Raw genomic sequence first — 71399 nt, forward strand, 5'->3', positions numbered from 1 at the left:
CACAAGCAGCATATGCTCTTATCATTTTAACAAACAAAAGGACCAGCACACAAGTATCTATTCTTATCATTTGAACAGACAAGAAGCTGGCCATGAACCAGTACAAACTTGCATTGGAACCCTAGGAATTGGAGGGGACAAGGAGACAGAGGGGGAGCCAGGAGGCCTACCTCGACGTCGAGGTGGTTGTCCATGGTGACAACGGCAGTGGACGAGGGCGCAAGGCACCGCAGCATGGGTTCCTCATCATCGGGGTGCTCATTGGGGTGGAGGCGATGGGCTCCTCGGTGTCAGGTGGTGGTCCTTGATGATGGCGGTGGTGGACGAGGCTGCAGTGCATGGCAGTACGGGCTCCTCGGCGTCGGGGAGGAGGTGACGAGAGCCTTGGTGTCGAGGTGGTGGTCCTCGGCGACGGTGGTGGTGGATGACGACGCAATGCATGGTAATGCGGGCTCCTCGGCATCGGGAGGCGATTCGTCGGAGAGCACATGCTAGGAAGGGAAAAAAAATTCTAAGTGTCAAAGGTGTAAGCGTCGAGCACTTTTATAGGGGAGGACTTTCACTATAGGCTCAAAATGAAGACTGGCAGTGAAAGGGGATCTTCATTGTCGGCTCAATAGGACAACCAACAATGAAACATATTTCGCTGCCATCCCAAGAAGTTCACCGGCAATGAAACAACTTTTAGTGTTGGTCGAATATGTTCACCGGCAATGAAACCACTTTCACTGTAGGTCTGGGGTGCAAAACAATTATTTTAGCTGCGCACGTGTATCCGCCAAGACTCGAACCCATGACATGCCCATGTAAGACCGAACAATTAAACCTCTGTTACTCAAGTGTTTTCGAATTAGTTTGTATTATCTATGTTTATTAACATTCAGTTGGCCTAAAATCCTAATGAAAAAACTTATTCGATTTGCTAATTCAATAAAAATTCTAATTTCATCAATAAATATTTTAAATCATTAAAAATTGAAAATAAATACAGTCATTACCATAGCTAATGTAAATCATGTAATATGCAAATAGCAATATGCTAGTGCTATTGCTAATTCATTAAAAATCAAAATAGTAATACATAGCAATAGTGCTTGTGTTATTGCTAATGCATTAAAAATCAAAAATCAATATGCTCAATAATAAATACATCTTCCACCATAAACTACAAATTGAAGCATCCATAATATAGTGAGGTATAATTGCATCTAAAATAAATTTATACATAGTAATTAATACAATTTAGCTACTTTATCTTAACGATTCACTCTTCATTGTGATCACGGCGTACACATAGAGGTTTGTCGGTGTCTTCCATGGGACCTAGGTCGATGTCCTCTCCGAAAGGAGTTAGCACATCGAATTGATTGTAGTCTTTCTCATTAACGATATTCGCTACTCCGACAATCCTTCTTTTACCTTGAAGAATCACGTGGTGCTCCTCCTTGTTAACCGGGTCCGATGAGTTTTTGTTGGTGCCATCCCTAAAAATTTTCTTTATTATTCAACTCTTACATGTATGATATACATATAGCGATAACTTATCAAAATTAAACAGCGCATTCACCCTCAGGATCAACCTCATGACACTCCGCGATGTCGTTCTCTAAAGAGCGATAAAGTGCATCAAAATGAGAATGAAGGAAATGCCATGAGATGTGATCCAAATGACATAACATTTGGTAGAGATGTATTGCATGAGGTTATGAATGCAGTAGAGGAAGAATCACATGAATTGGAGTTCTTATGCCCACTTAATTAACCAAATTACATGCTTGTTGTTTTTAAATCCAAAATTATATGAGGTAGATCAAACAAACTCACATGAGGGAAGTACTCAACATGGCAAAAAAATATTTGTACTGTGTAAGGTATATATAGAGAAGACCTAAAAAAATTAGTTTTACATTTTATGATTTTTATTAATTTCTATAGAAATTAATTTAAGTTTAAAAGGCTTAATCAAGATTAACAAAAAATTAGTGCTAAACAAGCATTTCATGCTTGAAATATATTTTCCTATACAGAGTATGAAAAAAATAAGATTAACAAAGTTGGATTGTCCAATTTTGAATATTTCAAGATTTAATTATGGATTAACAAGTTACAGCATATTTAATGAAATAGAGATATGTATTTTTTATGTGTTCAAGATTTATTTATGGATTAACAAGTTGCATGCATGTATTTTTATCATGTAGATCATGACAAAAAAAAACTAACAAACTTGGTTTCATATTTTTCTGAGCTCTAGATATTTTTCTACAAATTATAGATTATTTCAACTGATTTATTAATACAACTAATATTCCTTTCGGCATTTTCTGGATTTTCTGACTTTGACCGTTTGCCAGCGGCGAACGGCGGTGGAGCTTGGCCGGGGAGGGTTACCAAAATGGTCAACGCACTATGGCAAACTCATTTGAAGGGTCGGCGACGGCATGTACAGTGGCAAACATGGCTGGCAGCAACAATGGCGCGCGGCAGAGCTAGGCCGAAGGTGGTGGTGCGCTGCAAAGGGATAGAGTGGAAGGGAAGGGAGCGGCGAGGTTCCCTGGACCATGGTGAAACTCACTGTGCATTCGGCTCGGGCAGAGGCAGTTCACAACCCGAAGTTCGTCGGTGAGGTGGGCGAGCTTGCAGTGGTGGTCCGTGGAGCACTGGGCCGATGACGGGCTAAGATTGAACTAGAGCGTGCAAAATATTGGGTATGGCACTATGAAGCTCATCGAGCAATAGAATTGGACGGAGAGGGCTCAGAAGCGATGATGCGTCTGTGAGGGCAACGAAGGTCATCGGGGACGGTGTTGAGCTCGGACTTAGGGGAGGACCATTGTTTTATATTGTACATATCACTGCCAGCTCATTCGACTAGCCGGCAGTGATGTCTAGCTATCACTACCGGTCGGTGGCTTAAGCCAGTAGTGATAAAATGACTGGGCATCACTGCCGACTTAAGCCATCGGCTGGCATTGATTCCTCTTATCATTGCCAGTTCATAAGCCATGATAGCTGGTTCTTCTCACGTGGCCTATGAACCTGCAGTGATGCCCCATCACTGTCGGCTCATAAGGAACCGACAGTGATGGGCCGGTATATAATCCTGATTCAATCTGCACCTTGCTCTTACAGAAAAGTTACAATGCATTACCTGTCAAGTATGAGGCCCCAAACAACGACGTAGCGCATGCCCATTTCATCAAACACTTGTTGTGTGTTCCCCAATCGCCTGGAGCCCGCAAAAGCCTCGACCAGTGCGGTACCAACCAAGCCATCATCCTAGACCATGACCCAAACGACCAGCTCATGCGCACCTTCGACAACGGCAGCAACAGATCAATCGTCGGCGCAGCGCACTACGTAGGGTAGCAAGGTGGGGATTGCATGACGACCTGGCGGGGGAGGCCCGTCGCAGTGGAAGCAAGTGTTTCCCAAAAAAGATGGAACAGAGGAAAGATTTCAATCTAAATCTACTGCTCTACCACATGAGAGAGAGAGAGAGAGAGAGAGAGAGAGAGAGAGAGAGAGAGAGGGAGCATGTGCTTTTGCTTGAGGATGTCTGATCTACGGGGCTAAGGTGGACAGTGGCAATGGATTTTGCGATGGTGAGATTATCCCCAGCTCTGGCCTCGTGGGTCCAATCCAAGCAGAACAACGTAGGAGGTCCCTGTTGTGGATCTAACGATGCTCCTGGGTTCATCCTTCCTCCATGACTATCGAGGAAGGGAGAGACGACATAGAGCGACAGGCACACGCGGTAGATCTGGTAGGGGAAAGTGGGGATTTGCCGAGGCGCCACCTTTTACCTTGGAGCTGACATCGCTGAAACGCATCTTGTTGCCAGCGGCAGCCTCCTTCTCGAGCAGCGGGGAGGAGACATTGGTGACGGTGGCTCAAGTCAACGTCGATTCGGGCGACAGTGGCTTGAATCCGGTGGGACGCGGCTTTGACTTGCGACAGAGGAGGCGGATCCGGGCGGTGGTTTGCTCAGATACGGTGGCGGTAGCATCGACTCGGGCGGCGGTGATGTGAGAGGAGGTGGAGGCGAGAGAAGATGACACGTGAAACATGGAAGGAGGGCGTGAGGATCTATGGACCAGCGATTGGAGTTCGCGGAGGCAAGCGCTGGATTTCTCTGGGTTTCACGCGAGGTGAAAGCTGGCGTCGGGACTGGTGACCACATGGCAGGGACGTGCTGTAGGAAACTACACTAGCTCGATCCCTGGGAGCTTGCCGAGGTCCGAGGGTTTTAGTATATAGTTTATATGCCATGATTACCTACGTAACTATTTCTGAGTTTTCCAATGGCCCAAAGTATTCTCTAGCTGAGAAAAAGTCCGTATTTGGTTAGAGTATGCTGCATGAGCAAAAGAGGTTTATGTATTTGGTTAGAAGCTAAATGCTCAGATTGTGTGCTTGGTGAGGGAAAAGTCGGTGCAAAAGAAAAACATGAAACATTAGGCTCTGGAGCTGCTCAAGAAAGAGAAGGCAACAAGCATCACCAGGTATCTAAATAATCTGTTGTTCTTCTTTTTAACTATTGCATCAATTTCATTTTGGAGACAATATTTCATCACCAGGGCATCTAAGTATTCTAAAAGTTTCAAGATAACAAGTCTTCTGGGTGGCGGCGCTGCTCGGCTTCCGGCAAGTCTTCACTCACTCCGCCCCTGGCATCGCCATTGAGGCCACCACGGTATGCATATTAGTATTTCTCTACTCAAATAATCGTTAGATGTATGCATTTATTTTGTGTGTCAGTTGCCCATACTGAACCTGTTTGTTTTAGGGCTCTTTGGCGACTACAATTTTTTTGTCGACGTGTACATCAGCAAAGAGCCAGAGACGTTGAGGAAGCAAGGCATTTGATGTTGATGTATATCATCAGTTTACATGAGGCATACATTGTTTAGTTTTTTGCAAGAGAACATTTTAATAACCATTTTTCTTTTGCATCAGGATTATGTACAGATTAAAGACTTGGTTGGAGTATGGACCGTACTGAAGTTTTTGTCCTGCTGCCCATATATCTTTATCTTTTTTCTCTTAAATATCTGATGTCCAATCTTCAGTGAGCACACCGGAGCACGAAGCCATGGACTCTCAGCAATGGAGGCACCCATGAGGCAGTGACCCAACAAAACTTGGAGGTCTTTGTGTCCATTACACATACAAGGAGTCTTTAAAGAATTTTTTTCTTAGAAAACACATTAGGATGGTCTTCCCTAATTGCAAGGAATAAATGAAAATATATAATAAACTGCAATATATGGACTATTAATGAGGTAATATGTTAAAAATGCAGTAATACACATTATTATGCGATTCATCATGACTTGAGGGTCTGGAATGCATATTTACATAACACATTTTATGCAAAGTTGTAGGACTTAAACATAAATTACAGAAGTGTTTTTATGTAGGATTTGCAAATCTAGAGATAACCAAGGGTGTTTTTGCAAGAATGACATTGCATTCACATGGAGGTTGGGCAGCGGTTAGGTTTCATTTCCCCACTCCACTCCTCTTTGGCGCCGCCGCCAGTTTGCCACTAGGGCTGGGCCACCGCTGCCATCGCACCGCGTGCCGGTTGCTGCCTCGCCTTGAGGGTAGGCACCGCCGGGAAGGCGTCGGCCTCCGCCGGTCGCCATTGACGTCGGGAGGTCACCGGATGGGCTGACTCCATCGGAGGGCGAGCGTCGACCAACCACACTGCTGCCACCTAGGGTGGTCGCCAGGGTGATGCCGAGCTTCCAGCCGATGCCGCCAGATGTGCAATGCCGCATGGCCGGCCACCGCCGTGAGAACCGACACCGTCTTAGGTCCATGCGGCCAGTTTGGGGCGTCGCCAGTGCGCTGCCCGAAGAGCAATGCGAAGGAGACGCACCGACCCATTCAGATTGGGCGTGTTCGGATGGGCGCAGCCGTGCGTGCATGCAGCCGCGCGTGCAGCCACAGCCGTATACGACGAGGGAGCAGCGCGTTTGGATGGGTGCAGCGACGGAGCGCGCTGCAGCCGCGGGTGCAGCGAATACGCGCGCGTGCTACATGCCGGGAGCAGGCCGAATCAGCCGTAGGTGCCGTCCTGGCCGGCGGGATGCAGCCTGGCCGACGCGGGGCCCACTCGTTAGCGACAACGAATCCTCACATGCAGTCTGAGATTCAACCTACCAAACACAAACTCAAAATCCACCTGCATCCGCTCATCCAACCAACCAAACATACTTCTTTTCCAGAATACGGATCCCCTCAGCCTGCTTCTACTCATCCAGGATATACGATGCAGCTCTACAAAACCTCATGCGGACAACCAAACACACCGACTTGGTTCCACCGTGCGGGGTTGTGTCGGCCGCCGCCGGTTGCCTTATTCACCTTGGCTTTACCCGCTGCCACGAAGAGGTTTGCCCGCTTGAGGGTGGGCGGTGCAGGCAGGCCGACCGTCGTGGAGAGAATGTCCATGAGTTCGCCCCATGGGCAACGACGACGATGAGGGCCATCTACGGTCTACCGCTGCTGCCGCGAAGGCGAGGCGATGGTCGCGTTATGAGGACGAGCCAATGCGGGACGGGTTGACGAGGAAAATCTTACCGATAAATCCGATTTTTCAGAGATATCAGATGTACTAGAGATATTTCAGATAAATTTAAATAAATTTAAACAATATTTAAATAAATAAAATTTAAATATTATCGGTAAGTGTTTTTTTTAATAGGATCCAATCTTTTTTAGACTGTAGAGACATTTATGAAAGATGGCTTTAAATTTGAAATTTAGATTTGCAACCAAAGGATTTTAAGAGGAAAAAGAAAATCAAGAGATAAGGAGGATTCGAACTAGGACCTCATAGAAATAAATGATGCACATTAACAATGTGTTAGATGATAATTTGTGAAATATTTTATGACTCTAATACTATATATATTTTAAAATTCAAATTAATCTAAAAAAATTTAGCCGGTTTGTTTTTTTACTGATACCCACCGGTAAAACCGGTAAATCGGGTTTACTACTGGTTTTTGGCCTATAAAGTGAACCCTAGGCTGACCTTGTGGGGATCGCCAACGCATGTAGGAGCACCAAAGGATGTACAGTGACAACATCCAGATGACGACAATGACAACGTTGCTGGCCGATGCAAGGGCGAGGTGGAAGAAGATGGAGGATGGCGGCCTCCAAAGCCGTGAGTTTGGTAAGCAATTATCCAATTGATTGATGTTGATCTACCAGAGAAGATGAAGCCATGGCAATGTTTGTGCTTACCGTTCTGTTGCCAGCCGATTAGCGCGTTGAAAGCATGGTGACTAACAACGTATTAGAGTTGAAATTGTAGATAGTGATTGAAACTCAAGATTAGAATGAATTCATATGTTCCATTGCATTGAATCAAGTATGTATATAAGACATCCTTCCGAATGGTGTTGATATTGGTTGTAACAACTACCATGGGATGGGCAACTTGTCCCTTGCTTCCACCTCACGTCGGCACTCCTTGGCTTCTCCCACATCAGCCTATGAGCCCAGAAATGCTCAGGCCCAAATGGATAGCAGCCGTCCATCACAAGCATAATTGCGTAAGCAAGCATAGCACTGCGAACGAGCCGCTGGTTCGGTGGTACTGCCGGCATTGGCCAGCCTACTCATCCGAGTTCGATCATAAGGATCGGCACTCGAGTGTTGTACGGTGCTATTTCCTGGATAGCACCTGCTATTAGCTCATGTTAGGTTAGAGTGTACAGGTGTGTTTAAGATCTGTTTATTTGGATTTTTGTTTTTACTTCTCTAAAAAGTTGTGTTTTTATTTTTTAAAGCTGATTTTAGATTTTAGCTGTTAAATTTTATACTAATTTTTTAACTTTTTAGCACACTACTTTTCAGAAAAGCTATTGTCAACTAGCTTCTCGATTTCTAGTTTATTTTGTTAGAAACAGACTTCTAACTTCTCTAAATATACTATTCAGCAAACTCGTTTATTTGGTTTTTTTTATTTTTAGATTTCTAACAGAAACAGAAATCAGAAACAGTATGAAACAAACATACCTAATAGTATTATGTGTTTCGGAATATCAAAGGTCTCGTACTTTTAATTTCTTTCTTAACGTGTATAATATAAATGTAAAGTATAAAGCAAGCATAGCACTAGTCCGACAGTCCTGATTCTCCTATCTTGTCCTGCCCCCGCCTTCCCTTCGTTCTGCTCCTTCCACTCCACAAGTCCCAACCACGCCCATCCATGGCGGAAACCTCCCCAGCCTCGCCTCGCCCACGGCCAGGCACCGCCACTGCCGGTTGCTCCAGCGCGGCTTCCTCACCTCCGGAGCCCTCCGGCCGCCGCGCCGGAGGCTCTCGCTCTCGGCCGTGCAAGAGACGAAGGGGAGGCCAACACGGCCGAGGAGATCACCGAGAAGTACGGCCTCGAGTTCGGCCTCTGGAAGGTAAGAAGAGACACCGAGATAGCAACTGGACTCACTCGCCAAGCACCTGTGAGATAATGAATCGTGTTACGTTTGCGTTGCTGCAGATATTTAGCTCCAAGGAGGAGGAAGGCGCCGAGGGAGGAGAGGGAAAGAAGTCGAGGACGGCCAAGTACGGCGGCGCGTACCTGGCCACCTCGATCACGCTCTCGCTCATCTCCTGCACCTTCTGCTACCTCCTCATTAGCACCAGCGTCGACGTGCAACAGCTGCTCGGCAAGGTGAGCCGCGAACTACCGCAAGTTTCTTTCGGGTCGAGCTGGCCGCAGATCGTTCCCTGAAACGATATGGTTCTTGTTCTTTGCAGGTCGGGATCACGACGGGCGAGACCGGAGGGAAGGTCGGGACGTTCGCGCTAGCCTGCGCGGCCCACAAGGCGGCGTCTCCGATTAGGTTCCCGCCGACGGTGGCGCTGACGCCGGTCGTGGCTAGCTGGATTGGCAAGATCAGGAAGGGCGGCGACTGATGCACCTGTAAAGTATAGTCACTTCGATGTGCGCCTGTTTTGGCCTTACTGAATCGTGTGGTCTATGCATATAATGCAGCTGCATCAGAATTTAGCGATGATGTTTACACCTTTTGGCATGTAATTGCGAAACATGCCAGACATCGGACAGTAGTTACTCAGGAATTGTACTTTCTACACATCTAACCAGCCTAGACAGAATATGTACACAAAATTAGACTGGCATAAGCTTCACTCTACCCTGAGTTGGAAAAAGGCACCTGAATAAGCAGAGCCGCCTGATTGGAACATTGTCCTACAAGGCTACAACCACACTACTGATACGATGGGAAGTTACCAAATACATACGCCGCCAGCTCACAACAAAGTTCTATCTCAGTATGTGCATCTTGACCGCTGCCTGACTGCCTTCCACCCTGAGAAAGTACGTGGAATGTGATAGAAACCACCAGCCTCCAAGGAGTCCCACGAAGAACATTTGCCATCCAGAAAACGAACTCACTTTGTTCCAAAATATCCTCGACTAAGCTTGAATTTATGGCCCACATTATAGTTTGTCGAGAATGCACTGTATAAAATAATTGGCTATCCCTAGTTAGAGCCCACAGCTGTAGGTTCCCCCACTGCAGCTGGCTCCTGGTTGATTGCGCGTGTGGTGCTTACCTCTTCGGCTGAAAAATCATTGGGGTCTATCGGATCCCACTGCACTTCTGCTGTTTACCATGTTAAGTACTTCAATGCAGCAACTGCAAATACTTATAGAGTTATAGTAGATGAGATTTAAACAAGACATCATGAATACATTTCAAAAAGGATACGCACTGATCTCCACATATCAGTAATGCTGACGTCACCATCTGTAAGAAGCCAGTAGTCCCCATCACTCTGCAAAATTATAGCAGGATCACGAGTCACTGAATCTACATGTGCTTTGGAACTTATTGCGTGGAAAGGAAACAGCATGTAGGGGCAAACAGTGTATCTTCCGCAAGTAACAATGATGCGAAGTACAAGGATAGAAAGAAATCAAATAATTGAAAAATTCAAGAGTACGCATGTAATGTAGAATTGGAGTTCATAACTGTGTAAACTTTTGATAAAGTCAAAAGGTTAGAATTGGATGTTCTCAGTTCACTGATATGATTATGGATTGCCTCACCTTGTATAGGATTTTATTTATATATAAAAAAGGTAAGTTCACACAGTTCCAATCAAACTTACATCAACATCTGAAGGATTAATCTTCATCATCGCTCCTTCAAAATCATATGAAGCACTTAGATCTGGAGTTTTCTGGATATGCTGAGCATTAAGCAACACCTCCTTCGATCTGCTCCTTTGTCCAGTTTCTATTGTTCTGGAGGCTTCTATGGCGGAATGTTTTGCCACATTTGTGTTTCTTGACGGTGTTGCAACACCACCCAGCTTTCCCTCCATTTTCTCCTCAAATTTACTAATAATATTGCAAGGACGTTTGTCAGAGAATTTACTTTTCATGTCGCAATCTTCAAGAGAAGATTCAAACATTACCTAACCAAGTAAATATCAATAGGGGCCATTGTACTCCGTATTACTATTCTATATCTCCTTTGAAAATAATCACCAGTCTTCTGATGGAACAAATGAACAAAACTTATGCATTAGTTAATAATACCTAAACATACAATAAGTGTATATGGACAGCTCATTGTTTTACTAGTTCGTTACCACATCAGGATTGGGTACTTCCACAGAAGTACCATGAGGTGCTTTTATTGCAATTAGTGTTTGGTTCTGCAGAATGACAAAAGCTACATGAGCTCACAACAGAATTAATTCAGCACAGATAGTTATGATTGGTATTAAGGAAACTCTGAATAGTCAGAAATAGGATGACCTTTTGGAAAACGACAATACAAAATTTCATTGAAATGTAAACAAACCTGAAAGCAGGGCAATCCCTTGATGTCATCTTCGGTTAGATATAGCCACCTAAAAACAGGAATAACATAAAATAGATTACTACATGATTAAACAGTTAAATAGAGACATACAAGCATCCCAACAGCCCAACACAAAAGAAATACAATTACATCTGATTGCTTTCGTCTTCAGTAAACTCCTTTAGCTTTTCACGCATGGCACTGCAAAGAGAACTATTTTTAGACGATATCACTATCGCATTTGAAATAGCAGCATAAAAAACTGCAGCCAATAGTTTTGCAAACTCGAGCAGCTACCAACCTTATATGTTCATCTAATACTTGCTCCTGGAGACTAAGATTTTCAACTTCTTTCTGCGAGAAGGTTACACCAAGTGCTGCTTAGACTCAGATTCTATTATGTCTACATACAGATACATTTACCATGAATTTGATACTTTCGACATGATTACATGAAACTGAAAGGGGAATCTACTGAAATAAATACCTCCAGAACTGAGATATCATTATACAAGTTAGTTCCTGAGTCATCCAAACCCCTGTAATTTATGAGGTTAGTTGCCACACCATAAATACAAAGCATAAAAGGGTATACAGAGAAGGAAGACAACGATTACTTCCAACGGATTCTGTTCTTAAGCTTCTTTTCTATCAACCCAATTCCTTCGAGGACATTTGTAATGTCATACATGCGCCGTTTTTGAACCTGATTTTTCAGAAATCAACTAGAAGCTTACATCAGAATTCAAGAGGGGCACGGAGCAATGCCAGCTTAAATGAGGAAAAATTTCCTACATCTAAAGTCTCTGCAGCGTTATTCAAATCTAGAATGCCACCTTGAGCCTGCTTGAGCAGATTGATGAACTTTTTGGTCAATAGTGCTGAACAAACACCACATAAATAGCTGTCAGTAAAATAACTGATATGGAACAAGACAATGTAACCGGAGTACCAGATATAGAAAGCGGCACAATAGTGGATTACAACAGTCAATTTTTAGATGAGGCTGCTAGGATCACCTAATGAACTGTCATAGCGGCAAGAACCAGCCGGTGTAGGTGGATTGCCAGGAGAACCTGCTAAAACACAAAGGCGTGTGCATTCAACTAACTATTAGACAGATGAAACAAATACAAAGGAAGAGAAGCAAAAGTTATGAGAAATGAATTATGTTGATGTAACCAGTATCATAGAACAACAATTTTTTACTTGCCAGCATTTGATATAGGTGTCTGAGGTCCAGCTTTGCTGCATTTAGCCTTTGACTTGTATGTCCTTGCAGCTTTTCCAGAAACTGGGGTCATAAGTGGACAGCCAACTCCTTCGGTGAACCCAGGACTGGTCATCATCCATCCAGTTGACTCAGCAGTATCACTTTCTCCATATGGAGCTTTTCTTTTTAGCTGCACATAAGAGGAGGAAACGTATCAGTTGACAATTACATTAAAAATAGACATATATGGTAGCACCTGCAATGGATGCTAAAGTGCTAAACCCTGACAAGACCTCAAAAAATGGAATAAGTGTATGCTGAGCATAAGTTATAATATACCAACTAAGGGATACAGAGATATTCTATTCTCAGCTATATAATTAGTTAGAAGAAATGCAATAGCTCATATCACAATGCAGTTCTCTCAACAAAATTACAACAAAGTCCCAAGATCCCAAAGAAACCTTGTGAAAGTTGCAGCAGTGCCAGAAATAGATGCTTTGATTACAAAGATACTGATCATATCAGAGCTACCTAATTATCCTAACTTACAAGCCAACTTCTAAGAAATTTGAGAACATGTCTAAACACTAACACAACTATATTTGTGGAGCTTCAACCTGAAAAGTTCTGCTAACTATACAAGAGATACGTGTTTCCACACCAATTTAGTGTTATAACCTTTAAACAGAAACAAGCACAGTGCTCCAAGGCGATCCATGATGACTCTAGCAACCAAAGAAAACTGGTATCTCTAGCAACCAGCATCGGATATGACAACATGAAGCTCTAGTTTGTAGATATATACAGCATAAGGGCATGATGACTTGCAGCAATAACGAAAATGTACAAAAGGATAGCACAATAGAAGCACTTGAATTGAGACTTTCTTAATCCTTACTGCTTGCAACTATGCGAAACAAGTGAACCCACAATTAAGCTGGCCCTACAACTACAAGGCACCTGATCCTACTCTCAAAGCCGATATGATGCAACTTCCGAGCGGCCATGTAGGATTAAAAAACATAACCAGTAGCATTTGTAATTAAAACCATAACCACCACCCCAAACCTCAAATCTGTACCCGCAAATCTCACAGCAGTCAGCAGACCAGCAAACCACATTACATAAATTCTTCACTTTGCAATCGATACCAGACAGCCAATAGACCTCGCGCTTTTGATGCGTGAAAGCTTCACAGCTGCAGCATTTTTAGACTCCCCCAAATTATTGGGGTAAACTAACAAGCTGCCCACAATTTCACCCAAATCTACTTGCTAACCTAGTAACCTTACACGAGCATAATAATTCCGAAAAGTGCCCACAATATCGCAGAAAGTGTTCCGCCAAATGACACCTCCAACCTCGCACAAAATCTCACCAAATCCGTACCCAAAAAAACCCTGAAAAACAACAAGCAAATCTGTAGCGAAGGTCCTCTGTAAGCTCAAAGCGTCGACTCACCGGTGTCCTGATGGCGATCCCCTCCTCGATCTCGCCGCAACCGTCAGCCCGGGGCGCGGCCGCCGCCGCGGCAGGTGACAACGGCTGGGGGAACCGGCGGTAGTCGCCGAGCGCAGCTGCGAAGGGTGGCCATGCTGGTGCTGGCGATCCGTTCCGTTGCAACGACTGCACTATCTGCTGCGCTGCCACGGGGCGGCCGCCTCCCGACATGGTCTCCGGCGGAGGGAACGGCGGCGCGTACGGTCCCGCGGTTGCCCGACGCGGAGAGTAACAGGTGCCGATCGTCGCACCGGAGATCGTCGTGAAGCTGGCGCCTAAGGTAGGGTTCCGGCGAGGTTGGCGACAGCGGCGAGGCGGGAGGTGGGGGCAAGAGTCGGGGTGGCGAGGGGTTAACGGGGAAATGCGCGAGGAGGAGAAGAAAACGAGGGAAATAAGCTATGTTTTGCGTCCATTCCAATCCGTTTTCTCTTCTCTTTTTTCGGATTTTCGGAACTTACGTGAAAATAGAATTAAAACGATTTTACTATTTTACCGACTGAATGATTAGAATTCCGCTTTTAATTGAGAGTTTTTCATAGGGATTTGTATTTTTCAATTGTATGAGAAGAAGAATAAGAACGAGCAGAAAGAGAAACAAGAAGTGATCATATATGAATTATGATAAATGATGTTAATGAGCTGTATGTTGTGTGAAAAATTATTTATATATGTTTTGATGTTTTATTATTTTATTATTATAACATGTGTGGCTATATATCAGTGTATGTCTATTTGTGACTATGTATTATATTGAGTGCTCAAGTTACGATATAATAGTTATTTTTGTTAAGATTTATATCATTACATGATCTATTTATGTATGATATGAATTATTTTATTGATGTGAATTAATTATACGTCGTATCGATATTTAAAGTTATAGTTCTATGAGTCATGTTCCCACTTTGAAGTGTTTGGATTGGTTTATTTTTTATATCTCGATATTCTTCAGTTCTAGCTGTTTTCAGTTTTCTTGTTTTCAATTTTATTTTTTTTAAATGGTAATAAAAGCCGTTAGAGGATTTTCTAGATTGTTTTAGTCCGTTTTCATTCGTAACAAGTCACGAATTATTTGTCTGAGGGGTTGGATGTAAAAGTTGCACAGAAGGGGCAGTACCGCAGTAGGATTGCTTGGTTGGCGTCCGGTAGGCCTGTTAGGCCTGTTGCTCTTCAAAATATTCCTATTCTACTCTTGTCCATGTATTTAGGGGTTGTTGGTCTTAACTCTAAGAAATGGAGCAAGTCAAATTTTAATCTTGCTAAAGTTAGGTCATATCAAAATTAGAGTAAATAGAGTAGTGTTCTGCTAACCAAAATGGAAGCAACTATGTTAAATATTAAAATCTCACTTAGCTTTACTATAGAAAAAATTTGACTGACCTAATATTTCAGAGTGTGGCTAAAATTTCTAGTCATGACTAAAATTTGGCTTGGCATGATGGGTCGCTAACCAAACACGTCCTTAGGCCTTGCCAAACTTTTTGTTGCCTTGCTAAGATTTTTTTAATAAGTTGTGTATAAATAAGTTGCCATAACAAAGTTTTTTTAAAAAAAAAACATATACAGTATTTCAATGGAAACATAATATAAAGTTTTGATAATTTCTTCTCAAATTATATGGTTGTAGCTTCCTAGCTATTGAGTGAAAGTCATGATGGCTCAAGGTAGTTGCTTCAAGGGTTGCATCACCAACCAGCGGAATGAAAACATATGCTCATCCGAAGAGATAAAGTGTTTGGTTAGTTTGCGTTTAAGTTTTTCAAGTCTAAGGTTAATTAGGTGTGGTTTATAAAAAAAATATAACTAACAAATTTTTAATCTCTAAGTGTATGATGTGTGAGTCAATGGACTAAAAAAATATAATTTGCTACAGTTATAACAGTTAATCAATTAATTGTTTAAAAATCTATAGCGTGACTAAAATTAAATGTAACAAATTTAGACATGAACCAAATATACCGAAATCACACATCATTGATTGATGATGCCGTCAGGGACCCGCGGCTGCCTAGCGACGACTGCATTAAAGGGTCTCTTCGAACGTGCTCGTCGATTGACTTGCCGGAGGTCCCCCGGCTGCCTGGCACTTGAGGTGTGGTGTTGAATCTTGTAGATTTATATTTGCTTCATCGGACTCAACCGAATTAGAACATAGCAGCCTTCATCAAATCTAGGGAATACTGACGGTGGTCTTTCAGTCTTTCAGACGACAGTCTTTCAGACGGTTGGTGCTCAACCCGAACGAAGACATATCATGCCACTGCTGTGATTACAGGATTTCAGAGTTGCGACAATCACACTCCAGGATAACTCGTTGCATCGCATGCAATTTTGGGCTGCTTCTGCGGCCATAACAAAGTTTAATGCTTGTGATGTTAAATAAGTCTGGCATGCCTAACCCAAATTGTGATCTTTGGCTTACAACCAAACTCCCTGCTTAACCTGAATTAAGAACCTGTTGACCATTTTAGCTTACAGAAAGCAATAAGTTTGCATCAATCGGCATATCCTTTTTAGGGGTGCTAGAATAGTACTTTGTGAAACAACCCAAATGTTATCGTTATCATTTGATATGCAAAGTTAAAATTCTTTTCGCTTAAATTAACGTTCAATTGGCACGACGAATGCTAGGAGAATTCAACCCATGTATGTCTAAATGATGTAAACACCTTGGTAAATTGCTGCACTCAATAAAATGTATTGTGCATTGTGCAGTGTGGCGGGCACAAGTGCCAGTCTGTATTAGGGAGTTCCATGAAAACGATTGTACTCGTGGTTCCTGAGTAATCACTGAAGCACTCTCTTTCTCGATTTTTTTTTTTTTTTTTTTTTTTTGCTGCACTCAACTCAATTGAGAATTCGACCATACATGGCATGGCCTCTCGCTTCCTTAGCTCTCCTGCCACATTAAATTATATTCTTTGTGTCATACTATTGACGTTATTGATTATGATTAGTAGCACATGCACGGCCACCAGCACCAGAGCCTGCTCAAAAAGTTTGGAGAGCCATCACGCCGGAACCTGCAGACGGCGAAGGTGAAGTGCCTAGGCAAACACGGTGCACGGCTGCACCCCAGGCAGGGCACCGATCAAAAGAAGCCGCAACTACCAGGACCGCAACGCGAGATACTCCGCTGACAGCGCGCGTGGCCCGCGCGGCGTGGAGCCGTCTGCCGTGCGGCCGATGTGGGGAAAAAAACCTGATGGAGCCGTCGGCCGTGCGGCATGGACCGCAATGTGGAATTTTTTTCCGCAGATGCGCGCCTGTGGCCGGGTGGCGTTGACAGGCACAGGACGGCGAGAAACGGCACGGGATCACGCCCTTCCCCACGTCCCGAGTGACTGTGAGGAGAGAGCCGGGGCCAGCGATGCCCAGGAGGCGCACGTCCCCCCGCGCCACCGTCCGATTCGGCGGGCGTTGCACGCTAGCGCCCCACGAAGCGCCGCGCCTCGTGACCACGCGCGCGGTCTCTGCGCGCCGCGCCCGTTCTTCTGCGGAGCGCGTCGCGGTGCCAACGCTGGACTCCGCACAAACGAGCAGGCCTCGTACTGGGCCGACAAAAATTATAGGTTTTTTTCGCCTATAAATTTTTTTATATATTTTATTTCTTTAATATTTTTAAGGTATATACCCATTTTTTTTAAAAAAAAATCTCTGATCCAACCTATCGTCGCCCGTTTAACAGATGAGAACAAGATTTCACCTGTTGAACAGACAAGAATTTGTGAACCTCAATGATCAGCGAATTAAATAATCAGAGAGAGAAAGATCTCACCCGTGCAGCAGGCGATAACAAGTTCTCATCTACTGAACGAGTGAGACATTCGTGGCGTCTCTACCACGCGGACTCACCCAAAAGGTATCATCGTTGAGGGGGCAAGATCTTTTGAGTATTTAGACCGGTGCGGTCGACCCTGCTGACGTCACGCCCTCATTTGTTTTCCACTGAACTGAAAGGAGAGGAGAGGGTAGGGGAGCGAAGCAGAGCGGAGGAAAAATTGCATGGCAAAGTTCTGCTAGAGAAAAGAGGTATATTTTTCTTTATTTTTTTTTAACAAATCTGGTAGGATAGTCAGTAGTGTTAGATTTTGATATAGGTTATATCTTAGATTTAGAATTGTTTTTTACAAATATAGTAGGAGAATATAGATCTAGTTTTAGAATTAGAGTTTGATATAGTTTAGCAATTAGATCATGTTTATATGTATATTTTAGTAATTAGACGTAGTATTTAGTATATGTTAGGTATTAAATGTAGGTTTTAGATATAGTGTAGTCATAAATGATATGGTAGATATATGATTTAGAGGTGTTTAATGTACTACCCAGAAATATTTTGTTGTAGTATAGATTACATGTTGGACTGTTTTTGTAATGAATTTTTCATTGTGGATGTAGTTTTACATAATTATTTATGTTATGTCTCGTGAATGTTAGGGTTTTTATCGATGGTCGCCAGGTCTATCGGATATGTGGTGGCTTATGATTTTTTACGGGGATAGTAAAATATTATATGATCCGAAAGGGATGGTATTATCCATATTTCAGTTAATGGATAAAGGTATCTTCAGACCTATACACAAAAGTATCGAACAATTGTATGCCTGATTGATGCGGGGTTTCAAAATAGACTCCGAGATTCAAGAGATGACTATTAGTATTGTAGGCAACCGTTACAGAGAAGGTGTGTACTGGGAGGTGTTCCTGCTCTAGGAAGATGAGATGTAGAAGAGATACTTACAGGATATTTTGCACAGAGGTTGGCCTCCTATATTGCTTGTGCAATGAAAAAATAAGAAGATAATTGGAGAGATGCATGGTAGGGGGTACACGGATGAGGAGGGTGCTGAGGAAGAGTATGAGGAGGATGTCGATCCGAATGGTGCACATTCATCGGATTATTTGAATGAACCTACCGGTGAGGCAGACGAGGAGAACGAATCCCTTCTCTAATTGAACAGATGGAGCGAGATGATTGTGACACTAACTAATCCCCTAAATATAACATCTCGGATGATGATGGCGATGCTCTGGTTCTCGCGCACTAGGATAATTCCAACTTCAACAACCTTGTGGTAAATAAGGGGAATCAAGTGACCTGGGAGTATATGCAAAATGAGGTGACTCAAGGTGTTAGGTATCCTGCCAGTCAGGATATGAAGGATGTTGTGACTCAATAGGTGATATCGCTTCGACGACAGTTTTATGTTATCAAGTCAAGCAAAAAAGAATATGATATCAACTGCGCGAATAAGGGTTTCCCATGGCAGGTGCATAGCTTCAAGGGGAAGTGGGTTGACTATTGGGAGGTGTCTATTGTGGTCGGGCACACTTGTATGATGGACGAACTCGAGCCCAACCACAGGAACATAACCTCATATTTGGTCACCAATGTGATGTGCGCTCAAATTATGAACAACCTAAACTACGAACCAGGGTCCATAATCAGGCAAATTGAGGAGGAGTACAAGTACACTATCAGCTATAACAATGCATGGAGGGCGAAGAAGAAGGCAATCAAGATGAGGTTCGGGACCTACGAAGCGTCGTGTGAGAATCTGCCACATTTGCTGCAGATTATTACTCAAAGGAACTCGGGGATGTATTACGATATTGATAAGTACTCATTGCTGTCCAAACCTAGCAAGTATTTCCTGAAGCGATGTTTCTTCGTAATAGGGGCACATATCTTAGCTTTCAAACATTATCGACCTATCTTGTGCATCGATGACACTTTTCTTACCAGCAAGTTCATGAGACATATCCTAACTGCTATTGGAATCGATGGGAACAATCAAGTTCTACCGTTGGCCTTCACATTTTGTGGAGGGTGAGAAAAGCAACAGTTGATATTGGTTCCTGTACCATATGAGGATGATAATTATTTGTGCTCGACCGAACGTGTACATTATACATGACCGACATGCTGGGATACTCAAGGCAATTTTGGATCTGCAAAATGAAATGGACGATGGTTTGATTGGACCTATGTGGCTAGATCTAAAGAGTAGGTGATGCATGAGGCATTTGGGTGCAAACTTCTTCAGCCAATTGAAGAACAAGAACCTCATAAACATGTTCAAGTGGTTATGCGATCAGAACCAACCGCAGAAGTTTGATACTCTTTGGAAGACATTGGATGAGCTGACGAAGAAGAAAACACAGGAGCATGTAGGGAGGCCCATGAGGGGGCCAAAGGATGAACCAGTACCTATTGATCCCTGCCAAAGGATAATGAAGCTGGCATTATGCGGAGGACCAGGTCATTTAGCGAGTGGATTGAGAATGAGTCGAAGGAGAAGTCAGCTCTTCTCTACGACACAAACGGGGCTAGGTATGACATCATGACTACAAATTTAGCAGATGTTTACAACTGGGTAATGAAAGGTGTTATGGGGTTACCGCTGGTGGGGATTATAGAGTTCATACTTTAAGGGATATGCAAGTATTTCAGTGACCGTTATGCGGTAGTGCATACGGTGATAAATAATGCTAGTATAATTTATGGGATGAACATGACTAAGTACATGGAAGACAAGACGGGGAAGACAAAGATGCACCAGGTAAAGATCATGGAAACTGCACAGCACAGATACAAAATTCTATGCAGGGACAAAGGAAGAAGAAGAGGCAAGCGTGAGAGAGTTATCCATGAGTGCAACATCTTCAATGACAGGTGCGTTTGCACCTACTACAAGCCGATGCTACTACAGAAGCCATGCTCCTGTGTGATTGCCAATTGTTGAGTGTGACGGGTATGAGGACTCGGAAGTACGTCTCTGACTACTTCAAGAATGAAGCTTTGTTTGACACTTGGAACCATGAGGTCTATTATTCGTGATTTATGGTTCTTTCACGAAGGAATCTGGGCCCTATTGTGTGTTCGTCCTTGATCCCGACAAGACAAGGCTGAAGAATGGACGGCACAAGACTACAAGGTTCCGTAATGATATGGATGAAGCAGAAGTTGAGCGTCACGTGAAATTATGCAGCAAGTACAACATAACAGGACACACTTACAAGAAATGCATTGTTGGTGTCCCAAGTGTAAACCCCGAGGAAGCAGATCCTTCCGGGTCTGGTGCAGATGGCAGACGTCCTTAGGGTTGTCGGTTGTCGGCTTCATCGGCTCATTTATGTCGATTAATGTTGTAATTCGTGCTATGATGGATATTCATATGCATAACATTGTACTTTACTGTTTTAGTACTAAGACTGTCAGTATGCGCGAGGTTGTAACGTGTTAGGTTGTGATTTGATCAGTTTAGACCGGGTCTAAAGTGGCCGACACTTCTTACTCTATGTTTGTTTTGCATATACAAATGTAAATAACTTGTGAACGTGCAGATATGGCGCACCTGGAGCTGCTTGACCTTGAGGTCGATGTTAGGCACCATTTGTACCGCACCATGGTGCAGGCTGAGGAGCTCCCAGTACTATGACCTCGTGTACTGGATGAGCTCATGAGGATTGATGAGTACTGGATTATGAGGTTTGTCCATTTTACATTTAACGTTTCATACCAATTTTTATCATTATTCGTCGCTAACTATATTATGTTTGCAGGTTGCGTGCTGCTAGCTTACTTCTGTTTTGCCGACTAGTGGAGGTGGACGTGTTGGCAGGGGCCTCAAAGGAGGCGACACGGTTCAGCTATAACAAGACCCTCCTCGTGGCACTTGTCGACAGATGGCATCTCGAGACGCACACGTTTCACCTCCCGTGCAGTGAGATGGCCCCCACGCTCGAGGATGTCTCACTCCTGATGGGCCTACCTTGCACGGCTGTCACTATTGGGGCTAGGGACATGGGCATGGGTTGGCATGATGAGATGTTGGCCTACTTCTCTGTCGTTGAATGAAGGGACAACGTAGCCCCGTTCAGACCTTTTCTAGGGACCGAGAAGCACGACCCGATGAAGGCCTTTCTCGTTCAGTTTATTGTACATATGTCTCATACTATTTTCTCATCTCTGTTACGTTACTAACGGAATAAGATATTGGTACTTGTTCCTTTTTTATAGGCAGACAACATCCACTCACAAGTAGGAGACAAGGACGTCTCCCGCCACTTAGAGGCGTACCTCATGTGGTTGTTTGGTTGAGTCATATTCACCATGACCCACAGCAACACGGTCTTGAGGAGTATGATCCCCTATGCAAGAGAGGTTACGGATGCCGACCCTAGGGAGGTCCTGCAATACAGCTGGGCTATAGCTATGCTGGCTGTGACGTACCTCAGAATGTGAGATGACTACACGAAGACCAACATCAACGTGATCTTGATCGGGTGTCCCCTGCTGCTTCAATTGTGATCGTACGAGCGCATCGCCATCGGCATGCCTATTATTGACCATAGTGCGTACTAGTTCGCTACAGACGACATCGATGGCTCGACTATGGGGTCCTTGTGGTGTAGACATAGGATAAATGTTATGCTACTTATGTACATATATGTTCATTATGATTATATTTTTGTTTCTCTAACTTAATTCGGTTGCACAGCCGAGTTGGTCTAGCGTGCAGACACACCGCATGTACCCAGACTTTGTTCACCAGTTCGATGAGCTGACGGTGGACTGTGTCCACTAGACTCCGTACATAGAGGCCGAGGTACATCGACACACTCCGCTTGGACTTTCAGCGCTCTGCTTACGTGATCAGGAGTACTGGCTCACGACTTGCGCCCTCGTCTTTAACATCTATGTCGAGGAGTACTCACCGCATCGTATGATGCCGCAGTTCTGGAGGTTCCAAGCATTCCCGCTACAGGTGGCTAGGTCGGTGCCTATCAACATAAACATGTGCCTGACGTTGTAATTACATTTTCACATGACCCTCTTCTACACCTGTTTTCATATATATTTGTTTTTGTAGGTTGACATGGAGGGGGGCTCATTCCACGAGCGCGTTTGTGTCGTGTGTGTAGCGGTGGGTTGATGAATGGGACCAAGCTATCAAGCACTTCGTTGACGAGGATTGACCACACTTTGAAGAGGCATAAGCGGGGTACCTCTCGTGGTTCGTGCCTCAATTACGAATCTGGGTCACGTACACACCGGTTGAGCTTCCACGACACGTGGTGGACATGCGTGACACGTACCCGTCACACAGAGACCAAGCGTGTTCTCTTAAGGTATGAATAACACTACACGAGTACGTATTTACTACAATAGATGGTAAAAAAATTAATTAACTGAAGGTTTCCTTTATAAAGGGACATATTGTGCCAGATTGATACCGAGGCACGTGCGGCGAAGCTGCGGCTCGACAGTGGCGGCGAGGTCCCAAGGGTGGAGATGAGCGCCTAGTTGCGGTCCCTATTTCACTTATCAGAGTAATCGATAAGGATGTCCCCCCTCGATGTCTAGAATAATCGCGAGAAATTCGACCCGGGGCCCCCTCTGGGGTAAAGTAAAGTAGAACTTGTGTAAAGGCATTTCCAATAAACTCTGAAATCCCATGTAAAATCATACTTTGAATCCTATTCCACCACACATGTATATCCCTATGTTCCTGTCTCTGCTAATCCGAAGTATCCATCCCTGTAGCCATCTGCAGTAACTTTTTATATGTAATCTGCATCATATTTTCATAGAAGCTTTTTTTCATAGGTCAACTCTGAGATGAGGTATGCTAAAACACAGATTTTTTTCATTCTTCCTACGCCAAAAGAATCTAAAAATATTCGTTCGAAGAGATACATCTTATTTGAAATGAATTGAATGACTAAGAGTCCTCTCACTACCAACCAGCAGACATCATCATCTGGCTGGGTCTTGCCGGTATCAACAACGAGAAAGAAAAACCAAATGGAAACAGTAACTAACTATGGCTCTTGGCCCAGACAACGTCGTAGGCATAGGGGAGATCAAAACAAGAAGTCACGCCTAGATGACGACTCTCGTCCTGGGCTGCAGTAAGTAGATCGAGAGGTCGTTCCGCCCCTTGTCCCCGAAGATGGGTAATATGTTCTCATACAATGTTGCTCCAATTTTTTTCTAGAGGGCCTAGCTGGCGACTTTCAGGAAGGGAGGATTAGGGAAGTCCTATTGATTACTACTTTCTCCAGACCGCCGGGAAAAAGCATGAAAAAAGGCTCAAATGGTACGATCCCTCCGTCACCCCAGAATGAAAGGGGTGATCTCGTAGTTCTTGGTCTGTGAAGATGCATTGTTAGGTGCTCCATTTTCCCATTGAGGACGAACCTCAACCTGTGCTCGAGAGATAGCTCTCTATACACTGATAACTGTTGGAGTTCTTAAGCATATCTTTTTCCATTATTAATTCTATCTTCCGAGTGGACTAAGGCATCAATCTGAACTATAAGCCCTATCGCTTGGGAATAAATGCTTCCCTAGCAACTTGCCGGAGACGTCGTAAGGGAAGGCCTTGGTCAATCAACTCACCGCCCCTGAATTTTTGAGAACCCTTTGAAAAGATGTTCAAGAACCATGGTGTACCTATCAGTCAAAGTGCAAAGAAGTGAGCGCACTTTATTGATGTAAGTACAGTACCCAAAAATGCTACCAAAATCTCGCAGAGCAGAGAAGAAATTGCATACGAGGTCTCTCCGGTATATTTATATATAGCTTTCGCCCTTTAGTTCAAACAAACTTCATCTCCTGCGTCGGCTGTTTCACCTCTTGCTATAAAACAGGCTCGTATTTTATCTTTCTTACCATTTCGTAACTATGAGAATGAGATCATAGCTTAATATCAAAGGTCAGGTATACCTGCCTACGTTCGGCATACACATTCACTAGTTCCATTCGGTACCTTTCTCTAGATGGTCTGCCAATCCCGATATTCCCACATTTCATTCTGGTCCAGTGTCCATTACTGAATGAAAGAAATGCGCTTTTTTCTGCGCCCGCTCACTCACTTCTGAATGACTCCTTTAGACACGATATGCACGTCGTGGTGGAAAACTATGGGTACGTATATTTCCCGACAAACCAGTTACAATAAGACCCACAGAAACACGTATGGGCGCTAATGGATTTGACTTTCACTCTTTATGGCATCTGGTTCAATCCAGTTATCTTGCTCAGTTGTATTCCTTTTGCCTTTCCAGGTTCAGGATAGAGCTTCTCTATCCTAGATTTCTATGGTATATGGAATTTATGGTTTCCTTTGTTGCAAATCCAATCATCTAGATTGGAATTGGAAGAAGCAATTCCCCCATTGGTAGCAAATGGTTATCCTTTAAGCGGAGGAAATAGTCCAGTACGGCTACCTTGTTACGACTTCACTCCAGTCGGAATCTCTATTTTTTTTTTTTACAAAAAAGGGAGTGGTCTTCTATCTTCTCGGCTTCTTCTTGACTGGCTGAGAGTGGGTCCTTAGCCTAGTCTATATCCACAGCTGATGTGACTCCGTACCGACGCCTTTCCCTTTGTAGACGGATAAGTGAGTCTGTAACCTTAGCTTTTTCTCCTTTTCCGAGCAGTTTTTCCAGTTCCTTAGTATTACTTAAAAAAAACCTACTCTGTCATTTCATAACTTTAGCCGAGCTGAGGCTAAGTGACTTCGTAACCTTAACGTACTTTTTTCAGACTTTGGTTGGTGTTCCATTATGTTATCTTAGACCATGGTTTGAATCCACTGCCTAAATGAATAAGACGGGAGAAGAGAGCAGTAGCCACGGGTGATTGACCGACAAAGCTGCCAATTGAACTTCATTGATTCAATCAGCCAGGTGCATCAAAGGCTTCAAAATCTCTCTCTCACGTGGCCATCCTCGATGTCCCAATCATCGAAGCTTAAGATTACCATCTGGGGAGGTCCGTTTGGTATCCCAAAACTGCTTAGCAACAGTCGGACAAGTGGGTAATGTTGGGGTGAACCAAAAAAGTTTGGGTAGAGCCGGATCTAAGTGTTGGCTAGGTAAATGCCTCGTAGTAAGAGGGGTAGTTATGAACCCTGTGGACCACCCCCATGGCGGTTCAAAGGAGGCTCGAGGGCTTGTGAAGGAAGGCGGCTAGGGCTGCTGAAGGAGGGAAAACAAAAGGTGTTTTCTTGTCTCCCCTTCGCGTGGGGGTGCTTGTGTGTGTGTGGGGGGAGGGGGGTGTGCCATGATGAAATAAGGGAATTGTGTTCGCGAATTGGCTTGGTGAAGCTCTTTTCTTTACTGGGAAAAGGCTTACCTGGTTTACCACATTCATTGATGTCTCGCATGTTGAATAAGTAAATAAAAAAAAGTGTGTACCCTTTACCGAAAAGCAAATATGACAGATAGGTACAACCACCCATTTTCCACACTTTTTCATATTGACTTAAGTCAGCGAATTACCCGCGGCGAAGAGGAGAGATTAGAACTCCAGGATTGATAGAAGTGCCTTTCCGGGTAGTCGATGGCTATTCACAGCTACTACCTTAACACCAAAGAAGAGTTCGACCCAATGCTTTATTTCTGTCTTAGTGAATCCCGATTCAACATTAGAAGTATATTGGTTCTTTCCCAATAAATGTTGTGTGTCTTATGCCTACTTTTTTTGAAACATTTCCGGTAGTTTTGGTAGATGAAGAGGGATTTGTGAGAGCGGACGTTCCTTTTAGAAGAGCTAACGAACGGAAACAAAACTGAACAGTGAAGGATCTTGGGGGTTTAGCCTATGAGCGAATGGAAGAAAAATAGACATACTTGAAATCCTTCAGTGGTTCGAATCCACATCGGAGTGTCTTTTTTTTCGGTATGCCGCTCGGGGGGAAGAGGCCTTTAAAACACTATAGTTTGAAAAGTAATAAAAACTTTTCATACCAACCAACTAGAACCTGTAAACTGACAAGTGTCAAACTGACATTTTTTTTCCTATTATATCATTCAATACGTTCACGGAGAATTTTATTAATTTCGTTGACTCGAAGGGTTGCCATTAGTGTTTCTTGAATCTTTTTTTTTCGGAAGAATCGCGAAGCGAAGTCAAAAAAACAAACCGATGAAAGGATAGAATGCGGGAGACAGAATGATGTCGGGCCAGCACAAGAAGTCAGACTAAACAACCCATTCGACCCACTACTTCTTCATTCATGGCTTATTGATTTGATTGATCTCCCTTTCGTATTCATTCGACCTGAGGTGAGGAGCAAGAAAACAGATTTGGAGATCCGCTAAAAATAACCTTGCCAAAGCAAAAGCAATAATCGAGTTATTAAGATTTCCTTAAAAAGTGCGGTTCGCGAGAAGGAAAAAGGACTAATCTTTTGTTACATTTGGCACGAGATGAAAAAGAGACCCGCAGCAATGAAATTCACACAAACGGCAATCATCCGAGCAGAGAATGGCGGCATTTAGCCGCATTATCCGGAACATGGCCAAGATCTTCTGATCGATGAGCTATAGTTCGTCCTTGGACGTTATGACGGGACCACGAGTGTCGGCTCATATCCCGTCATGCCTGTCTGCCACCTTCACCGAGCCGCCACACCCACTGGTACGTCCGAGCTTCATCGTCGGCCCATCGAGGATGTCTTCGACCCCGACTTCCTCTTCGACCCTTACTATGGCGAGGCGGTCCTTCACCAGGGCTGGTCACCCCCAGTACAGTGGCATGTTGTCTCAACTTTTATTATATGGCGCCGTTGACCACCACTACGGCGTCACAGCGTCTAGGCTAGCCTTCACCAGTGGCGGTGACCCCTTCTACGCCACCAGCAAGGCGACACACCCTTACTTCGCAGACCCAGGTCTTTCGATTTCTCACGTCCCCGACTCTGGTACAACACTCGCTTCATGCATAACAAATTTTTACGTATGTCACGGTTTATCGATGCTAATATGTTTTCTTCATTATTCCATATGATGAGATCGAGGATCTCCGGGACGTAGAGGTGCATGGTAGCGACATGGAACTGCTTAGCATGGATGTTACTCAAGTCCATGGGTATGACTTCATCTTCGGACAGGGTGATGAGCTTGGTGCGTCGCAGCTACCTAGCACGCCACTCCCAGGGACACAACCCTCCCAGGACGAGTACGTCACTCCACTACCGCCTGGACGTCCTACGCGATAGATCGTTCCACCAAACCACCCCACGTACTCAGCTAACTAGGTGAGAGCGCAGAGGCACATGGTCCCAAGGACGGATGCGACTAGGGGCCTCGTCCCTAAGAGGGGACGTAACTTGTAGGCAGCTATGTCATTGCTACTTTCATGGTGTTATGCAATTGTTTTCTTTAAAGTACTATGTTATTGTTACTGTCACAATATCTTTCTTCAAACTACTCGTACAATGACCATTTCATAATAGTGGCATGAAAAACATGTTGACTGAACGTACGATGGCATATACGATACCCCTTGTAGTGTACCAGCGCTTCACCTTACATGTCTTAGGGAATGAAAAATAGTACACGTCAAATACGAAATTAAATCCTCTCCCTACCACAAGATTACATCGATATTACTCCCAGTTGTTCCTCCGAGCCGTCATGCCAGGCGGGATATAGCTTCTTTTGACGTTTCTAGCTCTCTCTTGGTGCAATTGTTCATGTAGTTCCTCGATGATGACGTGAAGGTGACAGATATATTCTTGAATGTGTGGTTCTATGCGCAGGTCAATCCAGTACTGGAACCCACAATCATCTGTCTGGAAAAAAATTATAGATGAGATAAGTAATGGTGTTACAAAAATAGGAAAAAAGTGATTATTATTTTTTCGTACTCTAAAATATGGACAACAGAAGAATCGATGTTCTGCGTCACCGAAATACTCATAAACTTCGACTACAACATCATCTCCATGTCGACATGGTGGCAAAATGAGCAAGGAAGAGCACTGTGGTTTCCGTAGAAATCTTTACCATAGACATCTAAATAGGGGTGTGGAGGTGGTGGATCGATGAGGCCATCGAGAGGATGAGAATACACCATTCTCTCTATTCAATTCAAGATTGAGAGATGTGTGAGTAGAGAATCAATTGGGTTATGTTTATATACAAGACGTCTCGGCGGTAGTGGACAGATGTGGCAACACATGTTCTTTCTTTATTGTTTTGCAAAATAGATGCAATCAGATGTATACCCAATTTTTTTGTAAATATCATTTATCATTAAGTAAAAAGGCATCACCGTCAAAGGCTCCAAATAAGACCATGGTGCTTTAGACATGAAGTGACCACACGTCTCAGCTTTTAGCATGAAATGACAATACCTTGCTGCAGCACATCATCTCTGTCGTGACTCACACTTTAGACACGAAGTGACCACACAACTCATCTTTAACCATGAAATAGCAACACCTCTATCATGACTCAGGCTTTACACACGAAGTGACCACATAATAGAGCTTTAAGCATCCTATCCTACAATTTGGACACATCCTGACTGCATGCAGTAAAATGATGAGGAAACACTCGCCTGTGACCTTATCCATTCTTCTATAGTACTACACATCTTTCTCTCTTCATCGACGGATATTTTCGACATCCGCGTGAAATGAATCCCTGAGACCCACCTTGGCATCTCCCTCCAACACACTCAACAGTTCCTAGCAATGTACCCCCCTTGTGTATATAAGTGTAATTCTTCCATGGCTATTTCTTCTCCGACATAGTCCAACGCAATCCCTTCCATGGCTTCCGAATCCGGCTCTGCGTTCGACAAGGGTAAGGGTAAGATGGGCCCTTACGAGCTATGACGCGACATCCTTGACAGATGCAAGCGTGAGGATGAAGAGCGAAGGAGAAATGAAGACCAAGAGCATGAGGCACACATGCCACGATGAAACTACGGTATAATAGCAAGCCTGAAACTGTTCTCGCTTGTCACAGTTGTTTGGTTCTGTTGTAGGGTAAGTGTGCATGACATCCTATCATACTACGAATTTCATCTAATTCACCCTCTACCTCCAACAATATGACAAGCCTAGGTGCAAGTACAAATGGTATGCGGACGAAGAAGAGTATGCGAACATCAACTATGGCTATAATGAGGCTGAGGCAATGAGGCGCGCGGATGTTGAACGACCGAAGATGAGACTACAGGAGCTCAATGAAGAGTGGTGAGATAAGTAGCTCACTACATACGGTAACATTTAGGTTCCTCCACAAATACGTGTGCGGCATACCGGCTGTGCTGAGACCTGTGGCACACGTAATGGTGCAAGGGTACGTGTACAGCAAACCCTACCCACATGGATGCAACTTTCAAGTGATTCGCTGGGAATATCTGGATGAGAAGCCTCCATCTTTTCCATCTACCCAGTAGATATTTTCTTGCACCCGACAATCTGTCTATCCATAAGGCATGCTTTGTTTAGTGATGGAGTACTACATGCCTTTATAACTTGTCATAGAATGTGTACGAGTCGGTGCATATTGCCTTATGTACTGTATCCACAGATAGTCAATGAATGCTTATAATGACCCTTATTTGTGTTGTACTTTACTTTGTTCAATGAAAGGGCAGTGTACCAATACGTTTTTTGTAAGCCTAATGCTTTCATAGGATCCCCTGCTTTCCATGCAGATGCAAAAATAACTCATTGTTAAACTTTTGTAGAATGAAATGACTACACCAAGCAACGACTTTCACAGGGAATCTTTATCAAGCATCAATGCCATAACTTTTTCAGCTTTCACAGCAAATCATATGCTTCAGCCCCCATGCAAGCCCATGCACTCAATCCATGCACCAGCCCCCAGCCACTATAAATAACCCCACCCTCATCCATTGATACACCACTCTTTCCTCAGCTCTCTCAAATGCAGTGTCTTCCTCAGCTCTACCAAGCCCACCTAAGAAACATCGGGTGATTTCCATCCCTCAGGGGGTCAAACCGCCGATATGCTTATGTGGCGACCCTTGTAGGCTTCGTGAGTCCCATGACATCTCCTACACATATTGTCACGTCCCGAAACCGTAGTCATGTAATTAAGCATAATCATGCTTCTTAAGTATTATGTTTAATTTTGTGTAATTTTGTTTTGGAACGCTAGAGCAATTCATTTAGAGTCAATCAGTTGAGAGAAAGTAATCGATAGAGAAAGAAGAGAATTCACATCTAAAATGTCTTCTTTCTCTAGCATGTGGGACCCATTCGGGTTGTCCAACCACCCCATCTCACAAAGGGCAGTAGCCCTTCTCTCTTCCTCCCTCCCCCACGTGCTCTCGCTCCCACCCTCTCTCCCATGCCAAGCACATCAGGGGCAACAACCCCATCCCCTCTCTCTCATGCTCTCCCTCCCTAACCGAACCAAAAGAGAAAGGAGAGAAGAAGGAGAAGGAGAAGAGGAAGGAGCAAGGGGAGGCCAAAGGGGAGGTCCCCAACGAGCTCCCCCACCATAGCCCGTCGAAGGTCGTCCTCCCCGTCGAGCTCAAGCACCTTGGCCACCTCTTCTTCCTCCTTAAGCCGGCCACCACCTCCTCCACTTCATCTCAAGCTCCGGTCCTTCTCTAATTCCTATGACCGAGCAACAAGATTGTTAGGATGTGTTGAGCACCCCCAACCCCTCCCATTTCATTCCCATGGCTGGATCTACCAGCATCGAGCTCAAAAGAGTTCAACAATGACTGCCACCACCATTGGAGGCAATAGTCGAGTTTTGGTCATTTTCAGCTTATGCATGTTATCCTACACAGTAGAGGAGGTCAAGATGATACTCTATGTCCAAAATCCCTACCCCAAAAGCCATTGGAATAGTTGCCGGAGAGATCCCGATGAAAATCAGCATTTCTGACATCACTCAGAGGTTCCTAGTCACAACCCGGAGGTTTCAGGTGATCCTAGTTAAAAATATCCGAGGACCCCCACTCGGAGGTTCACCCAAAAGTTCTGGAACCTGGAGGTTCTGAGTTCAACCCGGAACCTCCGGATTGTGCTGTTCATCAGTCATTTTTCTTTTTTTATCTTCTTTTCTGAAACTTGTAAAATTCATAATAAATTCCTTGTAGTTTTGAAAATTATGAAACCAATTTTGTTGATTTAATAATAACCTCCCATACCTATTAAAAATATCCCCAAACCATGAAATAAATAATTAACTTTCTAAGATGAATTAATTTTTTAAGACTTCATTAATTCACCATTAATTCTTTACAAGTCTAAAATTGGTGAAACCAATTGTCTAGTCTTATTATGACTTGTTCTAACTAGGAAAAATATTTTCAAGCATTATAAAGCATATTTATGGCATTTCATCAGATGCTTATTGCGATGTATTATTTTCTTTAGTGATAGTCGAACCGGAGTGTAACATGTTTTCGTGAAGGGGTTTGACACTTGATCCCGAATTGAGGAAAAGAAGCAATACAAGTATCTAAATATATTGCACCCTTTTGTTCAAACTGAATGAAGTCTAAATTGATAAATTAATGCTTATATATGGTTGTATGTTCAGTGAGTTGATGTCAGGTTTATACAGGTAGAACCTATGTTGATTGTATTACCTCTATCTTGAGTTGTTGTTTATCCATATTCTTGTAGCCTTGATAAAAAATGTTGATGTCTAATTACAAGTCTGTTCGATATGCTTAGCAATGCATATGTCATCAGTAGAAGTCGAGCAATGGGCCAACCATTGTTCGTGAGCTTAGGAAGTACTTATTGTTCACAAATACAATAATGATATTGAGATGTATAAGATATAAGGATAAGACGAGATGCGGATGGTGCTAGGGGTAGTTCGGGAGAGGATCCTGGATACCGTAGACCGCTTATATCAGTTAAACACTGTTCGTCGGTACCGTTGGCTTTAGCACTTTTTCGTACTTACCACATACCTAAATATGGGACGGGTAAGCCAGTACCATAAGTCGCCGTGTTCATTTGACTTATGCGTCAAGATGTGAGTGGAAATGCTGTTAGGGGTGCTTGAGATTGTGCCGGTAAGTCGTGGTACACATGGGATCTAGATGGCCTCCACATTACTCGATATGGGAACAAAAGGTCCATGATGGGTACGTGAACGGTTGATATGTGAATCATCACTCGCAATTGACGGGTTGTGTGGGTGGTTGTCTCGTTTTGTGTGGGCCCATGAGTACTCCCCTGCAGGGTAAAAAATCAATTTGAATTGATGTGCTCTCGGTTATGAGCATGCTTCCGTCCATCCACATCAGTCGTAGAGTCACGAATGAGGGGTGATGGTTTGGTATGTTGGATTGCGGTTGAGATGGTTCTGTTTTCATATATATATTTTTTTATGTTTCCGGTTACATTTATGTTTCAATTGGTGTTTATTGAAAAAGAAAGAGGTTGTTTGGTTAAGTATAGGTGCTCACACATAGGTCTTAAAGGTTGCTACCACATATGAAATTACTTAACCTTATGGCCTATTCTTGCTAAATATTCAAATGCCTAATACTTATAGTCGAGTTATTATATGTACCGTATATGTATTAAGTCTTATGAGTACCTTCGTACTCACGCTGCTCTTTCAAATTGCATGCGAGAAAATGTTTGTTTCTGGCTACTTCATGCCCGTTGATGCCGGCAATGGGCAAGACTAGTGCGTCTACTCATGTGGAGAGGTTTTGAGTGGAGCCTAAGGGTATATGGCTCCACCGGTCTTTTTGTTGTTGTTGTTAGGTTTTAATTCTTCCACTACGTAGTTTATCTTTTTTGATGTAAATTGTTGTAAATGGTTGAATGCTTAAGAATTTGTAATATAATGTTAATTACTCGCTATTTCTTAAACTTTATTGTGATGTTATATGTTAGAAAGATATATGTTCCGATCTTGGGCACAAAACACGTGATGGGGCTATCAGGACGATATCCTAATTAACCATTATAGTCATGATTATGTAAATGATCAACTTAATAATTAATTAGAATATTATTTGGACGGTTCCTCACACATATGACCTACGCTTCTTTATGTGTGCCAACTACTAGTACGGAAAGCCTTGACATAGACCGTATGAGTACCCACTGGTATAACGATATAGATCACTCATGTGTCACTTTCCATATAATTTCATACACTGTCTTACTAATCTCTTATCTTTTTTCATTTGTCTAGTCACCTCCACATATTTATAACTTCATGAAATAGCTCGACATGGAGCAAAATGAGCACCAGAAGCGGTGGATCGACATGAACATGCGGTGGAGGAGGGAAGTATAACATGAGGAACTACGACTAAAACATCACGAGGAGGAGCTCATGAGGAAGACAACGAAGGAGCATGCTGCGGCTGAAGCACGCGAATCAGAGAGGGAAAGAAAGCGGGAGAGGGCCCGTCGCGCTAAGGCACAGGGCCCTAAAGCCCCGCGAAATAACAAATATTCTAGGTGCACTCAGTAGATAGCATCTATTATAACCAGATATTATTTCATTTCCTAAGGTATGTTAGGATTAGTAGGTTAGTCTTTAGGCATACCGTACATACTAACGTTTGTTATTGTTATCTCTTTACGGTTAGGGTCCTTTTACGCAGCGACGATAAACCTCATATTCCGTGTAATATTTGTCAGCGTATGTAACCTTCATACCAAGTACTATACTAATAATGCTTCACAACTATAATAGTTAAAAAATTGATTTTGTATCATACTAACGTTACTTAAAAAAATAACTCATACAATTTTACATCAAATACATATATGTTGATAAATTTACATCAACCAAAATTTTCAAAACAATAAACACTATTGACAACTATTTGCATAACTAATATTTATCACCGAATGAATATACACTATTTTTTAAATTACCCTATAAAAAAGTTAAATTAAAAAAATAAAATTCTATATATACACATATCGCTCGTTCACTGGGCGAGTACAACATGCCATCCGCTGAACGAGCGACATGAAGGTCTCGCCCTCTGGTTATATTTAATTCGTTGATTGTCGGGACCTATAAGATCTTGTCCATTTAACGTGCGAGATCTTGTTCTCGGTTGTTGAATAGACAGCGGTATGTTAGACCTGTACTTTTTTAAAACGGCGGTGTATTTTGAAAATATTGAAGAAATAAAATATATAAAAAAAATTCTAGCATGGTGGATGCATTAGAAACTTCGGCCAGGTTAAGGCTGAAGGCCCAACTCAAGCCAGTGCCACAGCAACACGTCGCCCGTTTGAACCGCTTCGCCAAATTCCCAAACCCTTACCCGTCGTCGGCTAATCCGCACGCGCCAATCCCATCCCCGCCTCGACGAGTCCACGGCCCATGGCGTGCGCCCTCTCCGCCTCCACCGCGCCCGCGGCCACCGCGGCTCTCGCCTCCGTGGTGCTTCTTCGCGAATTCGCCGCCGCCGCCGCCGGGAAGAGGCCACTGCGCCTCTCCGCCGCCGCAGGCTCGAGTTTGGCCAACCCAGGGCCCGCTGCATCGTCGCGCGCGCCGGGGGCGAGGTGCGGTTCGGTCCGGTGCGATTCGTTGTTTGGCTTGCCTTATATACGTGGTGCGAGTTGGAGTTTGATGCGTGGGTGCGTGCTTCCGCCGGCAGGACGGCGTGCCGTTGGTGGGGAACAAGGCATCCGACTTCGTTCATCAAGGTATGCAGTGAACCACCTGCATTGCGCAGGATAGCCGTTGTAATTGAAGTAGTAAACCCCGTTGATTTGAAGAAATGTAGCTTGCTTGATTGGTAGTTCTGATTAGTTGCTTGTGCCTGCTCGGTTCATGAATGTAGACTCTGTATGGTCGGCGATGCTTGTAATTGATGTTTGTTGATGGTGTCTTTTTGTTTCAACGGGTCAAGCTTTCTGATTACATCGGGAAGAACTATGTGATTCCAGGGGCGAAGCTATTATTAGCAGCGTTTTTGGATTGGGGGTGCTTGTGCACCCACACTCTATAACGTGGCTCCGCCACTGTTGATTCTGTTCTTCTATCCCTTAGACTTCACGTTTGTCTGCCCAACTGGCGAGTTCAACATCTCTTAGAATTTGATGGCAAGCTTTATTTGGGATTGGCATTCTAATGTTCGTCCCTGAAAACACTTTGCAGAGATTACTGCTTTCAACAACAGATACCGAGAATTCGAGAAGCTAAATACAGAAGTTCTTGGTGTTTCAGTTGATAGTGTGGTATGTTAATTTCCACCGCTTCATTTTCGAAAAAAGAATACTTTCCACTGCTTCGCTTTTCCATGAAGCTGAGGCTTTACTCACAATTCCACTTCATTAAGAACAGCATTAACAATAACTTGTTTCACCCGAGTTGTTTTGTTGTATTCCAGAATAACATTTCTATTTTGCGTATTGAACCGTATCTTGTTGATTGCATTTGTATGGCCCTAACGTGAATTAAGGTCAAGGTGTAGAAATTTTCTGTGGAGTGTTCCTCTGTGCAAGTTAATATTCTGATTGTACTTACTGGTTAGAAAAATGTTAAACCGAGGAATCTACGTAGTGTAAATACTAACTTTGCAGTGGCGTAATGAACCGTAAGTCCATATTTTCTGAAATGCAATTATATAATATCTAGTATGGAAAGAAAAAGGTAAAACAATTCAATGTATGGATCAAAGAAAGAAAATAGTGATAGGTATTTTGAAGTCCATGGGCTATTTAATTAGTGTAGGGCTAATATATTCTACTTTTTGTTCAACCAAAAAGCTCCACTGCTATAAACTACTTACTGACCTGATTTATATCTGGAAAATCATTAAATTCGCTTCTAACTGGAATGACTAGTTTGCATTTGGTAATGTCATTCTGCTTTGTCTTTTCTCCTTTTTTTACTAAGGGTTTCACTTCATTGTCTGGTACAAGCAGTGCTACTCTATGGAGTGATAACCAACCTCAACCTATGCTTCATTGGTGTAGCCTACTGGCTTGACATTTGAAATGTCTTTTGCTTGCAATTTTCCCATCTTGCAGTGCAAACAGACAGGAAATCTGGTCGACTTGTCGATCTGAAATACCCACTGATTTCTGATTTAACCAATTCAATTTGAAAGTCTTTTGGTGTATTGATTCCTGACCAGGTATCTCACTAATATTTTGACCACCTGTAGGTTATAAATGATAAATTATACCTCACTGGATGATTTGTTTTACTTGCCTTTTCTGTTTGCATGTGATCAAATCCTATAAGAGTTGTTGATGTTGTTTTGCCAGGGACTTGCTCTGAGAGGACTATTCGTCATTGACAAGGAGGGTGTGATTCAGCACTCTACCATTAATAATCTTGCTATCGGCCGTAGCGTGGATGAGACCTTGAGAACCCTTCAGGTAGGATAGAAATAGGAAAAGAAATCATTTTGTTCAACATTCATTCTGAAGATGTTTCGTCTATCTTGATACTGCTTGTCAGGATACATGCTAATTTATTCATTTTGGTTGCAATTTAGCATAGCTGTAATCCTATCAATACTTTTCTTCGATGACAAGCCCTGCAGTACGTACAAGAAAACCCGGATGAGGTTTTCCCAGCTGGTTGGAAGCCTGGGGAGAAGTCAATGAAGCCTGACCCTAAGCTCAGCAAGAGGTACTTTTGCTGCTATTTCGACATGTCCTTTGCACTGCTCTCAAGTTGTCATTGCCTTCATTGGGTTCTGCATTGTTTGTGACTTGAGTTGTAGTTTTTGTGCATACGATTCTGTACCTCTGCTGCTCTTAGTGGATCTGTTTTCCGTTTTCAGCTCCAAGCCAAGTCCAGTAGGCTAGCTGGGAGGTGCACCATCGTGAGTATCAGCTGCCTCTGTTTATCCTCCATTGTGAATCACTCTACTTTTTTTTTTGTCTATCTTGCATGTAGGGTACAACTGATTGGTTGTTTACTTTTCAACTGAGCTCTGTTTGCAGGTGGTTTAGAGGAAAAGAGAAATGAACAAAACGGGTCTCGAAAAACAGAGTGAAATTCCCAGGTGGCAGCGGTGGTCTTCACCAAGAATTATGCAGCTCCTAACCATCTAAATTTGGCAATAAAGTAGTCTCTTCGCCAAACTTTACAAAAGTGCCTTTACGTAAGCACAATAATAGTTCTACTGTTCTTATCACATACAAAAAACAAGAAATGGCGCATACAACCTCTTAGGGAAAAAAATGGAATTTATGGCAGTATTACAAACTTAAGATATGCTTTTGCTCCAGAACTAGGTTCACAGCACGCAGATGTCACTTTCCCATCACTTTGCAGTGGTAGTGTAGTGCTCAGTGCTGCCTCTGGCGCAGCTTCTGCTCGCCCATTACCAGCGCGCCGGGGGTATTAAAATTCAGAAGCTTTTCTGCAGATAATGCCACATATGCGCTTTTTAGCATCCGTCTTGCTACACTCTGAAAAGCTGCCTGCAACCACACAGACCTTAACGCTTGTTTAATTCCTCGGCACGCCACACTTCCCTTTTTCATGCACAGATCTAAACAGGAACCTAACTGCTGCTTCGATTAAGTAGCTAGAGAAAGAAAAGAAGAGATCAAAATAAGGGCTTGCAGTGATTAGGGTTCTTTTCTGCTTTTGTCTTTGTGTTTTCTTTTGCAGTATTGCTCTTCTCTCTTCTTTGGTCGTTCCTCAAACTGCGCATATACTTTCCTCCTTGGAGCGCTCCTTTTGGGGCAAATGGCTTTGTGATGATTAGGGCTTGGCCTTTTCCTGACCTTTTGGGCCATATGTTACCAAGCAATTCTTTGACTGTGACCACTACATCAGATTAGTTTGAAAAGATCACGCATACACTCGGAGCTTCACAATACATCAATGCCTGAAACCTAGATAGAAGGTGAAAGGTTGCTCATTCTGTAGCAGTGACATGGTAGCTCAGAAGTAGTAGTCACTAGTCAAGTTCATGAAAACTTGAATTTCATGTGAGACACAAAATTGATGCGTGTGTGTCAAGAGGCATATATATGCATAACTGCATGGTCCATTGCGGTCTCAGAAGTGAAATTAAGCTGGGAGATGATGATTGAGTAATGAAGGGAGATCTCTTGGGATGGAAGGCGTGAGGGGGAAGTCGTTTCTGATCGTTAGTTTTGGGTAGCTGTTAACCGACCCCTTTTTTCTGTTCGTATCCCCATAAAGAACAATGTTTCAAGCACAACTTTTGATGCAAATGCAGGCAGTAATGACCGGTCAAGGAAACCTTGCTTTGTTACATGCTTTGGCTTTCCCCTGACTGATAGTAGTAATTCTCATAGTAGTACCGCATACGAAGCATTTGAACGCTGCTCTGAAGAATGCAATGAGTAGTTAATATGGGCATTACTGAACTCTTCTTATCTTGTTTGTCATGTCAGTAAGCTGGCAAATATACATGTTGCTATGAATCAATCTTAGATCTCAAATGGTTTTACAAGTACTTATCAAGTTATTTCTCTTCAGTACATTCTTCTTGTAATGGCAGTATGGTACTGATACTTAAGAAGTTGCCTGAAACATAGTGAATGAATGTGTCAATTTCTGTGTCCAGCTAGTAATAGTCTGCTTTCAAGGAGCAGGAATGCTGAAAACCCCTACTTTGCTGAACATCATGTGGCTGTTTTTCTGTGCTTCTACAACTAATTGTGAGTGATGCTAATCTTTGCCATTCATGATGCATACACACATACACAGCATATGGGCAGTAAGGAGGGACGCTTTATTCCTTATACTTTGAGTCCATAGAGAAAGAGGCCGTACACAGTTCCCGATTCTTTTAGGGCACAAAGATCTCCCTCGCAGAAAAGAAACCAATTTAAATGGGCCCTCTCAAAAGATGAGAGGTCACTGCAGGCCACATTAGATCCTATCGATCGATGAAGCACCATATGTTGTATCATCATCATTGCAAGATCAGTCCCATTTCCTGTTCTTAATGTGATCGATTGTATGGAGCCATTCACTAGTGTCTCTTAGCATGCACACGTGTTAGATATATGGACTACTTGCTACATTTTGGGCAAGTTTTTCATGTATTTTGTCAGGGAGATAACGCTCTTTACTTAATTGAAAGTGCTTCCATGTATATGTTTAAGGAAGGGGAAAAAAAATATCCTACAACCCTCAATTATGAGCTTATTCTAGTTTTCAACCCTCAACTATCCAACCGTACACTTTACAACCTTGGCATGAATTTAGAGTGGTTTTGGGTGATGTGACGCTGGCATGTCATAGGGCTGAAATATTTATTTAATTAAAAAATAGTAAATGACTTTAAAATTTAGGAAAAAATTGTACTCATACTATGGAGTATTTATAACCTAATTTGTTTGTATAAGTGAAATAAAGTATAACGGACTCACAAAAGCATAGTATTTAAAGCTAAATAAAATCATTTATTGCATGCCAATTAAACTTTAATCCACTCCGTATAAAATTGATTTAGGTTCTAAATACTCCTATGTGCAACCAAATTTTTTCCTGAATTGTTTGAAGTCATTTACAACTTTTCAAATTTTAAAAACTAGACCCCAATTTCAATAAATGACTTTAAACAATTATGGGAAAAAAATCTCAGTTGCTCATTGGAGTATCTAGAACCTATATCAATTTGGCCTGAAGAAAATACAAGTTTAACCAGCACACGGAAAATGGTTTTATTTAGTTCTATACACTTCTTTTACAAGCTGATTATACTATATTCATTCATAAACAAAATATTTAGGTTATAAATACTACATACTGTGAGTGAATTTTTTATGAAATTTTGAAGTCAATTATGATTTTTTTAATTAAAAACTGTTTCAGCCTTGGGCCATATCAACCAAAACCACTCTAAATTCGAGCCAAGGTTGAAAAATGAACGGTTTAAATAGTTGAGGATTGAAAAGTAAACGATTTTAGAGTTGAGGGTTGAAAGCCAGATTGAGCTCATAGTTGAGGGTTGTAATATAGACTTATACATTTTTTAATAGAACTTTAGTTTGTTAGTTCAGCAAATATTGGTGAATCAGTGAAAATTTGCTATTTCAATAGAGCGAGTCTTTCCTGATAATTCCTTATTTAGTGGTTAATTGTAATGTGTAAGGATCACATCACTACATTATTCTATTCTGTTTTGCACAACTGGTTTTGGTGGGAGAAGTCGTGGCGTGTCTACATATTGTTGTATGCAGATATAAAAAGTGCATAAATTCTTTCATGTATTTGTTGGAAAGAGTTGTCCCTTACTAACTATTGTAGCCTATCTTATACCTTGATTCTTCCCCTTTGCCGTTTTACTCCCAAGTTGCAACAAGATTGAAAGAGGACTATTTATTTCCATGGCCATTACTATTACATAGTTGTAGATGTATATATGGATTTGCTCTAAGGAAAACATATAGTAAATGCCATTGGATTTCTTGCGAGCTGTGCTAATTACTAACTACTATGCTGATTACTTTTTCATGTGATGAAAATGGATATGCTATAATATGTTGCAAATTTGCACATATTATATATCTGCAGAAAGCATCACTGTACCTTTTTTAATGGAGAGCCCTCGCAAATCACAAAGTCTTCATGGACTGCTCCAATGATCAATGCACATTCGTCACCTGTTCAATCCTTCCAGATCAGGTTCGAAATTTCATGTGAGCCTTTGCTCACTTTGATGCATCCATGCATAAAATTTAGCTCTCACTGGGTCATTCTTTAGAGGTAGCTGACCACTTGCAAAATCTGGTCACAAAGATACTGCATCACTGTATATCTCATGGTCATGGAGACCGAGAGCTGAGCTAAGGAGAGAGATAGAGAGAGAAGGGAAAGCTGAGGCGCCTTTTGTATCTGCTTTGTCAGCACATGATGCATTCTACGTCCAGCCACTTTTTCTTTCCCACCACAAAATCCACTTTGGACCAAAAAATAACCCAAGAGCAGCCCTCCCTAACAAGAAAAGCACCCCCCTCTTCTATATCTACACATTGCCCTGATCTCTTCTTCCTCGCAACTACTTCTATAACCAGATTAGCACGCACTCCGTTGCCGCATCAAATCAATCTCGGCAGGTAGCTAGCTTATAGGTGGCTCGAGATGAGGGCCGGGGGGTGCGCGGTGCAGCAGTCGCTGACGGCGGACGCGGCGACGGTGGTGAAGCAGGCGGTGAGCCTGGCGCAGCGGCGCGGGAACGCGCAGGTGACGCCGCTGCATGTGGCGAGCTCCATGCTGGCCGCGCCCGCGGGGCTCCTGCGCGCGGCGTGCCTCCGGTCGCACTCCCACCCGCTCCAGTGCAAGGCGCTGGAGCTCTGCTTCAACGTCGCGCTCAACCGCCTCCCCGCCTCGGCCGCGGTCGCCTCGTCGCCGCTGCTTGGAGGCCACGGCCACCACCACCACTACTACGCGCCGTCCCTGTCCAACGCGCTCGTCGCAGCATTCAAGCGCGCGCAGGCTCATCAGCGGCGCGGCTCCGCTGAGAGCCAGCAGCAGCCGGTGCTCGCCGTCAAGATCGAGCTCGAGCAACTCGTCGTATCAATCCTCGACGACCCCAGCGTCAGCCGCGTCATGCGTGAGGCCGGCTTCTCCAGCACCCAGGTGAAGGCCAACGTGGAGCAGGCCGTGTGCAGCACCGCAGCCACCGCGGCCACGGCCACCCCGAACCAAAACCCTAACCCTAGAAGCATCGGCACTGCAAGTCCACCTCAAGAAACCAAAGCCAAGCGCCCACTGGACCAAGTGCGCGACGAAGATGTTGCGGCCATCCTGGACTGCTTGGCCTCCCAGAGAAAGAGGAGGGTCGTGGTCGTCGCCGAGAGCACAACCACGGTCGAGGCCTTGGCGCGCGCGGCTGTGGACAAGATCAAGAGAGGCGAGGCGAAGCACGACGCACTGCGTGGTGTGCAGGTCGTCAGCCTCCGCGTCTCGTCGTTCCGGGACATGCCAAAGGAGGAGGCGGAGCGGCGACTCGCCGAGCTGCGGTGCCTTGTCAAGGGCAGGGGGAAGGTGCTGCTGGTCGTGGAGGACCTCAAGTGGGTGGCCGAGTTCTGGGCCGGCCACGTCCAGAGCGGGAGGAGAGGGTACTACTGCGCCATCGAGCACGTCGTCACCGAGGTGCGCGCCCTGTCGTGTGCCGGCGGCCGCGAGCACGGCCTCTGCTGGCTCGTCGGGTTTGGGACGTACCAGGCCTACATGAAGTGCAGGGCAGGGGAACCGTCGCTGGAGAGCATGTGGGGGCTCCAGACGCTCACCGTGCCCGCCGGCAGCCTCGCGCTGAGCCTCACCTGCGCCTTCGACGACAGGTAAATCCTGCTGGTACGGTGCCGATCGGCGCCGATGGTTTAGAATGTCACGTCAGGTGAACGAATCAACCTGAAAATGTCCTTGACCATTCGTTACTGAGGTAGCTCAGCTAGTAGTAGCAATAGTACCGCCTCTGCAATGTGACCTGCCCTTTTCTGTTTGCCTACCATGATTGTGACTTGTGAGTGAAACCTTGCGCCTTTTGCGGGCTTTCTAGACAAAAGCTTTAGGGAAGTAGCTACTAGCTAGCTCATCACCTTCACATTCACTCTTTTGCATCTTTGTTTCCTGCCCCCACTTTTCTTGTTCCATTAATCTTAATATTCCGATTAGGATTAAGATTTAACATCAAAAGTTCAGAACCATATGGATTATATATAGATAATATGGGGCATTTCTTGCATTCCAAAGGCATTGTGCATGGTAGATGGTACACCGTCAAAGCACTAGATGGACATGTCGATGGGTGAGGTGACGGTGGAATCTTATTCAGTTTGTTCTTTCTGCAGTGCTCTAGGCACACTCAATCAGTCCATGAAAGCGAGCTCTGACACGGATGGGAACGGACCGGCGTCTTGCTGGCCGCTTTTGGGCGGTAGCCAGCTGATCTCCAGATGCTGCGGCGATTGCTCTGCCTCGAGGATTGACACGAAAGCGGCATTGCCGCGGCCATTCGTCTCGTCGTCGAGCCTCCCTTCTTGGCTTCAGCACTGCCGCGATCAGGTACTGCCCAAATGTTCAATCACATGATGTTGTTGCAATATGACTTATTATCTTAATCCAGCTTAGCACGTGTTTTAATCTTCATAACTGACATTTTGTTTTTGCACTACATAGGAGCCTACACATCTCACGGATCTTGGCAAGACATGGAGCTCCATCTTTAGCAAACCGTCAGAGCGGATGACGTTGCATTTCTCCGCGCCAGTGTCTCCGGTCTCCTCCATATCTTCCTACGAGCACGGCCACCAGTTGCACCAGCCACGCCAGTCATGGCTCCCCGCCGATCTCGAAGCCAAGCACCCGTGGAAACCTAAGTGCGAGACCAGCGGGAAGGCCAAATCTCACGACTCCGGCGCTTCGAACGGTTCCGTGGAGGTGGAATGCCGTGCCAAGTTCAAGGAGCTCAACGCCGAGAACCTGAAGGTGCTCTGTGGCGCGTTGGAGAAGGAAGTGCCACGGCAGAAGGAGATTGTCCCCGAAATCGCGAGCACCGTCCTGCAGTGCCGCTCGGGGATCGCAAAGAGGCGCGACAAGTCGAGGTCGACAGACGCGAAGGAAGAGACGTGGATGTTCTTCCTCGGAGGCGACGCCGAAGGCAAGGAGATGGTGGCGAGGGAGCTCGCCAACCTCGTCTTTGGGTCACGCAAGAACTTCATGTCCATCAGATTCGGTGCGTCCTCGCCGTCCTCCTCCGGCTCCTCCGAGGAGCAATGGAGTAAAAGGCCACGGACGTCTCCCGCCGGTGAGCTGGCCTACCTAGAACGGCTCTATGAGGCTATCTCCGAGAACCCGCACCGCGTCATTCTCTTGGAGGACGTCGAGCAGGCGGACCGGAACTGCACGCTCAGCATCAAGGAGGCGATCGAGAGCGGGGTGGTGCGGAACCACGCCGGCGACGAGGTCGGTGTGGCCGATGCCATCATCATCCTGAGCTGCGAGAGCTTCGACGCCAGGTCTAGAGCTTGCTCGCCACCGACCAAGCGGATGAAGGTAGAGATGAATGAGGCCAAGGAGGAGCAGACAAGTGACCATGAGCACAACGAAGCTGGCGCGTCCTCATCGTCTCCTTGCTTTGATTTGAACGTCAACGTGGAGAGTGATCAGGCGGATGAGCGGAATTTCGGTGATGTCTGTCTGCTCACGGCCGTCGACAGGACGCTATTTTTCAGAAGGCGGGAGAACTTATGATTGTGTACATTGAAAGCTTTCTGTGCTTATCAGGGGAGCTTCTGATAAGAAGCTAGATTAGTTGCAAGTCTAATTAGCTCTTTCTTTCGTTTATTTCTTTATTTGAATTTTTAGTTTCTCTTTACTCTATTTTTTGGGGGAAATCATGGCATTGAAGAATTGGATTAATGGCGTGTTATGTGCTCGCTAAAGACGAAACGGAGGTGTTGTAACATTTGTTGTGGTGTCTTTTAAATATAACTTATGGTTTACGCTTGTCTGCTGCGACAACTTCAACCTACTATGCTACCGAAGAGTTTAAAATTTGGAATAAATTTATTTTACTTTCTCGAACTATGTAGTTGGTCCGATAACCCCTTTAAACTATTAAATAGTCTATTTTACTCCTCCGAACTATCAATACCGGATCACTTTACCCCTAAGCTGATTTCGAAAGTGATTTTGTTGATGTGGCTGCCACATCACCTGGTTTCGAAAGAGATGTGCTGGCGTTGGGCCAAAACCAAAAGGATACACACGGAAGAGGAAGAGCAACCCTACGAAGCTTATTGCGGGCTTGGTTGGCTCGGGGAAGTAGCGATGCAGTGGCTCGATGGTGAGGGGTGGAGGTAGCCGAAGTTGGAGAAGACGTCGGCGAGAGCTCAAATCGACGGACGATTCGACAAAATGCGTGTGGGTTGAGCTCGGAGAGGACTCAATTGACTTCCCTCCTGGGTCCTTGGTGCTGGAGATGGGTGGATCTGGGCGGGCACGACGTATTTGCTCGAGCGGCGCTTCTCCCTTCGGCGACGGCTCTCTACGCTATGCTCTACTGTGGTGTTCCACGTGCGGTCGGAGGTGGTGCCGGTTGACATCAGGGTGGAGCAGAAGCAGAGGAGGTGTGGGACTGAGCGCATGTGCGGGCACGTCGCAAGTGTGTCCCGGCGCACCGCTGCTCCTCCGCTCTCTAGCGCCACCTGCGCTCTGCTCTTCCCTACTGACGCCGCTGAGCCGCGCATGGGCGCTGATAGCACCTCCGCGCCCCCAGTGCACGCAGCTCAGCCACGCCATGCCGTCGTGCCGTGCTACCGCTCACTATACACGTGTCGTTCCCGCGTGCTGCTATTGTGCCTACTCTGTTGAGCCACTGCCACCCCCTCTCTGCTTCAAGTGGGAAGAAGAAAGGAAAAGAGAGAGATAACGTGGCAACCACGTGGCAAAAAAAAAACCGGTGATGTGGCAGCCACGTTAACAAAACCACTTCTGGAATCAACTTAGGGGGTAAAGTGATCCGATATTGATAGTGTAACATCTTAATTTTCAATTTTTGCCAATTTATAAAATTTGCTAGAATTTCTTTCGAGCTTAAATAATTTCAAAAGATTAAATACTATTTTCATAAAAAGATAATTCAATTTGATATAGGAAATATTTGTTTGAGTGCATTCAAGTTGAAATAGGCATGTAGGGTTTTCTTTGTTTTATTTGGTTTTTATTTGTGGTTTTTGATTTGAATTTGCTTGCTTTGATTTGAATTAAAAGTTTTTGAAAATGATTTTTTTTAAAAAGAAAAAGGTTAAAACTCTTCCTGGGCCGCCCTCTCCTCTTTTCGGCCCACCTTCCCGCGCCGGCCCGCTTCTCCTGCATCTTTCCGCCTGGGCCGCGCCCAAGCGCACTGGCCCAGCTCAGCAGCAGCAGCAGCCCAGCGTCACGCCCACCGTTGAAGACGCCTGCGCCGAAGCCGTTTTCGCCCGAGCCGCTACCAAGTGGGACCCCGTGTCAGATCCGTCGTCTCCGAGTTGGTCTCCGTAGCGCCGTCGCCAAGTCCGAGTTGAAGTCGATGCCGCCAAGGAGTCCTGGCCCTCCCCGAGACCTCTCGTGCCACCTATATAAAGCCCCGCCTCCCCTCGGTCTTTTCCCCAAGCCAAGTCACCGCCTCCCGTGCTAACTCGCCGAGATCGAAGCTTGCCGAGCCGCCATCGCCGCCGTTTTGGTCGACCTCGCTGCCTCACCGTTCCAGAGCTACCAAGCCTCACCCGAAGCCACCGGAAGAACCACATGCCTATTCTAAAGCTTCTCTGACCCTCGCTGTCACTGATTGACCACCGGAGCGCCCTCAACGACGAAGATCTGAGCCCTCCGTCGCCCCAAACGTCGCCGACCTCCTTCCAGTGCTTCACTGCCCTTGGTAAGCCCCAAAACAGATTCCCCATAAGCTGGTCGTTGTGTTCCGCCGCTCGTCGTCGCGCCCTATGGCCGGCGACGAGGTTCCGGTGAGATCTCTGGCCGTCCGCCACCTTGAACCCCTCGGCGCCGCCGTCCCGTTCCCCTCCGACCACCGCTTCTGATCTGCACCCTCCGATCTCGAGCTATCGACTTAGATTAGATCCCTGTGTACCCCTTCGGTGTCCAATCCTGTTCTTCCACGTGGCAACCACTTAATCCCAGTCAGCCTTTGCCACCTCACCCACCCCATCAGCCTGCCAGTTCAACTGGCACCTTAGCCACCCAGCACATGTGTCAGCCACGTGTTGCACAGTCAGCAGCCACTCATTAAATAGGGGTTTTCAATAAAAAATAAATCTAATAATTCCCAGAAGTTGGTAATTTTGCAAAAGACCCCTAAACTTTTCTATAATTACAAAAAAGAGCCCTATCTTTCTACACTTAGGTCCCTAAACTTTTCTAAAATTACATATAGGTCCCTCTATTTTTACAAAAAGGTCCCCAAAACTTTCTATTAATTACAAATTAGTCCTTTTCTTTTATAAAATAAACCCTAATCTTGTTTTTATTGTATCTTTTCGTCGTAGCTCCGTTTTAAGCGATTCTTGCGCCATTAGATTCGTTTATCTGAGCTCTATCTTTCTAGATAGGTTGTGTCTTGTTGTTCTTTTGTTTTGTGCTCTGTTCTTAGTGTATTTGATTTGTGTGCTTTACCGGTAATTATGCAATTAGTCGATAATGCCCCGGATCAATTTGAGGAACGTCAAGACCAGGAGCAAGAGTACACTGAGTAGCAGCAAGGAGAAGTCAAGTGTCCTTGATCATCTTGAACCTATGATTTAAACTGTTTTGTTTTACAAAATTGCATGCAATGTCTGTCAATATGATGGGTAGTCACCTATATTAGGGTTTCCCTAGATTTTCCCTTATCATCCCTTGGAACATAGATGATTTATAGTTAGGTATTTTTGGTGGGTAGATTATTTAGCCATGCTTTTGGGATACTGGGAAGTGTTATAATCTTGACTAATGAACATATGCAACAATTATGGTTAATTTGTTAATGGTCTAGCAACATGAAACCTTAGGCCTTGAGCAAAGTGATTTTGATGGTTGTCCTGATTATGATGTTGGTTTAGTGTTTGCTCAAGTAAGCTAAGTAAAGACCGGTTTGTGAAGCGACAATCCAAGAAGTAACGTAACAACCATGAGGCTGATATGGGTAAGGCGTGACATATTACTTAGAGTCTATCAAGTGTGTGTTGTGTCAGCATAAAAGGGGGCTTCTAAGTAGGAGTTGGACTTGCGTAAATTCTAGTGGTGAAACCTAGTGGGCAGATGCATACTGGATTAGTATCTGGTTAGTGAAAAATATCATTTAGTGAGCTTGACCGGCAAGTTGGTGCGAAACATAAAGAACCATCTCCCTATCATTGCACTGTGCAACTTGTAGCTTCCTCTCAACGTCCTTCAACCAATCATCTGCATCCATAGGTTCTACTGTACGACTGAAGACTGGGGGTTGAGTTATCTTGAATTCTCCAAGCCTTGATGGTTGATGCGGTTGAGGAACATGATTTGGTTGTTGCTGCTGTATCTGCACTATAGTTTGGGCTAAAGCTTGTAAGATATGAGTCTGCATAGCCATATGTTGTTCCAAGGTCATTGGAGGGGGCGGGGTGGATTTTGGTTGCTGTTGTTCTCCTCATAGGTATTGGTGCTCCTCCTTGTGTTAACCATTTGATTAGGGTTGGAAAGAGGGACATGAGTAGATAAGCGAGACTGGAAAGGATTTAACTAAGGAAACCCAACTATATTATATTATATAGATAATAAAGATATGTTTGTGGACAAGGCACCAAAGCATTCCATAGCTCACATCGACACTTAAACAAAGATCCAAATCACACACTTAGCACCATAACATTTCTCACACTAGCAATATTATTATCCTTAACGATTACAACGACGCTCGACTCTAACGACACTAAGACGATCTACTAAAAGACTATACTATTGGGAATCCTCTCTAGTGCGGGATCCTGAGGGGGGGGGGAATTGACTGATCCATCTTCATCTATGGTGGGGGCATTGAGATAGATCCTCTTACGCGGGGATGAGTGGATAGACATGTCTTCTTCTTCATCTTCAGATTCTTTTTGGTTGGCATCATGTTCGTCCTTGAGAAGTGTAGTGACGAAAGCAAGGTGTTGGCGAACATCTCCCAACTCTCATAAGGCGCATTCTAGTTCATCTTCCAAGGCCATAGTGAGCGCAACTTGTTTATGTAGCTTGGGGTTTTCTCCAAAGGGACGCTTCATGAACGGTTCATTACTTCCATGAGTTCACCGGGGAAAATATGCATAAGGAGAGTCGACCATCTTGCTATTGTATTGATCTCGAACATGGGATATGGCTTGATGAGCTGCATCTCGAACACCAATGGTGAAGGTTGCTCTTGGGGTCATTGCTGAGTGAATGCCCACAACTCGACGAACATCCAGACTTTCATCTTGGCTTCGCTCGTAGTCATAGATAGTGACTTTGACCTTCCATTCTATATATCCAGAGTGTTGCTTCTTAACTCCCCTGTAGACTGGCTTTTGTGTATGTCCAAGTCCAGAAAATATTCCCCACAGTAAGTGAGGAAGGTGTCCAGCGTGAAGACCATCACTCTCAGAGGCGTCGGCAACAGGGTCCATATTACGGAAAGTGGGATCATCAATCTCCTCTTCAGTTGGAACACGTTGAAGAATGGGTGGACGTCCTCCGGTTGACTTGCGGATGGTGCGCAACTGGCGAAACATCTAAAAAGGAAAAGATGGGATATAAAAAATAACCTTATGGATAGCAAGAGACAAGTATGAGAACTAAGTGAAAAGCTTCGATGGGTTTAGATGAACTAGGAAAAACTTTAGAATGACCATTCTATCTAGGCTTGCGTTTCTACAGTTAGTATAGCTCTGATACCACCTCTGTCACACCCGTTTAACGGATAAAACCAAGTACGACTTATGTGTGCTCAGTAAGTTTAACACACATAAGAACGTCATAGGTGAAGTAACAAAAGCGATACTTTAACTTACAATCGTTTATTTTTTACAAAAAGACTTCACCTAAACAACTATAATAACTAAATGACAACATCTAATCGACGATAGCGGGACAAAAGTATCGACGACCAAGCACTCCACAGGCACCGACCGGAAGACACGCTCCTAGAACACCAGATCATCGTGTTGGAAATTTTCAAAGTCTTCCACTGAGTAGCATATGTATTGTGGGAGATAGTAAGGGTGAGCACATAGAGTACTCAGTAAGTGTGGGAGAATAAGGATATGTAGGCTTACAACAAGAATATGCTAACACATGGTATATTTGCGTAAATACGAGTAAAGAAAAGATATTTGAACTCAAAAGTATTAAACAATTATTAAGTGAATGTAACTCATACAGTCCAACATCCAGCATACAAGGCTCCCCACTTTGCATACCATAACCATCTAGTACTCCCTGTACTAATCATGTGAGGATCCAAGCTTTCCATAACCGCGGGTACGGCTATTATAACAGTTTTTACACTCTACAGAGGTTGTCCAGCTTTCCCCACGAGTCAGTAAATCCTATGTTGCTGTATTTGCAAAACACTTAACACACGCTTGGATTGGTGGGAAGCATATTGTGCCGCACATGAGAATTCAACAGCTATTACTTGGATGGAGTTCAAATTCAGTTTCCGCACTCATCACATGTCATCAGGAGATGTCGGTTTGAAGAAGAAGGAATTCATGAGCCTGAAGCAAGGATCAATGACTGTAAGGGAGTATGTGACCAACTTTACTCAGTTGCCCAGGTATGCTCCAAATGAAGTGGATACAAATGAGAAGAAGTAGGAACACTTTCTGGAAGGTTTGAATCATGCCATAGAGTATGCCCTACTTCCTCAATAGTTTCCCAATTTCCAAGCAATGGTGAACAAAGCTTTAGTGGTTGAACACAAGCGCCGTTAGCTAGATGAGAAGAAAAGAAAGATTTCTTTCTAAGGACAAGGAGGCAAAACACGTTCCCGTGTGGCAACTCAAACGTCTCCGCAAGGCCTTATGTTCCATTCCAACAATCAGTACTGGACTTAGTCACAAGCCCCTATTCAACGCTCCAACTATCAGACACCTCGTTCAACTCCACCAGCTACTCCTCAAGTCAAGAACAGCACAGCTACTCCTGGCCCAAACAAAGGATGCTTCTACTGTGGAGAGGAATGGCACTATGTGAATAAATGCCTTAAGAAGATGCAGGATCAGGCCAAAACCAGTAACACACCAAGGTCAACTCCAACCACAGCTCAGTCACGCAGTGGAAGTCATAACCCTGGTCAGAACAATCGTGGACAACAAAATTACGTTCATGGGAAGTTCAACCATGTCACAACAAAAGAAGCTCACGATGCTCAGGATGTGGTGTACGGTATGTTTCTCGTCAATTCTCGACATGCATCTATTTTGTTTGATTCTGGAGCTTTGCATTCTTTCATAACTACTCAATATGTTGCAAAGCATGGTTTGCCTATTGTTATGATGAAGAATAATATGATTATTAGCTCTCCTGGAGGAGGATTTAAAATAAGGGAGGTAGATTTCCCAGCAAATCTTATAGTCTTGGAATCTAAGGGCATAGATGTTATTCTTGGAATGAATTGGTTAGCCAAGTACGATGGAGTAATAGAGTGTGACAGAAGAGCAGTTCACCTAACAAATGGAGATGGAACCAAAGTCGAGTTCGTAGCTACCATACCAGTAGCAGAGGATTGTTCTCTCAACCTACTGGAAGATGCACCCATTGATCAGATCAGAGTGGTTTGTGAGTTTCCCGATGTCTTCCCTAATGAATTTTCAGGTATGCCACCAGATCGAGATATTGAGTTTGTTATAGAATTGGTACCCGATACGACCCCCATAGCCAAAAGGCCATATAGAATGTCCGCTAATGACCTAGCTGAGTTAAAGAAGCAAATTCAAGAGCAGTTAGATAAAGGTTTTATCAGACCAAGTGCATCACCGTGGGGATCCCCAGTTCTTTTTGTAGATAAGAAAGATGGTACCCGACGAATGTATGTAGATTATAGAGCACTCAATGATGTGACCATTAAGAACAAGTATCTGTTACCCCGGATTGAGGATTTGTTTGATCAGATGAGAGGAGCTCGAGTGTTTTCCAAGATTGATCTAAGGTCTGGATACAATCAATTAAAGATTCGATTGTCAGATGTGCCCAAGACTGCCTTCAATACTCGATATGGATTATATGAGTATACCGTCATGTCTTTTGGATTGACCAATGCACCAGCCTATTTCATGAACCTTATGAACAAAGTATTTATGGACTACTTGGATAAATTTGTGGTAGTATTCATTGATGATATTCTGGTTTTCTCTAAGAGTGAGGAAGAACATGAAGAGCATTTGAGAATAGTGTTACAGACACTCAGAGAGCATCAGTTGTATGCCAAGCTTAGTAAGTGTGATTTTTGGTTAGATCAAGTCACTTTCCTTGGACATATCATAACGATTGGAGGTGTAGCAGTAGATCCAAGTAAAGTGAATGATGTGTTGAATTGGTTACCACCTACCAATGTGTCAGAGATCAGGAGTTTTCTTGGATTAGCATGATATTATTGTTGCTTTATAGAAGTGTTCTCTAAGATAGCTCAGCCTCTTACCTCTTTTCTTCAGAAAAATATGGTTTTTAAGTGGAGCCCGGCTTGTCAAGCAAGTTTTGAAGAGTTGAAGAATTGATTGACTACAACCCCAGTGCTAGTTCTACCAGACACCAGCAAGAATTTCGATATATACTGTGATGCTTCGTGACAAGGACTTGGATGTGTTCTCATGCAAGAAGGTCAAGTCGTAGCCTATGCGTCAAGGTAGTTAAGGAAGCATGAGGAGTACTACCCTACGCATGACCTGGAGTTAGAACCTATGGTTCATGCATTGAAGATTTGGAGACACTATCTTATTGGAAAACGGTGTGAGATATATACAGATCACAAGAGTTTAAAGTATATCTTCACCCAACTGGATTTAAACCTTCGTCAGCGTAGATGGCTAGAGTTAATCAAGGACTATGATGTGGGAATTCACTACCATCCAGGAAAGGCTAATGTAATAGCCGATGCTTTGAGCTGGAAGAGTTACTGTAACTTGATGAAGGTTCAAGATAGTCAACCTGGGTTATGGAAAGAGTTTGAGAAGCTCAACCTTGGATTTGCAGCGGATATGGAAATAACTATCATGGAAGTAGATTGCATTCTTGAACAAGATATTCGTAAGGGTCAACTGGAGGACGAGAAGCTCAATGAAATTAGGCAGCTTATCAAGGATGATAAAGCTCTAGACTTTACAGAGGATAGTCAAGGTACTGTGTGGTTCAAAAAGAGAATCTGTGTGCCTAACCAGAAGGATATTAAAAGGGTAATTCTGAGAGAAGCTCATGATTCAGCATATTCTATTCACCCCGAAAGTACAAAGATGTATCAAGATCTCAAGGATCGCTATTGGTGGTATGGAATGAAGAGAGATGTTGCAGAATACGTAATCATGTGTGATACTTTCCAGAAGGTCAAAGCAGAACATCAGAGATAAGAAGGATTACTGCAACCCTTGAAGATACCTAAATAGAAATAGGAGGAAATTGGTATGGCTTTCATTGTCGGTTTACCCCGTACGCAAGAAGGATATGATTCAATATGGGTTATAGATGATCGCTTGACTAAAGTCGCTCACTTCATTCCGATTAAGACTACATATATTGGGGCTAAACTAGCAGAGTTGTATATGTCAAGGATAGTATGTTTGCACGGAGTGCCAAAGAAGATTGTCTCGGATAGAGGTACACAGTTTACGTCCAAGTTTTGGCAGAAACTACATGTGTCTATGGATACGAAGCTCAACTTCAGTTCCACCTATCACCCTCAAACAGATGATCAAACTGAGATATGTTAAGAGCTTATGCTCTAAAGTTGGGATAAGAGTCTACCGTATGCAGAGTTCTCATACAACAATAGTTATCAAGTAAGTCTTCAAATGTCTCTGTTTGAAGCACTGTATGGGAGAAAGTGTAGAACACCGTTGTTCTAGAATGAGACTAGAGAAAGTCAAGTCTTTGGTCCAGAAGTTCTATGAAATGTAGAAAAATAAGTTCAGATAATTCGAGAGAATCTAAGGATTGCACAATTGAGACAGAAAAGTTATGCTGATAACAGGCGAGCTTTGGCATCCACGACGTGAAGGAGGTAGTGTAGCTAGGCGCAAGGAGGTGGGAGTTCGCGAGAGGCATGAACGAGTGTGGGTAGCCAGGAGCATTCATGTGAGGGGAGTCATGTTTGGGGTGCGGCAGCTGGGGTAGCTCGAGGGAGGGATGGAAGGAGGCGTGATGGCCGAGGGCGGCAGGGAGTGCAGGAGGAGGCACAGCGGGTAGGGTAGAGCGAGACAGTGGGAGGAGGTGCGGCGGCGAGGAGCGGCGAGAGGAGGCACGAAGGCTGGGGCAGTGTGAGGCGGCGGCGGGACTAGGGTTGGGTGGGGTGGTGCAAGGCGGCAGGAGGAGGCACGGTGGCGGGGAGCGATAGGAGGAGGCGCGACAGCTGGTGCGATGCGAGGCTAGGGTTCGGTGGGAGGCATATATATAGAGGGGGATCGGTGTAGAATTTCTATTCTACACCCAACCCAACCTGACCCAACCCTCCTAGCCAGTAGGCCACCCCAGCCCAGCCCGCCCCATCCAAGTTAGAGCGCGCCACGTGGTTGCGCCAGCCTTGCGCCCGCGCGCAGCGCGCGTGCCCCGCACCTGCTAGCCACGTGGTGTGTCGACTGTGCCTGCGCCCCGCGTGCCCCTACACTCGTGCCCGCTAAGTGTCGCCCTCGCCCAGCGCGCCAATGCCCCGGTCCTCCTCCACTCGTATCAGCTACTGAAATATATTGGTAACTACTGAACAAACTACTGAAACTACTAGCAACTATTGACAACTGCTAATACTACTGACACAAACTACTTACCAATTTTACTATAACTTGAAACTACTGAATACTAAACTACTGACGACTACTGCCAGTACTAAACAATAACCACTAACACTGTTGAACAAACTACTGATACTGCTAGCAACTACTAACACCTACTATCACCACTGGTACAAATTACTAAATAATTTTATTATGACTTGAAACAACTAACAACTATTGTCACTACTGAAAAAAACTACTGAAACTACTGAACAAACTACTGGTAACTACTAATAACTACTAACACTACTGATACAAATTACTAAACAAATATACTATAACATGAAACTACTAAACAATTTTACTATGACTTAGAACTACTAAATACTGAACTACTAACACTAGTGAATAGTTTTTCTATCACTTGAAACTACTGATATAACTATTGAATAAAACTACTAACAACTACCAAAACATCCGAATCATAGTAAATTTTCACACTTCTACTTAAAAACATTTGAACCATAGTAAATTAAACATTTGAACCATAGTAAATTTCCAACATGTAGTAAATTTAATTTACAACCCATAATAATTTATCATACTTATACTTAAAAATATCCAACCCGTAGCAAAATTACTGAAGAATCCAAGAAATACTGAATTATCACATTTGTTAGGTACCAAGGACCTACTCAAATGCTCTGCTACAGTAACAGTCAGGGAGTATGTTACCATGGTACTACAGTACCAGCAGGGGGGCGATCTAGCCTTGCACTACAGGGCTCATGCTACAGTACCACAGATGGGTTACGTTGGATGCTACAGTACCAGGAGGAGTGAGCTGTGTTGTTTTGTTGGTTGGTTAGGTTAGACTAGGTTGAATGTTAGGCTCTAAGGTGTAGAATACTATTCTACATCATAGATGTAATATAGCACTTTTATATATATATATATATATATTTATATATATATATATTTATATGTGTTGTGTACCATCACTGGTTGAGTCCAAACCTAATGTCAATTTTCTATTTTGCATACTAAAATTTTAAATTTAGGAGAAGCTGCAAAGAAAACGGTGATATAGTTTGAACCATGCCGATCTTTGATTCATGCATTTGATAATTAGATTGGAGAACATGCTGATCTTTTGTCCCTTTGACACATCAGGTACTTTCTTCTTATTAATATAATCAACCGCTCTTCTGCATGTTCCTTAAAAAACATATTGATACAATTTGAGCCATCTGCTGTGCATCAATGAGCTCCATACTCCTATGTGGCAACCTTTGAGATCATGTTACTTGAAAATTCTATTATTTCCTTTGATGATCAACATATAGCCTCTAATATTCATAGCCTAGGTGTTTCTATGGGAATGAATATAGATGGTTATATTAAGTTAATCAAGGAAGTAGAGCTAGATAGAGTTAATTTTCTTTCAGAGGATCACTCATTTTTAGAGGAGAATACGGATGAGCATAATGATGAACTAGATAACCTGGTCATTGATCATCTTTGTGGTTATCTAATAAAAGAGGTGGTGGATGAGAGGTCTGATCACTCAAGTAGAGAGTTGCAGACTCCCATTCACAAAAGAAAGTTTAATTCAATGAAGGTGGGTAGAGCTTTTAGGAATGTTGTAGTTAACAAAAAATTAGTTTGTGCCAAATGAAAGATTTTTTTGGAACAGTAATAGTCTTAGGGACCTAGCTAAACATAGATTTCTTGCAGACACGTCCAGAGAACAACATATAGATTTCATCACTATTTTAGAGACTGGCAGGAGAAAATTTTCTGATGCTACTCTCAATACCCTTTGTTGTGGGAAGAATTTTTCTGGGATTGGTCCCATCCACATGGTAGATCAGGGGGTATTTTGCTGGGTGTTAATCTAGATTGTTTTGATATTGGAGGTGTTTTGATAGGTGACTTTTATGTCAAATTTCATCTAAAAAACAAGAATGATGGCTTCCAATGGATTCTGGTTGCTGTTTATGGAGCAGCTCAGCCAGAATACAAGGAATGTTTTTTTACTAAATTGGTACACTCTTGTCACATTGAAAGTTTGCCCATCATGATTGGAGGTGATTTTAATATTATTAGAAGTCCAAACAAGAAGAATAATGATAGATTTGATGGTAGAATTCCTTTTCTATTCAATGCGGTTATAAATGCTTTGGATTTGAGAGGGAGCAACATTTTCCTTTAATTACTGTCCAAAGCTCTAACTAGGGACATTTCAGATCACACTCTGTTATTCCTTAATACTGGGAAGGAGACTCATGGTACTAACCAGCCTTTGTTCAAATTTGAACTAAGTTGGTTTACATGTGAGGGTTTTTTGAGCTAGTGGAGGAAGTGTGGAAAAAAGAAATAAGAGGGGACACACATTTACAAAGGTGGCAGTTCAAAATCAGACGGCTGTGGCAATTTTTGGAAGGATAGGCTAAAAATTATATAGGCATGTTTAAAAAGGAAAAACAAGCTTTTCTACAATAGTTAGATGATTTATATAAACGAGCTGAGTGTATGTTGTTACAGCCACAAGAAGTAGAATTAAAACACTGTCTCGAACAGAGGCTAGCCGCGTTGTTAAGAGAAGAGAAGATATATTAGCTCCAACGCTCTAAAACAACATAGTTGCTTCAAGGAGACAACAATACAAAGTATTTTCAAATGGTGGCTAATGGTAAACATATGAAAACTCGCATCTTTCAACTTGAACAGGATGAGGGTATTACTGTAGGGGAGGAAAATCTAAGGAGATACATTACAGATTATTGTAAGGGCTTATTTGGACCTTCGGAGGATAATGATTTCTCTATGGATGAGTCACTCTCAAACGATATCACACAGGTATCTAGGGTTGAAAATGATTTGCTAGAAGAACGTTTTTCAGAAAAGGAGGTTAGAGAGGCTATTTTCCAGATTGAATACAACAAAGCACCAGGCCATGATGGCTTTTCGGTAGAGTTTTACCAAAACTTATGGGAAGTTATTAAGAATGATCTTATGCCAACGTTTGATGCATTTCATAATTGTGAAATGCCTCTCTATATATCCTTAATTTCGATGTCATAACTCTATTGCCAAAAAAAGGAAGCAAAGCAGATCCAACAATATCGTCCGATTTGCTTGTTGAATGTGAGTTTTAAGTTTTTTACAAAGATCATTGCGAATAGAGTTAGCTTAATTGTGTAGAAAATTGTAAGTCCAACACAAACTACGTTTTTACTAGGTCATTTTATTATGGAAGGTGTAATGGTGTTACATGAAACCATTCATGAGATGCATAGAAAGAAGTTGAATGGTGTAATTCTTAAGATAGACTTTGAGAAAGCCTAAGCTAAGGTGAGATGGTCTTTCCTACAACAAGCTTTATGTATGAAACGATTTTCTCCTTGTTGGTGTAAATGGATTGAACAGGTTGTCTTAGGGGGAAGTGGTCGGAGTGAAAGTGAATGATAGCTTAGGTCATTACTTTCAAACCAAAAAAAGGTTATACCAAAGAGATCCTTTTTCCCTATCTTGTTTAACATTGTCGCGGATATGCTTGCAATTTTAATCAAGAGGGATAGTGAAAGTGGATAGGTCAATGGCATAATCCCACATTTACTTGATGACGACCTTTCTATCTTACAATACGCAGATGACACCATCCTTTTTATGGAACATGATTTTGAGAAGGCTAAGAACATGAAACTTCTGCTCTGTGTATTCGAGCAATTATCTGGCCTCAAAATCAACTTCTATAAAAGTGAGATGTTTTGTTATGGGGAAGCTAAGCAATGTGAGGGTGCATACTCTCAGATCTTTGGATGCCATATGGGATCGTTTCCATTTAGATATCTCGGGATCCCTATGCATCGCAAGAGGATTAGTAACAGAGATTGGATAGAGGTTGAACAATGTTTTCAGAAAAAATTAAGCTCTTGGAAAAGTAAATTGATGTCAGTTGGAGGGAGACTTGTATTAATCAACTTTGTCTTGAGTAGTCTTTCGATGTTTATGTTGTCTTTCTTTGAGGTGCCGAGAGGGGTTCTTAAGAAATTGGACTATTATAAATCTAGGTTTTTTTTCTGTTAATGTGAGGAGCATAGAAAGAAATATAGATTATCCAGATGGAGCATTCTCTATACGCCTAAGGATCAAGGATGTCTTGGGATCCTGAACCTTGATGTGCAGAATAGATGCATACTAAGTAAATGGTTATTTAAATTAATAAATGAAGATGAGATGTGGCAACAAATTCTCCAGAATAAATATATGTGAACCAAAACTATTGCTCAAGTTGATAAGAACCCAGAGGATTCACATTCTTGGTCGGGTCTAATGAAGGTGAAAAAAGACTTCTTACACTTAGGATCTTTTAATTTGCATAATGGGAGGTAGGTTAGATTATGGGAGGATGTTTGGATAGTAAATTCAGCCTTTAAAGATAAATATCCTGCTCTATTCAACATTGTTTACAGGAAAAGTGCCACTGTCTCAGATGTGATGAAGTCGGTACCTCTAAACGTTTCGTTTCATAGACCCTTATTTGGTGACAAATTGGTTGCTTGGCATGATCTAGTTAGAATTATTGTTAATGTGGAACCATATGACCAGCATGATACCTTTAGGTGGTCTTTACATCAGAATGATACTTTTTCAGTATAGTCTATGTATAAGGTTTTAATCAACAATGGTGTGGTTCCCCACAAGAATATTATTTGGAAGCTAATGGTACCTCTGAAGATTAAGATAATTTTTTTAATACTTGCAACAAGGAGTTGTTCAAACATTTATTTTTCGACAATGGAAGGGTAAAATGTTGTTTCGGTTACGCTAATGAATCCATACAATATTTATTTCTTTAATGTCCCTTTACTAGATTCATTTGGAGGGTTGTTCAAACATCTTGTGGTTTGAGTCCTCCAACTAGTATTGTGAATATGCTGGATACTTGGTTAGGAGGGATCAATCATAACCTACTGAAATATTTTTTTTGTTGGGGCAAGTGCTATATGTTGGGTCATTTGGTTGAGTAGAAATGATGTAGTTTTTGATAAAATATTAGTTATTTCTCCTATGTAGATTGCTTTCAGGAGCACACATTGAGCGCTTCTTTGTGCTGGTTTGAAGAAGGTAGATGAACCTCTCTATTTGAAGGTTGCATGTCGTCTTTTGGAGATTACAGTGATAGAAGTTTTTGCCAAGTATGAGTGGAAGTTTAGCAACAGAATTTGTGATTGAGTCTTTAGCTCATCATGTGTCCTCTAAGGGTTTTTTTTTATCTTTTATGTCAAAGTGTCTTGTTTTTTGAAAATATAATAATTAATGGTTATATGTATCTTTTGATATAAAGACTGGGATAATAAAATATTCTGTTATTAAAAAAGTTAAAGTCTTCCTTCTCTCTTCTCTTCCTGCACCTTCTCTCAGTAGAGACCCCCCCCCCCTCCCCCCCGGGTAGCGAGGCCCGAGTCCGGCTTGGTGGCAAGCAAAATTGTTTTGCTCTGCAAGCCCGGATTAGACACAGGGGATCTCGGCCGCATTCCCAACAATTTCACTTGGCCCACAGTAGGTTATGAGTCACAGGGTGCACTCTGTGGCAATTCGGCCCATGTTTGCTTGTGTGCTTCGGTTGCCAGGCTTTTCCCCATACGCGTGACGCGCGCGGATCCCCGTCTCCCCGAATGGGCTCTCGTCATGTCGTGAGTTTGTGGCGCACGCGTGCCGCAGCTGCCGCGTCGTCGTCCGGTGACCGCGCTCGCCGTCCCACTCCCAGTGGCCAGTTCCCAGGGGGCGCCGCGCTGTGGCGAGTCAGGGCTTGCGAGTCGATTTCTCCTCGTGCCTCCGTGAAGCGCCGAAGGATTTGTCCGCTGCGTACGCGCGCGCGTCGGTTTCAGGCGCAGGCGCTGCTGTGCGAAACGCAGATTGCGCCAGGCTGCCAGTGTCGGCGCGGCTGATTTTTCAGACTCATAACAAGGCCACGGTGTCTGGTCCTCTGGGGCGATCATTGCCCATCAGTTTCGGTCGATCCGTCTGTTAATCTGTGGCTGGCCGTTTGTTCTTCTTATTGGATATGATTCACCTTTCTTTGCGATTTAATTTTCCCTTCGCTGTACACGGACTGACGTGAGGCACGACCAACTACTGCCACCCCCGACCTTCGAACGTAGGTAAGTTGGTGGTGAGTCACTCTCTACCTCTCAAACCCGGCCCTTTCCCTTTCGTTGAATCATTTGTACGGGCTTAGAAAATGGCACACGTACCTGCCTCATCTCATGGAAATTCTCATTCGCATGGGCATATGGCCATGTTAAGCACAAACAGGCGACGGATCAATGAAACACAAAGACGATAAAATGTAGCTATTAAGTAATTAGGCACGGTTTTGCCTTTGAGTGGAGACTCGGTTGTGCGCACGACGTAAATATTGTACAATAGCAAATCTACGAGACAGTGTATAGCTTTATTCTGCACAGGTTGATAAAAAGGGGAAACAAGATGACTCGACAACGTGATGCTAGCATTACAATTGCTACAGAATTACTCGATAAACTACGCGTGCACTGAACGACGTCCTCGTACGTTGTCACTTGTCACACGTCGACTGTGCAGTCCGCCGGGTGCGTGAACTTGAGCGAGACGGTCCCGTTGCCGCCGCCTGGGACGCCGCCCGCCGTGGCGCTCATGGCGAAGGCGCCTCCGGCGGCGTTGCCGCTGGTGGCGAGCAGCGCGGGGCAGTTGACGAAGAGGTGGTACCCGCCGGAGACCCAGCTGCCGACCTTCCACTTGACGCGGCCGTCCACCTTGACGTGCAGCAGCACGTACCCGGCGGCGATGTCCTGCTTCATGGCGTCCGCCACATACTGCGCCACGGGCACCGACTCCCCCGACATCACGGGCGACCACACCGACATGTCCTTGTGCCCCTGGTAGATGGCCGGCATCGCCACGGGGACCGTCACCGGCTCGTCGCGGTACGTCGTGAACACGTCCAGGGTCTTGTAGTACACGCCCACCCGGTCGTTCGGGTTCCGCGACGCAATCGTCACCTGTACGTGTCAAATTAATTGGATTCTTTGGTTACGAAATGAATGTCCAGATTCTTTTTCTTGTGACAAAAATTGGACATTCCTCGTCATGGCATGCTACAATCGCACATGTGAAATTCCCAAATGCCAAGACACGCGCATGGAAATATGGAACGGACCTGGAGATCGAGGGAGAGGGCTGGGTCGCTGAGGTCGATGGAGCGGAGCTGCACATCCTGGAGGTAGAAGGACGGCTTGGAGGGGTGCAGGGCGAGGTAGATGACGAGCACGATGAACCCGACGAGGACGGCGAGAGTCAGGATGCAGGCGGCGATGGAGCCGCAGCAGCGCCGGAGGATCCAGTCGCGGGGGTGCTTCTCCTTGCTCATGGCTGATTGGCTGCTTAGTGTGCGACGAGCGGGGGAGCTGGCTGAGCTAGGACTCTGTGTATATGTGGGCAGTGGAAAAGTGTGGCGCCAGTGGGGTGGCTTTTTAAAATAAAAAGAGTAGATTTTACAAAACTAAAACTATAATTTCTGAAATGGGTTTTATAAAACTACAAGTATTTGTACTTTAGTAACACAAAATCATATTTTTTCACAAAACTATATTTTTTATGTTTCATAAAACTACAACTATTTTAAGTAAAATAATTATAGTTTCGTAAAAAAATATAATATTGTATTATTAGGATATAAGTATTTATAGTTTTATAAAACTCGTTGTAGAAGTTATAATTTTATAATAGTTAGATATAAATAGTTATAGTTTTATAAAATTTATTCAAATAAAAAGATCTAAATTTTGGGCTTTTAGGGATGGAGGTGATGAAAGGTACAGCTCACCTTGCGAAGATTCTTCTGCTTCTTCCCGGGCCCACGCAGCATGGAGGTTTGCTATCAGTGCATCCGCTTCGACACTGTGTCAGGAAGACGGGGCTGTTTACTTGTTGACTCAAGAAACTAAGTTAAAATGTAATCATATCTAGAAAATTTAACTTCTGTTTTAATGAGGATCAAAATTTAGTCACACTCTAAAAAATTTGACGGGTCAAATTTGCTAGTCAAAACTTTGATTCGGGTCCAAATCAAACATTACTCTATTTGATTTTAACATATTCTTAATTTTAATATAACTAAATTTTAATTTGGCTTCTTGAGTTGAGAACCAAACTATCTGGTGATAGTCTGCTGGTACTTGAGGTTCACTCCTTCTCGGTTGGTCAGCTGGGGACGATTCTTGAGACCTTTTGGATGTGCACACATTCAGATTATCTGTTGACTCTCGGCCGTATATCATCTCTTATCACATTGACCCTTGCTGCCGAAAAGATTCCCATACATGCTAGTAAATAAAAGCATCTGTTAAAAAATTCACTCTTTAAAATAGAGTGAATTGCATAAAACTATAATATTGTACTATTTGTAATATAATACTACAAGTATTATATCTAGTAACACAAAACTATAAATATAGTGCACTAATTTCACATAAAATCTAATTTTAATTATATTCATTTAAAAATGGTCTTATGTTTCTTCAAAGATCATATAACTTTTTGTGTTTCATAATCCATGTATGTTAGAGCTCAAATAAAATTTCAAAAATATAGAAAAATTCACTAATATTCTTTTTATATGATAGGCTAATATCTAAAATTATTTATAGTCCTAGGTTATATGGTGGGAAAGTAAGTTTTTTTTATAATGATCCATTTATATGCTCTATTATACTTACAAATGAACTTACTTTTTCACTTATATCTAGGTCTAAAAATAATTTTAGAAATTAGTTCATCATATAAGAAAAATATTAATGATTTATTCTAGATTTTTGGGATTTTATTTTAGGACTAACAATTGTTAGATGTTATAAAAGCAGTTTTTTTAGAATTTTAATTTAAATTATACATAGTATTTTTGGATAAATTCAATTAACATGGGTTACACATAAATTATGAAACACGTAAAAAAAATTCTAGAATTTTTGGAAAAATATAACATCATTTTTGGGATGAATTCACTTAAAATAGGATTTTACTTGAAATTAATATACAATACTTATAATTTTATATTACTGGATATAATATTTATAGTTTTGTGTTACAAATTATACGATATTTACATTCTATGCAATTCACTCTTTAAAATATAAAGGGTGGTGCGAGCTGGCGCTTTGTGATTTTCTGCGGTTGGCCGGCCCCTTTTTCACGCGATGAACTCCACCGTGTGGTAGTCGTGATTCGTGAAAGTGTACGAGCTCCATCTCAGCGCAGCTTACGCGAGAGATTTCGCATGATCTTCTCACCCCTTTCTCCCATCTCAGCGCAAGCCTAGAGCAGCGGCTCACAGCGATCCCGAGGGCGTTTGCACCGGCCCCCGTGCAGGGCCTCGCCGATCGATTTTGGGTGGGGGTGGGGGGGAGTTGGTGGGGCGTAACGTAACACGCAGCCTAGCGAACCGTCGCCTCACGCGACGGGGCCAAGAGCGCCCCCGAAACCGCATCAACTAAACAAAGGAAAACAGAGGCGCATGACGACGCCTGGGAAGGACGTTCGGCCGGTGCCCTCCATTCCTTATCTTTCTCCCCCACCGACTGCCCTGTGCCCTGTGCTCTATTGCGCCACCTGTTCAGCGCACCATGCAAGCTGCTAACTTGTTTCCTAACTAATCATTTCCGGATTTGCCTCCCGTGTGTTTATCAGGCTGGTTACGCCATAGCTAAGCTTGCTTTGATCATCGCAAGGGTATCAGCACAGAGGCTGTGGTACCGAGCAAATGAAAAAAATATTGTTTTCTTTTCGAGGACAAATACTCTTGTTGGATAACGTCGTTGTAGCAGTCAGATCGTGCGTTTTTCTATGTTTATATATGGTGGTGGAAGAAAATATCTTTTACGAAAAAAGCACGGCAAGAATTAACTCATATGAGTTGTTCAAATTTAGAGGAGAAGTGAAGAGAATATGAGTGTTTAAAATTCTTAGGGAAATATGTCTCCTTAGCTTGGTGGCCAAGAGTCAGTATTTGTACTGATATTTAAAGTATAAATATATAAACGTGCCTATATGAATCCGGTAGACATACAAATTATTTTCTATACAACAGGGCATATAGCGGTTGTCCTAGTGGATGGTCATCTATTCTGACACCACACTATACCAACGTGTCAGGCGGCCACCACTAGCACAGCATATCAGGCAATCACCACTTAACGGATATTAAATGCAGGTCACTTCATTGCAAGTGGAGTGCAGCCTACGGGACCCCTCTGGTTGATCTTTCTGAAGAACCAATGGCTCCGAGAGTCTGAAGGGCTCCGAAAGCATGGCCTCTGGGACCACTTTGTAGTCATGGGTCCCGGAGGGGTCCTGAGCCTGGTGGTCTTCAGGCCTAGACCGGCGGAGCCAAGAGGTGTTGGGGGTCCTTGATGGCGACCCCCAATAGCAACTCCTCGCGAGGATGGCTAGTGGTGCGGCCGTCCCCGCGATACTCAAAATAGGGTCTCCGGCGACCCTTGGCTCTATGGACATGGGCCCTCGACCCTCCGGCGGTTTTGAATTGGGAAGTGCTGGTCTAGTGGTTAGGTACAGTGCCTAACACCATCTGCGAGAGAGAACATTACACACAGCATGCGGTTAGTGATGTAGTCGCATTTGGCTGGTCAGTAGTGGGACGTGTGGTGCCTTGGTATTGGAGGGTCATAGAGAGCGGTTCCGCTTCCCGGTGATAGTGGGGAAAGGACGGGATAGAACATGCACCCATGCCCTGAGGCGGCAATGACTCTTCCTTGGGTGGATAAAACATGAGTCATGGACGGTTGGCATCCTCATCCAACAATCTCACCTCTTTTTCCCCTGCTTTCGCCAGGGCGCTCACCAGCCATTGCGCCTCCGCTTTTCATCATTGACGAGCGCTCCCTGCAGTAATATCTAGGGCGTCATGACTCGCTCTGGCAAATGCGGAAGATTCGAACCCCTGTCGGGGGGCCGTGTGGCATCTAAGGACCAGGCTACCATGCCAGCAGGAGCCGCGGTGGCCACGGTTTCCCTGCCGCTTCCAAGGTTGTCGCCAGGCGCAAAACTCCACTGTGCCAGCAAGAAGCACCCCCGGTAGACAAGCATGCTGGGGGAGTCGATCGTTACAATGGCCAATCTCGATCGGATAGTCGAGGAGGGGAAGATCCCCTGTAGGCCAGTGGCTCGCCTTTCGGTGGGTGCGGCGATCCTGGCCCCGTAGAGTCATGAAGTGGTGGTCTTTTAGGCCTTCTTCGATGCGGGACTCGGGTTCCCTACCACATCGCTTCTCTAAGGGGTGCTCCGCTACTTCTATGTGGAGCTCCCCCAACTCTCAGCCAACGCCATCGTCCACCAAACTATCTTTGAATGGGCCATGTGGACGGAGGGCTGTAAGGGTTGGACGGAGCTGTTCGCGGCTATCCATGAAGCAAGCTGTCAACCGAAGCTTTGGACGGAGGGCGGGGAGATGAAGGCCCTCAGTTTTCGTAGCGTGAACTTCCAGCTCTGGCCGGAATACCAGAAGGTGTTCCCAACGAAAGCCATCAATAACCGGTGGTACACCGGATGGACGGAGGGGTGGTTCTATTGTGATGTAGGCTTTGGATCCCCCCTCCGTTCTACTAGCTGGGACATTCAGAACGTCCAGACCCCGATGGTGAATGTCTCCGAGGCTCAATTGCTTTCAAGGGTGAAGCTACTTCAAAGGGTGGTCCGGAAGATGAGCATGCGTGACCTTGTGGAGGAGTTCACAATGCTGTGCATCCTGCCTCTCCAGGCGAGTTGGCACCACGTCTTCAAATAAGGTGGGGAAGGCAAGTCGAACACGTATTCTGGGCCCACCACAAGTTCCTATGAGTATTCTTTGTTGTCTAGCTTTGAATCCGTAGACTTGAGACGCCTTTTTCATTCAAAGAGTTGCCTCCCGTTGGATCAAGCGATCAAGGTGGTGGAGAAATTCCTAGGCCAGCCCTCAATCACGGAACGGGACCATCGCATGGAGCTGGTGGGGAGTTGGGAGCGACACAATCGGATCTGCTCCTGCCTTGGACTGGTGGCTCCAGCATGGCTGGCTCCAACAAAGCCTCAGGCCACGGGAAAGTATGATCGTGTCGTGGGCTCTGCAACTTCGATGATTCTGTACCAGGCTCGGACTGCACCTGGCTCCACGGGCTCGTGTGGCAGCTCAATGGCCGAGTTATCTAAGGCCATGTCAGACGGGACGAAGCACTGGAGGCGTGTAGAGGACACCGGGTCCGCGGGTGGTGCCGCCGAAGACAAGGCCCAGTCTGAGGGCTGTGACACTGGGAGGGCTATGGCCCCTCCGTTCCCGATCGGCCATGGCCAGATTGGAGGAGGGAGCGAGGTGTCCCTGGGCAACTCTATGGTGTGGGATCTTGTTGATCCCTTTGCCAGAGTGAACATCACGGACCCCATGGATGTGGCGACCGGAGGCATAGGTAAGACCTTTGCTAACCCCCCTTTTTTTATCTTGATGCTCCGGTGCTTGAGGATCCTGACCTTTGCATTCCTTCTGGTATTTAGAGGTAGTCGAATCAGAACTGGCCTTAGCCTTCACTCCCGAGGTCGTTGCACCCTTAGTGGGCTTGATGACTATTACGGTGGTGCCCCCGACTACCACTCCAGAAGCGAATGTTTTGGCGCCTTAGGGCCTTGCGCTGGGCTATGGCTTGGACCTTGTGGCCGGTGCGGGGGAAGCTGGACCCTCTGCGATGGGTGCCCCGATGCTCTTAGGGACGAGCTTGGGTTTTTGAGGTTCTAACCCCAGATGACTTCACTCTTCTCTTGGAGGCATCAAGTATTTTTGCTTCTGCCTCATCGCTCCTGAGGAGCAGAGAGATCGAAGCATCTCTTGCTCGGAGGCCTCTGGAGGAGGTGGAGACGCGTCTAAAGGTGGTGACCTAGTAGGTATGTTTTAGGAGGTAGGTACTTTTTAGCCCCGATCCTCGGACTATCGTCTCATCCGTCCTTTCCCACATCTTGCAGCAACTGTTTCTAGAGGAGGCAATGAGCTGCTCGCAGCGCTAGGCTCTTGCGGTAGCCTAAGGCACCACTCGGGAGGAAGTGGCGGCGCTTTGAAGTGCCCTAGAGGAGGCAAAAAAGCGTATGAATTTAGTGGAGGGTCGTCTGCAGGATGAGACAACGTGTTGGGAGTGCACAGAGGTTTCCCTGAAGGAGGAGGTGGTGCGACGGGAGCGTGAGGAGGCCTCCCTGCTAGAGGAGATAGCACAACGGGAGCATGTGGAGGCCACAACCCAGTAGGCTACCAAAGGCCACCAGGTCGTAGTGGAGGCTATCTATATGGCCAACGCACGGGACCTCCGGATAGCAGTGGACACAATTCAACAAGAGCTGAGGGTGGCACGGGAGGAGGAGGGCATGCAGCAAGCGGAGCGCCAAGGGTTGGCTGAGCGTGCCATGGAGGTTGCCCGTGTCGTAGATATTACTTTGACCGGCCTTGGGGCGAAGGGCCCATCATTGCCCTCTAGCCCAAATGTCTTGCTCCGGACGCTCCATTGGCTCCGGTCTGTGACAGGGGGTGGGGGGCGTGGCTAATGCTGCTGAGACCTATGTTTGCTCGAGTGTCCAGGTGGACTTGACGCTTGAGCTGGTGCTTCTGCACAGAGCGAGGATCCACCAGTTCGGTGCATTAGAGCAGGAAGACCCAGGCTTTGTGGTTGAGGACGTCCGGCCAGAGGCACCCTCGATGCAGATTCACACCTCCTTGGATGGCTTCCACTGGGGAGTATGGGCGAGGCACGGCTGGCTTGCGACACTATGTTTAATGTCAGAGTGCATGAAGTTTGGTGTCTGAGGGACTCTGAGTTCGGGAGTTCAAACTCCATGCCCAACGGCTCCTCTGGTGTACTACGACCACTTAGGCGGCCTCCTTGTTCAGACATCGCTCCGTAGGGACAATTGTCACGCACGGACGAAACTTCGCTGAGTCAGCCTTCTAAGGTATAGTCCTCAGTAGGCTTTACTTTTTTGTTTCTCTTCCTCTTTTATGAGGGGCGGAAGATGTAACATGTTGGTCCCACCTTCCTGCTCCATGTATCCTAACTTTGCTGGCTAATCTTTAGCGGAGCTATATCTCCTTTTTGTCTTGTCTATTTACTCTATTGATATTTCAAGATGTAAAGGCTATGGTGCTAATCCTTGAGTAAGACTTACGCGTGCAGGCTGGGCAAACTGAAACAGCTAGAACCATCTCAAAGGTTGGGGCTGCCACTTCGAAAGAGGGGCCCCAGATGTCCACATCGTCCGGGTCTACATCACCTTCCTCGCGACGGGCGTGCTTCTTCCTTCCTAGTGATTCCCAAGGATGCGTGGACCCAGGGGTGGCCGTTGATGCCTGGTGAAGGCGGAGCCAGGGGTCACTCTGATTCTTCTTTGGAGGCTGGCCCGAGCTCTGTAGGGGTAGACGAGTGGTGGACAACATTCGAGGTTGCTAGCCCACGTGACTCCTGGCATTTTGTTCTCCCCCGCGACCCCAACAGAATTGTGTCATCGGACATCCTTACGAACATCATGGCTCAAGTTAAGGAAGACGATGCTGAGGAGGTTGTGGGGGCACCCAAGGAGCTAGATTTTACAGCCTTCGACTCATAACCCTTCCAGGCGAAACCCTTAGCTCCTTGGGTTTGGGGGGATTCCATTTTTAACAGGTCTTCATGCCTGGGGTACCCATATCATCACTTCGTGCGCCTGTACAGGTCTTCCCGTGAAGCTGGTGGCTCCAAAAGATGGGGCCAGTCCTCCTCAGCTCGTCGTACTTCAAGGAGACGCAGCGGTCTGGCGCGCTTGTTAGGCCTAGATTGACTGTATGGCATAGTGCCGGATGTAACTTCTGTACATAAGATACATGAACAATAATGTAATGTGATGATTTTACTCCTCGCCTTTTGGTCACACCTATACCTCAGAGATTCTCCCTTTCCCTAGCCCCCTCACACTCTATGGTCGTGTCTGAAGCGTCTGCGCTGACCTTAGGGCTTTGTAGTCTATTGGTTTTTTTTTTGTGATTTTTCCTCTAGGTTGCTTGTGAGGCCAGGAGCTCAGAGGGGCACCCTGTGTGTCGAAGTCCCTTTCGGATGTAAGACCCATCAGTTGAATAATTGTAATGAAACTTTGGCTCTCTCGTAGTAATTATTGTTATTTCTTTGTCTCTTCATATATATTGCTCAAGACATTCTTCCCCTGACTGATATTATGGCGAGGCTCCATCAGTTCCCTACTTATATGTAGTATTTACAGAGTACTTCCACATTTCAGGTGTGTTCAAGGAGGCCCTCGTTAGTGTCTACCAAGTGATAGGAGCCTGGCCTATTGGACGCAAGGATGAGGTAGAGGCCTTCCCATTTGTTCTAGAGTTTTCTCGGAGCCAGCAGACGTAGGAGGACTAGATCTCCAGGCCTGAAAGTTCATGGCGCAACCTTAGAATTGTACCAAGCCTTGGTCTCGACGATGTAGCGGTCTAGGTTCTAGACAGCATGAAGCCTCGTGCCCTCCGCAAGGTCGAGGGATACCTCTCTTTCCCCGGTGGTCCCCGGTAAGTGAACCCAAAGGGAACACCCCTTGATTTCTATCAGACTCATGGCTTTGTCATCGAATAGGAGACGGAAGGGGGTAAAACCGGTGGGATGGGTGACCGTAGTACAGAGGGACTATAACACCTTTGGGGGCTCTTCAACCCACAGGCCTCTTGCGAAGCCGACGAGACGTCGGTTTGGTCCAGAGTGGATGTTGTTGTTGGAGCGCTCAACAGCCCCATTTGATTGCGGGTGACAAACCACATCTCGATGCCGAGGTCAGTGCAGAACTCCTGGAACGGGTCAAAGTTATACTGCATCCCGTTGTCGACGGTGAGGTGCCGTGGGACACTAAAGCGACAAATGATGTTTTTCTAAAAAAAAAAAATCTGGACATTGCTGGTTGTGATTTCTGTGAGGGGCTCGATCTCGATCCATTTAGAGATGTACTCCAAAGCCATGACCACATACTGGGGGTTCCCTTTGGCGCAAGGGAATGGCCTGATTAAGTCCATCCCCCAGTGTGTTAGGGGCCAGGCGGGAGTGATTGGCTATAGCGGGGTCGGAGGATGGTGGCTCTTTCACCCCATCCACTGGCTTCCTTATTAGGTGCGGACAAGCTCCTCAGAGTCGGTCATGATAGCGGGCCAATATAGCCCCTAAGGGAGTGCTTTGCCTACAAGGGCGCGGGGTAAGGTGGCTGCCATAGAGCCCCTCGTGAATCTCTCTTAGGAGGTTGGCCCCTGCTCCTTGGTGACACATCGGAGGAGGGGCTACAGACTCCGGTCTTGTAAAGAGCTCCATCCACCAAGAGGTAGCCCCTGGCACGTTGTTGAATATGACAGAGCTCGATCGGGTCTTCAGGCTCCTTTGTTCCCTTTAGAAAGGAAAAGAGGGAGGCCCAATGGGTACGTGGCGGTGGCGACCTCATCGGAGTTACCCGCTGTCGACTTGTGCAGGACTTCAAAGAAGGCCCCTGAAGGGAGGACTCTGTTTCCGGTAACGCCCTCTGCTAGGGTGTCTACCTGGTGGTTGTTCGTGCAGGGTATGCTTCGCACTGAGATACCCTGGAAGAGCC

General features: G+C 44.5%; 3 protein-coding genes, 2 long non-coding RNA genes and 1 pseudogene across 7 annotated transcripts; 4 read left to right on the forward strand and 2 right to left on the reverse strand.

The window, feature by feature from the left end:
- Positions 1–8163: 8163 nt before the first annotated feature.
- LOC133925468 (uncharacterized) lies at positions 8164–9036 on the forward strand (annotated as a pseudogene).
- A 149-nt stretch (positions 9037–9185) lies between these two features.
- Positions 9186–13928, reverse strand: LOC133924186 (transcription factor E2FA-like). Of its 2 annotated transcripts, none has more exons than XM_062369619.1 (14): positions 13540–13928; positions 12076–12265; positions 11882–11938; positions 11658–11743; positions 11480–11568; positions 11350–11401; positions 11164–11216; positions 11013–11063; positions 10863–10911; positions 10648–10713; positions 10471–10547; positions 10162–10393; positions 9759–9825; positions 9186–9653 (listed from the first exon to the last, which is right to left on the reverse strand). In XM_062369619.1, the coding sequence occupies exons 1-14, from the start codon at positions 13747–13749 to the stop codon at positions 9532–9534; spliced, it is 1401 nt and encodes a 466-aa protein (XP_062225603.1). In that variant the 5' UTR covers positions 13750–13928; the 3' UTR covers positions 9186–9531. The 2 variants fall into 2 exon arrangements, with proteins under 2 accessions (XP_062225603.1, XP_062225602.1); XM_062369618.1 differs by having other exon boundaries at positions 10471–10550.
- Positions 13929–35453: 21525 nt separating this feature from the next.
- Positions 35454–37115, forward strand: LOC133923490 (uncharacterized). Of its 2 annotated transcripts, none has more exons than XR_009910634.1 (3): positions 35454–35564; positions 36600–36713; positions 36833–37115. It is a non-coding gene; the product is annotated as an uncharacterized LOC133923490 (long non-coding RNA). The 2 variants fall into 2 exon arrangements; XR_009910633.1 differs by lacking the exon at positions 35454–35564 and adding an exon at positions 36288–36466.
- LOC133923491 (uncharacterized) lies at positions 37112–41030 on the forward strand. The gene is made up of 3 exons (XR_009910635.1): positions 37112–37165; positions 37287–38984; positions 40849–41030. It is a non-coding gene; the product is annotated as an uncharacterized LOC133923491 (long non-coding RNA).
- Positions 41031–41348: 318 nt separating this feature from the next.
- On the forward strand, positions 41349–44776 carry LOC133924187 (protein SMAX1-LIKE 3-like). Its single transcript, XM_062369620.1, has 3 exons — positions 41349–42617; positions 43128–43341; positions 43456–44776. The coding sequence occupies exons 1-3, from the start codon at positions 41416–41418 to the stop codon at positions 44527–44529; spliced, it is 2490 nt and encodes an 829-aa protein (XP_062225604.1). The 5' UTR covers positions 41349–41415; the 3' UTR covers positions 44530–44776.
- Positions 44777–61172: 16396 nt separating this feature from the next.
- Positions 61173–62230, reverse strand: LOC133924188 (NDR1/HIN1-like protein 1). Its single transcript, XM_062369621.1, has 2 exons — positions 61936–62230; positions 61173–61777 (listed from the first exon to the last, which is right to left on the reverse strand). The coding sequence occupies exons 1-2, from the start codon at positions 62143–62145 to the stop codon at positions 61322–61324; spliced, it is 666 nt and encodes a 221-aa protein (XP_062225605.1). The 5' UTR covers positions 62146–62230; the 3' UTR covers positions 61173–61321.
- Between the last annotated feature and the right edge of the window lie 9169 nt (positions 62231–71399).

This window comes from Phragmites australis, chromosome 7 (assembly GCF_958298935.1).
Source record: "Phragmites australis chromosome 7, lpPhrAust1.1, whole genome shotgun sequence".
NCBI lineage: Eukaryota > Viridiplantae > Streptophyta > Magnoliopsida > Poales > Poaceae > Phragmites > Phragmites australis.

Bases quoted from the DNA above. Each gene is read 5' to 3' on its own strand.
- LOC133924188 (XM_062369621.1), bottom strand. From the start codon at position 62,145: ATGAGCAAGGAGAAGCACCCCCGCGACTGGATCCTCCGGCGCTGCTGC. The intron at 61,778-61,935 runs GTCCGTTCCATA...TGACACGTACAG, and splicing joins CCCTCTCCCTCGATCTCCAG to GTGACGATTGCGTCGCGGAA.
- LOC133924187 (XM_062369620.1), top strand. From the start codon at position 41,416: ATGAGGGCCGGGGGGTGCGCGGTGCAGCAGTCGCTGACGGCGGACGCG. The intron at 42,618-43,127 runs GTAAATCCTGCT...TTCTTTCTGCAG, and splicing joins ACCTGCGCCTTCGACGACAG to TGCTCTAGGCACACTCAATC. The intron at 43,342-43,455 runs GTACTGCCCAAA...TGCACTACATAG, and splicing joins TTCAGCACTGCCGCGATCAG to GAGCCTACACATCTCACGGA.
- LOC133924186 (XM_062369618.1), bottom strand. From the start codon at position 13,749: ATGTCGGGAGGCGGCCGCCCCGTGGCAGCGCAGCAGATAGTGCAGTCG. The intron at 11,569-11,657 runs GTAGGAAATTTT...CTGAAAAATCAG, and splicing joins ACGCTGCAGAGACTTTAGAT to GTTCAAAAACGGCGCATGTA. The intron at 9,826-10,161 runs GTAAGTTTGATT...ATAATTTTGCAG, and splicing joins TTAATCCTTCAGATGTTGAT to AGTGATGGGGACTACTGGCT.